This window comes from Phaseolus vulgaris, chromosome 2, assembly GCF_000499845.2.
Source record: "Phaseolus vulgaris cultivar G19833 chromosome 2, P. vulgaris v2.0, whole genome shotgun sequence".
Taxonomy (NCBI): domain Eukaryota; kingdom Viridiplantae; phylum Streptophyta; class Magnoliopsida; order Fabales; family Fabaceae; genus Phaseolus; species Phaseolus vulgaris.
Window position 1 is genome coordinate 24,718,212 of NC_023758.2, and position 72,089 is coordinate 24,790,300.

The 72,089-nt window shown below is 31.3% G+C and overlaps 6 protein-coding genes across 7 annotated transcripts in view; 1 reads left to right on the forward strand and 5 right to left on the reverse strand.

Annotated features, from left to right (window-relative positions):
- The first annotated feature begins 17,934 nt into the window (after positions 1-17,934).
- Positions 17,935-29,223, forward strand: LOC137811024 (phosphoinositide phosphatase SAC7-like). Of its 2 annotated transcripts, none has more exons than XM_068612575.1 (21): positions 17,935-18,288; positions 18,588-18,753; positions 18,885-18,968; positions 19,568-19,695; positions 19,785-19,876; positions 20,381-20,438; positions 20,696-20,752; positions 20,853-20,886; positions 20,973-21,053; positions 21,875-21,981; positions 23,452-23,538; positions 23,616-23,693; positions 23,946-24,016; positions 24,108-24,206; positions 24,621-24,720; positions 24,813-24,921; positions 25,062-25,134; positions 25,943-26,036; positions 26,391-26,483; positions 27,046-27,112; positions 28,758-29,223. In XM_068612575.1, exons 2-21 carry the CDS (start codon positions 18,606-18,608, stop codon positions 28,883-28,885), a joined length of 1,788 nt encoding a protein of 595 aa, XP_068468676.1. In that variant the 5' UTR covers positions 17,935-18,288; positions 18,588-18,605; the 3' UTR covers positions 28,886-29,223. The 2 variants fall into 2 exon arrangements, with proteins under 2 accessions (XP_068468676.1, XP_068468677.1); XM_068612576.1 differs by having other exon boundaries at positions 18,283-18,487.
- A 13,790-nt stretch (positions 29,224-43,013) lies between these two features.
- Positions 43,014-44,181, reverse strand: LOC137809244 (uncharacterized). The gene is made up of 2 exons (XM_068610378.1): positions 43,852-44,181; positions 43,014-43,085 (listed from the first exon to the last, which is right to left on the reverse strand). The coding sequence occupies exons 1-2, from the start codon at positions 44,179-44,181 to the stop codon at positions 43,014-43,016; spliced, it is 402 nt and encodes a 133-aa protein (XP_068466479.1).
- A 7,869-nt stretch (positions 44,182-52,050) lies between these two features.
- Positions 52,051-52,885, reverse strand: LOC137809664 (disease resistance response protein 206-like). Its single transcript, XM_068610764.1, has one exon. The coding sequence runs from the start codon at positions 52,883-52,885 to the stop codon at positions 52,298-52,300; it is 588 nt and encodes a 195-aa protein (XP_068466865.1). The 3' UTR covers positions 52,051-52,297.
- Positions 52,886-56,875: 3,990 nt separating this feature from the next.
- LOC137811025 (probable serine/threonine-protein kinase PIX13) lies at positions 56,876-59,689 on the reverse strand. The gene is made up of 6 exons (XM_068612577.1): positions 59,505-59,689; positions 59,124-59,419; positions 58,294-58,429; positions 58,048-58,190; positions 57,691-57,814; positions 56,876-57,560 (listed from the first exon to the last, which is right to left on the reverse strand). The coding sequence occupies exons 1-6, from the start codon at positions 59,566-59,568 to the stop codon at positions 57,238-57,240; spliced, it is 1,086 nt and encodes a 361-aa protein (XP_068468678.1). The 5' UTR covers positions 59,569-59,689; the 3' UTR covers positions 56,876-57,237.
- Positions 59,690-66,900: 7,211 nt separating this feature from the next.
- LOC137811026 (probable serine/threonine-protein kinase PIX13) lies at positions 66,901-70,063 on the reverse strand. Its single transcript, XM_068612578.1, has 6 exons — positions 69,836-70,063; positions 69,377-69,720; positions 68,540-68,675; positions 68,318-68,457; positions 67,548-67,671; positions 66,901-67,430 (listed from the first exon to the last, which is right to left on the reverse strand). Exons 1-6 carry the CDS (start codon positions 69,897-69,899, stop codon positions 67,057-67,059), a joined length of 1,182 nt encoding a protein of 393 aa, XP_068468679.1. The 5' UTR covers positions 69,900-70,063; the 3' UTR covers positions 66,901-67,056.
- Positions 70,064-71,897: 1,834 nt separating this feature from the next.
- The window catches only part of LOC137811027 (protein RKD5), a 5,215-nt gene continuing 5,023 nt past the window's right edge, over positions 71,898-72,089 (reverse strand). Inside the window, exon 5 of the mRNA XM_068612579.1 lies at positions 71,898-72,089. This exon is cut by the window's right edge and continues 223 nt beyond it. The gene's annotated coding sequence lies outside the window, so the exon portion shown is untranslated.

Consider the following 72,089-nt stretch of genomic DNA (forward strand, 5'->3'; position numbering starts at 1 on the left):
TCTATTTCGGTTTTTGTCCTTATTAATGAGAGTCTTACTAAGGAATTTTCTCCACTGAAGGGTTTAAGGCAAGGTGGCCCTTTTGCCTCGCTTTTGTTTCTTATAGCAGTCGAAGGCTTGGCTGGAGTCTCTAAGAAAGCTGACGAGATTGACTGTTTAGAAAGTTTAGAGATTGGGAGTAAAAAGGTTAGGATTAATATGCTTCACTATGCAGATGATACGTTTTTTTTTCAAGCGAACACTAAAAGTGTGTTTATCATTAAGGTTATTTTAAGTTGTTTTGAGTTGGTATCTAGTTTAAAGGTGAACTTTTTGAAGAACAGTATTAGAGGAGTGGGGGTTGATCCGTTTACGATTCGGGGTTTTGCGGTTATCCTTAATTGTGGTGTGAAGAAAACACCTTTCAAATACTTGGGAATGCCGGTAGGGGGTGCCATAAGAGGGAAACTTTTTGAGTTGGTGTGGTTGAAAGAATTAAATCTAGATTGGGGAGATGGAAAGGTAGAGTATTTCTATGGCTGGGAGGATTTGTTTGATCAAGTCAATTTTGTTGTATATCATGTTGTTGTTTTTTATCAAGAGTGATCAAGAGCTTTGAAGAATCCAAATCAGAGGTGTTTGATGAAAGGCTGGAGTTGCTGCTGTGTGTGGATAGGATCTGGGTAGATTAAAGTGTAATCCACTCCCTTGTTGAATCTAAAACTGATGTGAATTAAAAACCTTTTGAAAATGGATGTTTTTCTAACCAAGCTTGATGAAAAATATGGAAATGTGTTACCTGGACAGTGGTTGTTCCAAACACATGACTGGAGATAAATCTAAGTTTGTGAACATCAATTTCAAGCAAGAAGGTCATGTGACTTATGGAGACAATAATAAAGGAAAGATTCTTGGAAGAGGCACCACTGGAAACAAGAACAACTTCTTGGTTCATGATGTCCTTTATGTGGAAGGTCTCAAGCACAGTCTTCTTAGCATTAGCCAGCTATGTGACAAGGGTTACCAAGTAACCTTCAAGCCAAACTCTTGTGAGATATGCCTACCCAATTCAAAGGAAGTAGTGTTGATTGGTAAAAGGATCAACAATGTTTATCTTTTAGATATCTCTTCTCCTACATCTATAGGTTGTCTTCTTTCCAAACATGATGAGTCATGGCTATCACCTGTTGAAATTCTGCAACAGGAAGAGATGTCAAAGGAATAGAGAATTCCAAGGGATCTTTCAGTGGAAAACATCGTTGGCCAGATCAGAAGGGTGTTTCTACATGTAGTGTTGTATCTAATTACTGCAAGCATATGGCTTTTGTCTCACAAGTTGAACCTAAGTCAATTGAGGAAGCTCTCAAGGATGATAAATGGGTTGCTGACATGCATGAGGAACTGCATCAATTCACAAGGAATGATGTCTGGTTTCTTGTTCCAAGGTTTGACCAGATGAACATCATTGGATGCAAATGGGTTTTCAGAAACAAGTTGGATGAATCTGGAGTAATTACAAGGAACAAGGAAAGGCTTGTGGCTAAAGGTTATAATCAAGAAGAGAGCATAGATTATGGTGAAACATTTACTCCAGTTGCAAAATTAGAAGTTGTGAGGTTACTGTTGGCCTTTGCTTGTATGAGTGGATTCAAATTGTTTCAAATGGATGTTAAGAGTGTTTTCCTCAATGGAATCATCAATGAAGAAGTCTATGTTGAACAACTACCGGGCTTTGAAGATCATCAACATCCTAACCATGTATACAAGATGAAAAAGGCCTTGTATGGGCTTAAGCAAGCTCCAAGGTAGTGGTATGAGAGGCTTAGTAACTTTCTTTTATCCAATGGTTATGAGAGAGGGATGATTGACAAGACTCACTTTATCAAGAAGTCAAATTTTGAAATTATCTTGGTCCAAATCTATGTTTATGACATCGTTTTTTGTGTTACCAAAGATAATTTATGTGAAGAATTTGTGGTTGCCATGCAAGGTGAGTTTGAAATGTCTATGATGGGGGAACTTTCATTCTTTCTTGGACTGCAGGTCAAGAAATACAAAGATGGAATTTTCCTATGTCAATCAAAGTATTGCAAAGAAATTCTCAAGAAGTTTAAAATGGAAAGTTGCAAAGAAGCTAGCACACCTATGCCATCAAGTTGTTATATGGATGTTGATGTGGCTGGAAAAGAGGTAGATCAAACCAAATATAGAGGATTTATTGGTTCCTTACTCTATCTCACAGCAAGTAGACCGGATATCATGTTTGTCGTGTGTCTTTGTGCAAGATTCCAAGCAAATCCAAAGGAATCTCATCTCAAGGCTGTAAAACGAATTCTCAAATATCTCAAAGGGACAACCAATGTTTGTTTTTGATATCCTTCTCACTCACCTATACACTTAATTGGATATTCTGATTCTGATTTTGCAGGGTGTAAGCTGGACCGAAAAAGCACAAGTGGCACTTATCATCTTCTTAGATCAAGTCTTATTTCTTGGCATAGCAAGAAACAAGCTTGTGTGCCTCTTTCCACTGCATAGGCTGAATACATTGTTGCTGGAAGTTGTTGTGCACAAATTCTTTTGATCAAACAACAACTAGAAGATTTTGGCTTAAAGATTAGCAAGGTGCCTTTTCTTTGTGACAATACAAGTGCTATAAATCTCACAAAAAATCAGATTCAGCATTCAATAACAAAGCACATTGAGATCCGTCATCACTTCATAAGGGATCATGTGAACAATGGAGATTGTGAGATGAAATTCATTAAAACAAGATTGCAACTTGCTGATATATTCACAAAACCTTTGCCAAAAGACAGGTTTTTCTTTTTAAGAAATGGGTTAGGTATTCTTGATTCACAAACTCTTTCTTAATTCTGTTTTTTTATCCCTTTCTTCATTCTATTTGTGAAGACAAGTAGAGGGAGGAGGTGTTGGTTTATGTGTTGTGTATACTGCTACTACAAACTCTGATTTGAAGATTAATTCTGCTGCATTGTTGCAGCTACACTCACTTTAAATTCACTATTTTTGACACTTTTTGGACTGGTTTTTCTGTTGTTTTGATTATGCAGAAAACTAGTGAGTGTGCCTTGATAACTTGCCTCTATATATGCTCTGTGTTTGCATAGTTTTTGTTTTGCATGTACAGGTTCAGATTCAAACATATCAACACAAGCAACAAGAGATTTGTCTTCATCAAATAGGGGGAGATTGTTGATCAAGAGTGATCAAGAGCTTTGAAGAATCCAAATTCAAGGTGTTTGATGAAAGACTGGACTTGCTGTTGTGTGTGGGTAGGATCTGGGTAGATTAAAGTGTAACTCACTCCCTTGTTGAATCTAAAACTGATGTGAATTAAAACCTTTTTGAAAATGGATGTTTTTCTAACCAAGTGAAAAACAACCTGTTGTTTTGTCGAATCAACCGGTTGTTTTGCTCTTAGAGTTTTTTGAAAAAGGTTAAAAGTTGTTTGACGTTGTCAAACGAAATCAATCGGTTGTTTCGTGATTTCAACCGATTGAGTCTTTGTAAATCCTAACAGAATTCAGTTTTGATTGATGAATCTGTCTTAAATGATTTCTAACTGAATACGCTCATGCTTTAAATGTTTTTAACCAACATTTGGAAGTATATATAGTTTGTTATACTCTCCTGGAAGGTAAGAAACAGTTTTGAGAATTCAGTTTGGCAAATTTGATCTCAAGTTTTCAAGATTCACATCAAGCTTTGGATTTTCAAGTGAGAGTGGAATAGGATTGCAATTGTATACTTTTCATTTGTGCTTTGATCAAGTGTAATCCTTTCTCAATCTTTTTGTATTTCTGTAGTTGTGTTGCCAAGGAGTGTTGTGTGTTCTTGAGGTGCTCAAGATCAACACTCTTGGTGCGGTTTGCCAAAGGTAGTGTGTTTCTTGAGGGGTTCAAGGTCACTACTTTAGTGTGTGGTGTTTGTAATCTGGTTTTGATTGCATAATGGATTACCCAGTGATTTCTGGGGACTGGATGCAGCTCTTGGGGTAAGAGTTAACCAGTATAAATCTATTTGTGTGATTCTCTCTTTCCCTGATCTTACATATATCTGTTTTAATTTGTTTTTATTAATTGATGATAAAAACAATTGGTTGAATCGCAAAAACAATCGGTTGATTTTTAGGAAATAAACTAAACATCTTTGTGCTTTGCTTTCCTTAGTTTCTTTCTCTGTGATTCTTCATTGACTTTCATTATACCTTCAAAGTTTTCAAAAATCTTTCATAAACAATTCACTCCCCTCTTGTTTAAGGCCATATATTCTAACATTTTTATCTTTCTATGTTTAAGTTGCCTTCATTTGTGCTGAAAAAGGTTGTAGATCTTCAGAGGAAGATTGCTTGGGCCTCTTGGGAAAAAGTTTGTGAGTCACGCGAAGCTGGAGGGCTTGGAATTATCAATATCAAGTTTTTCAATTTGGCCTTGTTGAGTAAATGGATTTGGCGTTGGGTTTAAACAAGGGTGGTTTGTGGAAGGAGGTTTTAGAGTCTAAATATAAAGGTTGAAGAAGTTTGAAGCAGATTGGGTTAAACAACAAAGATTCCCTATGGTGGAGAGATGTAAAGGCGATTCAGAAGTTGGAGGATTATGGTAGGAATTTCGAAGACCGCTTTAAGTCGGAAGTTGGTAATGGGAAGTCTACTAATTTATGGGAGGATAGGTGGGTGGGTAATGAAGCCTTAAAGAGTAAATTTTCAAGGCTTTTTTCTCTTATTGTTATTAAAGAAGCTTCGTTGGATTTTGTGGGGCTTGGGTCAACAATGTTTGGATGTGGAATCTAGGTTGGAGAAGAAGAATCTTTGATTGGGAGAAGAACCAGGTTAGTCAACTTCTAGAGATGGTGCATGACTCTTTTCTTGATTTGGAAAAAGTTGATAAGTGGGTCTGGAAAGCTGACATGTGTTTAAAGTTTTTGGTTAAGTCTACTTACGATATTCTAAAAGGAGAATTTGAAGGGGATCATCCGCAATTGTTTAATTCCTTTTGGAGGATTAAAGCTTTACCTTTGGCTCACTTTGTTGCCAGAATGGTGTTGGAAAACAAGATTTCTACTAAGGACAATTTGGTCAAGCGTGAGGTTGTGGTCGAAAGAATCCTATGCTGCTTTTGCAGGGAAAAAAAAGGAGAATTTATTTCATTTTTTTTTTGGTTGCAAATTCGCTTGATTAGTGTGGAATCTCTATTATGCGTGGTTATGGTTGAAGTCGGTTGACCATCTTAATCCTCATTCTCATTTCTCGCAGATCAACTTGTGTAATGCACCAATTTCTATCAACTTGGTCTTGGGGAACGTTTGGATTGCAATGGTTAGTGAGATTTGGTGTCATAGGAATAAAATCATATTTAATGGTGGAGTGGTGGATCGTTCAAATATTTTCTTTTTGGCTCAACTGAAAGTTTGGTCTTGGATTTCTTCTAAAATTCCCTCTGCTTGTTTTTCTTATTTAGATTAGTGTCTTGAACCTTTTGTATGTTTATACTTGATTTAACTTGTTTGTTTCGAGTTTAGGGTGGTGGGGTGTTGTTATTTGAGTCGGTTGTTGTGTTTGGTTGTTTGGTTTGTTTCTTTTTTTGATGTTGCCCACTTTGACAGGCATGTAAGGTGGTTGCTTGTTAGGGCTTATGGTTTAAGTGGTATGTTAGTCTTGCTTTCTTTGTTGATTTGTTCGACTGGCGTTAGGTTGGGGCTACTTGTTTTAGAGTAGTTTGGAAGGCTTTAAGGTAGTTTGGTTGGTTTTGTGTTGGCTGGTTGTTTTGATATTCTGTATAGGGTTAGATCACCCTTGAAGTAATCCATATTTGTTTATTCTTTCTTGCTGAAAAAAAAAAGTTAATTTTTTTTATGACGTGACAAACCAACTTTTAATGTAAAGTATATTATAATATTATAATTTCCATATTAGTGAGTCATTATCCACACGATAAGTCATTTTTTTTCAAAAAAATTAATAAAATTAAAAAGGAACACTTTAGGAGTACTCTAACCCTTACACAATAAGATCATAGTACCGTCTCCATACTAAACCTGCATACCAAAAAAACTCAAAAACAATATTACAAAGTGTTCCAAAAGCTCAAAACACTACAATATATCTAGCCATTTTGAACACGACCTGATAAAAGGAAACACTTTGCTCAAATAATCAAACATGCATTTTCTTTGTGGCCTCATGTAGCAGCCTTGCAACATCTTCCAAAAAGTATTTTCCAAGAGGAACCTCTTGATAAAAAAAACTTGACTATTGTTCTGATACCGCCAATATAGTCCCACATCGCTCAGGAGTCGAGACCAAGGACAATTTATATACTATTTTTTGTCCTCCAACTCACTGAGACGCCTTTTAAGGATAAAACCGTGACGAGGCTCAAAAACTCCAAAGCGGATAATACTTCAGATGCAGTGACTGATCCTAGTGATGCTATCTCAACGGACTTAAGGTCAAAACAACTAACATCAAAAGCAGTCTAAACATAATACTCAAATCAAAGTCCAAACAGTAACCCTTTCCTCCAAAGCCTCCTCCAATGATACTAGTATCCTGCAACACAACCTCAACTGCCATATGTCCACAATAATAGAACAAGAACATTTTCCTTCCTTGACTAAGGAGTAAGTCAATTCTTTTAAACTTAACCTTATATCAACCTCCACATAAACTGCATAAACATAATTATGTAAAACAACCACACACGTAGAATTTTAAGCTTTTGAGCCATACAGAAGTTCCTACTAACCTATAGAATACAAATAGTTTAGAGGATAAAGAACCCAATTGGAAAAAGCAAAATTAAAATTTGTTATCTTTCACTTCATCCATGATCAAGCTTGTAGTTGTGCTACACTAAGAATTTCATCTGATCTACTATCCTTCCTTTAAAAATCACCTCATTTCTTTAGTTCCAAATGCTCCATAAATAGGATGTTAGAGTAAATATAATTAAAATTAAATTGAATAATATATTTTTTAGTTTAAAGTCAGTAGAAATTAACTAAATAATGAATATATCATAAAAATAAAGATATCAATAATCTTATTATTAAAATAATATTTGTTTTATCAGGTAAATATTATTCTACGAGTAAATATTTTTTTACTGCGTGTACTTACATCTAAATAATAACGGTTTCCTAGTGTCGTATCATGGTTTCATTGACTAAGTTAATTTTTCAATATTTTGAGAATTATTGTTAATGTATGTGTTGTTTGTAACGGATAAGAATTAAAAAAAAACGTTAAAAATATTTATTTTGAATTCTTTATAGAATAAGAAGTTATAATTTCTAAATTACTTAATTTGATAACTTTTTAATCAATAAATATTAATTGTATCGTTTATTATATTAATTTGTGTTCGCATGAGAATTTAAAGCAAACCCATTTTTTCCTTTTCTTCATCAACTTTCCTCATCAAATCAAATTTATATTTTCATTTCACATAGCCTAAATAAATTTAGTCACGATAAGGTTGAGTTGTTAAATAAAAAACCAAATTTAACCGAAGCCAATTAATTTTAAATAGATTGAATTGAAAATTAAAATAAAGGAGCAGAAATATCTTATAAAGTAATACATTTATTGGGCTAATGATATTATTTTTATTAAAATTGTTTCAAAAAATGATACATTCATTATTGTTGTTAATTTAAGTGAAAAAAATATTAAATTGGAGTTATGAAAAAAATAATAATAAATTATTCCTAATTAGTGTAAGATTATTTAGGAAATCATATATATATTTATTAGCCACGAGAACTGTGCATAAATTAGGATGAATGTTGCTGGGTCCTAATTGTGGTCCACCTCATTTTTTCTGCACTCTTCTAAGTTAGCCTGATCAGGATGAATGTTGCAAGGGAGAAAAATATAATGTTAGGTAAATATTTAGGATAATACCTTAAATATATAAATAAAATTTATTATAAAATAATTACTGCCCATTGAAAATTTTATTGATTTTAATATTTTAAATTTGAACATTAATTTAATTATTAATTTTTTCTTATTTAATTATTTATTTATTTTAATTATTTAAATGCTAAATAACCAATGCTCATTAAAAGAGAGTTAAATGATTTTCATCATGTTTTTATTATATTTTCATTTTTAAAATCTAAAGTCAAGGGTGCATATTGTATATTAAAAATGGAAAATATCCCAAATTTTAAGTAATAAAAATAAGTTAAAGGATATATGTTTGGGCATACTTTTTACCTAAACATTTTAAAAGAAAAAACAAAAGAATTATATGATTTTTTAATAAATTAAAATTAATTTATATAGAATAAAAATGTTACATATATATTCTTTTTAAAAATTAACTTATTATTAATTTTCATTTATGAATTTTTTTATTTATTTATTGATTTTCTTATAAATATCAAGGAAAAAAATTTATTTCGAATAATTTTTTTTTAACATATGAGTTTTGTTCTAGTACTTCCATATTTTTGTAATTTTTTTTAATAATATTTTTTTCATGTGATGACAAATTATTATTATTAATTAAGATGTCAACCTAGTTTATATGTCAAGTATCATACATGCTTTAAAAAAATTAAAATTATATAGATAGACCTAATTTAAAATTTTGAAGTTTGAGTTTGGCGTTACTTATTTTTAAGGTTTGACTTAACTTAATTGAAACTCTTACTTCTTCTGTTAGTCTAGTTGTAAATGCTTATATTAAAACTTTTATATAGGTTACTTATTCTAATGGAATTTTATGCAAACTATAATATATATATATATAAAATTAAATTCGTTACAATTAAAAACATAAGACAGGTGAAAATTGGAAAACTAGATTTTATAAGAGACAGTATTAACATATTTTTATATAATATAACTTTAAAAAATATATAATCCAACCTTTACCGTAATTCATTTTAAAATATATTTTATAGTGAGACTTTGAAATAGAGCATAACTTTAGTCTTAAGTAAATTTAAAGGTTAGACTCTTTGTATAAACTAACATTCTTAAACACTTAAAAAAAGAAAAATGAATAATATATAACTTTGATAGATCGAAGAAGCGGCGTTCTCCATATGTGTGTAGTCGGAGGGTGCTGAAGTTTTACAAGTACAACATGATCGCCGGTCGATCTCCATGTGCGTGGTCGGTGGTCGCCGGAGGTATGCAAAGATCAACATGATCGCCTAGTCGGAGGGTGCTGAAGTTTTACAAGGACAACATGATTGCCGGTCGATCAACGGGCGATCTCCATGTGTGCGGAGTCGGTGGTCGTCGAAAAAGGCGTTCTCCATGCGTGCGTAGTCGGTGGTCGCCATGACCGCCGATCGATGAAGCGGCGTCCACTATATGTGTAATCGGTGGTCGCCGGTGTTGGTTATTTTTTGCTGCTGAGGTGCCAAAGCTGGGTTCAGTAATTGTTGGTTTGAACCTTGGTTCTATCGTGAAAAGTGAGCTTGTACGTGGAGCTGATTTCAATTCTTGTGTGCTACTTAAAGCTGTGAAATCTTAAGAGGTAAGTGTCGAAGCAGGGAAGTCTTGAAGGAGTGAATTGGAAAGGAGAGAATTGTATTTGAAGTTTGGAGCTGTACCAAACTTGATACCAGCAGTGCAACAGCTGGTCCTTGATGGTTTGAAGGTGGTGGTTTGGTGTGATGTCCGGGGTAGGATGAGACTATCTCATGTAATACGGGATGGTTCAAGGTGCCAAGGTATGAGAAGAGTCGACCCCGTATGGTGGTTGTGGAGAAGTGGGATTGTATTCCATGCTGCTGTGGTGAGAAAGTGGGCATATGTTTCTGCTCTTTAATACGTGTTGTGTCCCCCTTTTTTTTCACATAGAAGCTTATGCTTGGGTAGTTGTTTTATAGGTCTTATGTGTTTTTTCTCTACCCTGCTTTTCTAAAGCTTTTGTAGGCTAGATTGTGGTGGTTTGTATAAGGGTTGGGATACCCCTGAAGTATCCCCTTTAATTTATTTAATTCTTTGTTGATAAAAAAAAATATATATAACTTTGATAGATTTATTGGTTTGAGTTTATGTCAATCAGCACATTTAATATACATTTATGGTATCTAAGACAATAAATATTGTTTTTTAACACTTTAATAAATTGAAATATCATAATAATGTTCATAAAAATACTGAGGATATTTATTTAAATAAACCAAATTGTTTAATTTATAAAACATATTATTCTATTTACACCCATTTTTCTTTCACCACACCCTATTTTTTCATTGTTATTTAAAAGGTACCTCTATCCCTCACCTTCTTCCCACCCCTCTCTTTCTCTCTTCTTCTACCCTCTTCACTCACCACCATTGGCACCAAGCTTGCCCCTTTTCTGCTCTCTCCCTCTCTGTTGCCTTGGTTTTGCAGCACCACTTCATACCCCTATTGGTCGGTGAGTTTCGATCTTTTGATATTTTTGTTCTTCAATTTCACAGATGAATTACTAGAAACTGGATTACAAGTTATGTTAGAAATTTCAGAATATATACAATTTCGTAATTATACAACACTACTCTCTGAAAACTATGTTTTGGAACTCAATTTTCGAAACATGTTTTCATATCAAAAGTGATAAAAATTTCGAAATTCAAATTTCTGAAAGCATTAAATTTTGATACTGGAAAATTAAATTCTTCAAGTGTGGTTTTGTATATCTTTCATTTTTCCTTTTATTCAATAGTTGTGTGGGTTGTTCCTATGGTGCTCACCATTCGTTGTTGTTTTTTTAATCTTGAAAACACATATGAAACTGATAAAAAAAAATAGATAAAAATGTAATTGTATTCAATACATTTTTTTATGTTAATTTCAATCACTTAATGAAACGGAACTTTAATTCCTTAAACTGTCATGCGTCTAATGGTATTTGGCTGAAAATTGACAATTATTTATATGAAATAATGAGGAAAACACAAAAGCATCTATTTTATAGTTTTAGATAATTTTCAATTTACCGTGATTACATATAAAAATGCATCAAAGTACAAGCATGTGATCGAGGAATGTTATTATCTTCAGACCCGATTCCCTTGATTTTTTTATTAGGTGTTGAAAAACAAAATTTTCAATGATTTGGATTGTTTTGGAGTTCTTACAAAATTCGAAAATAAAACCAAACCTAATTTATTATTCAAAAAATATTCGATTCCAATGAATTGGGGTTAACTATGCAAATGTGCAAAAACAAAAGTTGTAAAAAACAAAAATAATCAAAATAATTTGACATATGAAAAGGTGCGAAACACAACACGTTTTCATATAATTAAGCGTAAATCAGAAATTCAATAGGGAAACCAATTATTTTGGTTTGATTAATTTAGTTCGAGTAAAATTTAATACAATTAAAAATCTAAATCAAATTTATTGATTTAATCCAAACTCTCATATTGATCAAATCTACTAATACCTATGTTGTGTTAAGTTATTGGATTTAATATGGATCTTGGTTCAGAGTAACTCTTACATTATTTTAATATATTAAGTTAAAAAACAAATGAACTGAAAGTACGAGAACAGTGAGAAGAACTAATATTTATTATTTAATCTTAATAATCAATTGTAATTATTTTTATATAAAATAAATATTGTTAAGTGAAAATTTCCAAGAAGGAGAAGCAAAATGGCTAAGTCCAAATCAGTTGAATTGAGTTAATATTTACAAAAAAAATGTTTTATCTCATCTCACATGGATGAACTCAGGTCTGCATCTTGTCACAGACACATTAGACCAATTTTGTAATGTAGGATTATTCCCTTTTGCTAAATTTAAATCCCATCAGCAATAGATTTTATTTTTATTATTATGTGGATGTGTTTATGTATATATACACAACTTAATAGGAAATTATTTATTCAAATATTTTCAGCAGTTTAATAATTAATTTTAAACTCAGTTTTTTTTTTATTTGGGTAACTCATTCTGAAATTTCCAAAATAGAAAAGTTTCTTAAATTATGCTTTCTGTGTGTCAATAGGCTGATTTGAACTAATATAGTACATTTTGGTGATTAATTAAAGTGACTCTTTAGAAATACTTGTATTGATTGTTTCATTTAATGCTTTTTCAGGCTAACTGAGATGTACAGACACATACATTCCCCATAGCACCTTTGTTCCTGAAGAGTCATTGTTTTGCAAAGTTGCATCGTTTCGCAAATGGGTGCATAAACAGCGTCAACAAAACAACTCTAGGTTACTAAATTATCCTTCAATCTAAACCCTAGCGATTTCCATTAATTCTAAACATTATCATTCTCAGGTTTTCATTTTTAACCAGGAACATGGAAAAGCATAGCCCTTCCTTGGGTCCATTCTCCAACAACTCTCTATCTGCTCCCTCTGCTGACACTCTCACTCTAATTATCAATCCAATCAACGACAATCTTCAGGGTGAAAGCACCATGAAAACCCCGTGGCAAGTGTTGGATGAACTCCGTGGTGAAAGTAGTGATGACAGTGGTGGTGAAAAAGACGTTGTTGGTGGAAGTGGTAATTACATAAGAGATAAGAATGGTGTTGGTGGTGGAAGTGTTGACCGTAATAACAATGGAATCCGTGGCCGGAGTGGTGCTGCTGAGAATGGTAATGGTGGTGATGTTGGTGGTGGGATTCCTCCTGTGACTGTGGCTGTGGCTGTGGCAGTGGGTGGTGGTGGTGGTAGGATGGAGCTGGTGGAGAGTAGTGTTGTGAGGGAGGGAGTGGTGGGGAAAAAGAGAAAGACTTCTATAGTGAGGGACCCTCCCACTGGGAAACCTACTTGTCCTCTTTGCCGCAAAGAGTTTCCAACGTGGAAGGGTGCGTTTGGCCACATGCGCGCACACCCTGACCGTGATTATCGTGGATTCTTCAAACCTCCCGTGTTTGGATCCCCATCCTCAACCCAACATCATCCTCTTACTAATGCTAACAAGGGTAACACCTCACAGTGTAAGAAATATAAAATAAAAAAAGACTTTTTTGTTCCAACCACGTTTGTTTGCATGCGTTTATGATTTTGGTGTGTATCTATGTGGTTCTTAAATGGCAGGTGATGGTGGTGAGGTTAACCATGGGGAGAAAGGGTCAGCACCGCCGCCTATTCAAGTTGTGATGTTTGATCTGAATGAACCACCAACTGCAGTGGAGAATGCTGCTGAGTCTGTTACAGAAAAGAGTGATGAGAATGGAAAGATTTTTGGATTTGACTTGAATGCTGAGGGAAATGTTTTTGGATTTGACTTGAACGAGATGCCCTTGACTGAAGAATGAGGAACGAAGATCGACAATTATACATGTAAGACCTAAAATGTTGGGCTATTTCAATAGAACAACAGTAGTCGTTTTGGTTTGTTGAAGTACTGAGAATGCTGGTTAATATTACAGTTTCAGTTGTTGCTTTCATTTTAAGGGTTTTGAGGAGTAGTGCCTCAGAAAATTTATGCCCTAAGAAATTTGGGATACATGTAGTGAATGCTCTGGTTCAGCTTCTTATATATATATATATATTTTACATGGAGATATGTTATATATATAATTTGGTAAAATGTTTTAGACAAAAGTACATATGAATGGTTTTTTTTTAAATGATTCATCCGTTCGGTGTTTAGGGTTTAGAGAAATGTTCATCTTAGTTCAATTAAAAGTTTGATTTTACATAACATTTAAATCTAAACCTGTTTGCTTCTGTTCACTTTACTTTCTGTTCACTTTACTTATTCTGAATGATACTTGTATGTTTTCGATTAAATGAGTTTTTGTAAAATTTATTTCGATCTTGTAGTTTGTATGTTTTCGATTAAATGAGTTTCTGTAAAATTTATTCCTTTGTTTGAGTTGTCTGTTGTTTTTATTCCTTTGTTTGAGTTTTCTGTTGTTTTTAACTTAAGGATTAAGTTGTTTAAAAGGAGTTAAGGGAGTATTGTTGTGTTATGTTGTTGTATAAATGTTTCATATTTTACACATAAAAAAAAAGTTTGCTGGTGTTTCATTTTTTTTTGGATAAATTAAAATATATTGATGAAATATTCACCCAAATGAAGAATCTAAATACATCTCTGTCCAAGCCCAGTTGTAGATGAAGATAAACTTAAGGAGAGTACAAAGATCATAGACATCAAACTGGTTTTGTACAAGCCTTTATCTGTTACCAACTTTCTAACCTTTGTTTAATTGAGCATTGGTGAAGAATCTATATCATTTTTTCTTTTTTGTTTCACTGATATATGGGTTTTCAAATGAGTTATAAACTCAACTTGCTATGGTGTGTGTCCATATTTGTGTTTTGTAGGTGTGAAGGTTGTGTTATGTGTTGTTTTATATATATGTTAAATAATACTGACGAGAGTATAAGGAAAATTACATAAAGACTTACACTTTGTGTTTAGATAGGGTGAATTTAGAAGGGAAAACCCTGGAGGGTGATTCAGGAGTGATACATAAACTTTTAGTTGTTTGGAACGAGGAAAATTCAGAAGGATAATAAAAAAAAAAATCACTGGTCAACAAATCACAACATCTCCCTCTGCAGTAGCGTGAAATGAGATGAATTTAAGCACACAAATTCCTCTCTTTCCACTATGTTATGTTTTGATCGTTATGTGTATTAACAAATAGAAGTGAGGTTTATTTAGCGTTGAAATTAATAACTATTATTTGTTGGACGAAGATAATAAAAATTTGTAAAAGAAATTATAATGTTAAGAACGAAACTTTTGATTCGGGTTGTTCAGATAATTTATCAACCGAATTAGATCTATGTAAATTCATATGTTCAATGGATACATTGTTAGATAATATTGATAAACATATAAATATAAGAAAAGTGGTTTAGAAAGATTTTATAGACAAAATTGGCTCGTAGAAAACAAAATCCACTATCCATCTTATTCCATTGCTCTTAATTTTAACCCAGAGACGGAATTTTTTATACATACAAAAATTCAAAAGTAATTGTAATAAAAATTAAATTATGTATCCACTTGTATTGTAATTTTAAATTCTCTTTCTTAAAATTATTATGATTACTCTTTTTTTCATTTCATTATATAGTTTTTCATTTTCTATGATCAAAACTTGTTTAGTTTTACTTTTGAGCTCTAATATTGAATAATTTGACAATACAATTTTTTTCATGCATCCTTATATTATAATTTTAAATTCTCACTCTTAAAAATAACATTCTAATGATTTTTTTCTTCCATTTTTGTCGTATTTATTTTTCACTTCATTCTTTGTCATGTATTTTATGTACTTATATATCACATCTATTAATTTTTTTAATTATATAACTATTTTTGTGAGTATTAGAGGAGAAAGTTTAAAATTGATGAAAAATGATATAATTGGAAAAATTTAAGATAGGAAACTAAATCATTTTATTTGTCACTTATCTAAAATTACCATATTTCTAAAACATAAATTTTATAATTTATCTTTAACTTCTCTATATAAATTCTAAATGGTTTCTTTCCTTTTTCTCTTTTTGAAATCACAAGTTAGAAGCTATTTAAAAGTAACCCTAACTCAATAAATATAACTATAATTGATATACGTTTTCAATTTTTCTTTAGTTCAGGTTTCTCCACCATTTTGTCTTTATGCATGTGGCCTTGGAGTTGTCACATGTATGATTTGACTATAAAAAAAATGAATTTGTATTAATTTAAGTTTATTATGTTTGCTTTTTAGATTTAGTTTTAAAAGAGAAAACTAGAGAATAGTTGGTCATCCTCAACTTATTCATTTTTCCAAAATATTTCCTTAGATATAAAGGTGTTTACAAGCAACGGAGTTTAACATTTAAAATATAGATTATAATAATAAATAAAATACTATGTAAAAATTATTAAATAAAAATTAATTTTAAAAATCAAAGTAATTAATTATTATATTAATTAAATTAAAAATCATTTTATAAATTAAAAAAATATTAATATATAAAATAATTTCTATTATTAATAAAAATTTATAAAGTAATTTATAAATCCATATCTAATAATTAATTATTAAAGTTTTAACTATTAATTACTTTATATTTATATTATAAATTAGTTTTAATTAGCCTTTTAAAGATTAATTTATAATATAAAATATTAGTAATTAAAAATTTGATAATTAATTTAGATATTAATTTAAAATTATTTTATAAATTTTAATAGTAAAAACAATTTTAAACATTAATATTTTTTTTAATTTTTAAAATAATATTTAATTTAATGTCTAAAATTCATAATTTCATATTATATTTTAGAAATTTGAGAAGATTTTTGTGAAGCTTAAAATAAATTATGAATAATTAAATATATAATTAATATGAAATATTTTGGATTGTTACCTTATTTTATCGTATTTGTGTTGTTTTGTTATTATCTTGTGTTGTTTCGCTATTATAATGATTATGTTTTAATAAATGAGCAAATACAAATACTAGTAGACTTCAAGATAACAAGGTAAAGTTGTCTAAACATAAATTATATATTTAATAAAATTGTGTATATATTTAAATTTAAATTTAGGAAATTTTTTATTTGTAATAGATAATATCATACAGTCTTTTATTTTATTTTAGTAATGACAATATAAATTAGTCATCAAATAAAGTTTTCTTTTTATGTATTTCATTATTATAAAATATTATATTTTTAATCAATATAAACGAGATATTTGTAAATAAAGTTTTAAATAACTATATTTTTATTCTAGTTTATTTTTTATTATTAGTAAAATGATAATTTAAAATTTTTATTTTTTAAATATTAATGTCTATTTTCATAATAGAGTTTAGGTTTGGAGATTTTTTTTTTTAAATTGAGTTTATTAATTTAAACGAGGGATTTTAGTCCTCTTATGTAATGCCTTTAAAAAACTACCATATTAGTCATTAATTACAAAATTGATAATTATAATTAAATTATATTTTATTAGGAAATATATTTATTCTATCACATTTAAAGTTTTGATTTTCTAATATCAACTACTGCAAATACATTTTATTCTTTAAACTGAATTTCTTCACATTAGAAAAGTTAAATTAATTAGAAAGAGGATATAAGGTAATTTAATGATGTTAAAGGTAATAATGAATATTCTATCCTATCACACTGACAAAAATTAACATATTAAGATTCAAATTAAAAATAGACTAAATAAAATACTGAACCTGATTTTTTTAAAAATAAAACGTAAGCTTCATTTAGTTCATTTATTATTTGATTACTTTCACTTAAAAAAATATTTAAACTATTTTTTAACTATACTGTATAACATTTAATATTATTTTATTTAAGATAATTACCTACTAATAGAAAACTGTATTTTGTATTTTTAATTGGAGCAATCCAAATAAATGATTTAATAAAGATTTTAATCCTTAATAATGTAAAATATTAAATTAAGAAATTAAAAATAAAAATATTTCTCTAGCTTCCTATTAAAGTAACTTATTTAAGGTTAACCTTAATATAATTTTTCTTTATACCTTTCCTTTTCTAAAGTGTATGATAAGTAAATTATTAAAAGTAATTAGACTATAAATTTAATGAACAATACAAAGTAAACTTCTAAATTAGCTTTAACCTCTCATTTTGTTTCATATATATATATTATTCACAGAATTTTAATATTATTAAACTTTTTTAATTTAAGTTTGACTTATTTCAATAGTCAAATTTAATTTTAAGTTTGAGTTTATTTATTTAAGTAAAGAATTTAAGTATTTGAGGAATAACTTCACTCGTCTTCTACTTTTTATATTTATATTTTCGTCTAAACAGTATAACAACCCAGGTGAAATAACACACTCATCAAAGAACAACTTTATATATATAAAATAAAACTATCTACAGGAGTTTCATAGTTTAGTTACAATTTATTTATATTTAATTATTATTAAAAATAAAAATTTATGAATGCAAAATTTTCAAAAGTAGAAATTAAAGGTACCACCATAGTTGTGAACTACGACATAGGGTTCTCCGCAGTATTAGGCTACGGTCTCACAGACCTCTTATCAACCTCCACGTGTAAGGAGCACACACTTCCCCTGGCTCCGTTTCCGCGGAACCGGTCCAAGTTTCAGTCCTAAAGCCGCATTTGGACACCACCAATTTGAACAAGGATTTGGCCCATCGCAATCCTGCCCCGTTCCGAAGCTTCCAAACACGCCGTTAGCTTTAAAAAGAAAAAAAAAGAATATAGCACGTTGGAGCATCATTCCTTTTTCGTTGCAGACCCTCACTTCATGTATTAAGAGCCCAACGCCAATTCGAATTTGGGTCTTAACTTTCACTTCGTTCTTCGATCTTGCCAACCAGGTAAACTTATTCATCAATCCCTTCTTCATTTTCTTCAACGACGAAGCGCCAGAAAATTCCAGAAACTAAATCACTCTATCTAATCTTAGCGGGAAACTAGTTTTTATTTTTATTTTTTTTATATAGATTAGATCGAACTCCACTAGTTCTCTGTTCTGAGTGGTTCGAGCATAGTTTTTTCTCGCTCCGATTGATCCGTGTAGGAAGCTCAAATTATAAATTGAGATTTGAATCGCTGATAGTTGACGATTCCTCGTGAATGTAGTAGTTAATTGCTTATTCGAATGTGTTGTTTTCAGCGAGTTCGAGTTTCAATAATGATGGAGAAGGCAGATTCTGTGCAGAAGCTGTATGCGCGCATGCGGCTCTGGGAATTTCCGGATCAGTATGTGATTGAGCCTACGGATGGATCTTCTGGTTCTTCTTTGGCTGTTAATCGAGTCGATGGATCCATGAAGCTCATCGGTAGGTTATTTTGTTACTTCCCTTCGTGCTTTTGTTATCGTATTGGTCTTCCTTTGGTGATTTTCAGTAATTCGTTACTGATCGATGTTTTTTTTAATTTGTTTTGCTCTTTTGTTGTCTTGCTTTGACAGATGAGGTTCCGGAATGCAGCTCGCTTCGTGTTCCTAAGATATATACAATTTTTGGTGTTGTAGGGATGTTGAGGCTATTGGCTGGTTAGCAATCACTTAACCATATTTGATGATGGATATTGTGGATATATTTGACTATTGTATATTCCCTTTAAGTTTTTATTTCATGTGTGTTGAAAGGACTTTTTGTTGGCGTGCATCCTTATCTATTTGATTCTGCATTAAAGCGAAGTTAATCAAGTATTTAGATTAGGGAGTTTTTTTGCGAGATAGATTATGACTGGGAATTGGGATATTTGACTAATGATTTATGATAATTGGTTTTGAAACATAAGTGAAGGTAATATTTGAATACAACACCAGCAAAAAGGTAAATTATGCATTTTTTTTTATATTTATCGTTTTAACAAAAAACGATGGGTTTAAGAATCATGGTAGCTTTACAGTCTTCCACTGTATGAGTTCCTTTTAGTTAATTTATCCTTGTAGCTTATGAAACAAGCAAGTGCCTATCCCTGCTGCCCTCTTTATTCAGTACTTGTACTTGCGGTTTTGATATTGATATGGTATCTTATTTTATTGATCTAGTTTACGTACCTGACTTCTCTCCAGAACTCATAATATTAAATGCTAGACTTCTGTTTGAGCAATCATTTTGTTGCTAAATTTAACTGTTCAACTAGGATCATATTTGCTGGTTATAACTGAGCGTGAATCTGTTGGATCTTACTTGGGGCATCCAATTTTCAAAATTTCTTCATTGAAGGTTTTTCCATGTGACAATTCTCTTAAAAACACCCCTGCTGAACAGGTATGTTTGCTACAGATTCACTTATTTCCTATTTCAGTCTATGTCCACTACCAGTTTGAAACTAATAATTACTGCATCATATTTGGCAGAAGAAAATAGAGATGGAATTTTCTGCGCTGCTTAATGTTGCTGAGAAGAGCTCTGGTCTGTTCTTCTCATATGAAACTAATTTAACTCTGAGGTATCTCTGAATATTTTTGTAGTAGTCTCTTACATTCATATTTATGAATGCAAAATCCTAACATGTGCTGCCTTACACTTGTACATATATAAATATCAACAAAAATGAAAGTACGCATACATTCTTCTTTTGATTAGTAGGCACAACCGTGAAACCTTTAAACCTATGGAAAATGCAGTTTATGCCCCTTCTTTTGTATAAAATATGTGCAAGTTTTTTGCATGGTATTTAGTTCGTTCATGTTCAAGACAAGACTTCTGCTTGCATAGTTAGTTGCATTACATAGTGCAATTTGAAAGATATCATTACACTAGAAGTGTGAATGTGAAAAGTTTGAATGAAAATATGTTTGGCCATATTGATTATAAACCTCTAGAGCATGTATTTTAGGGTTAGGTACTTATTTTAATATTAAAGATGTTTGTCACTACAATCTTGATTAAAGTTTTAGTGGTAATACTGACTGTTACTTCTTTTTTATTGTTATTATATTATGTTCTGCAGTGCACAGCGGTTGAATGACTTGGGTGATGAGTCTAGATTGCTTCCACTTTGGAGACAGGTATTTATTGTTTTTATTTTCTTTGCCACAAGCCTGGTAGTATTAGAGATATTTATTTATTTTTTTAATAAAAGGTGCTGATGCCATCTTAGAATCCTCCCCCATCCAGCATACTTTATTCTGAATATTATTCCTATGTGATATAGTTTGATTGACACTCCTGGTGTCTATGCAAAATGCCCTCTCTTAATTGATTTTTTCTGCAGCTTTTGGTTTTCCCTATTTTTCTGCTTATGATATTAAATTATTGATCACAGGCAGAACCTCGATTCCTATGGAACAATTATATGTTAGAAGTGCTCATAGATAACAAGGTAGGTTTGTGGCAATTTTATTTTTACCTGTTCAATGTTTTAAGTACTTATGAGTTCTTTATATTACTAACCAACAAGTGTGCAATCATGTGCTTTCCAGCTTGAACCATACTTGCTCCCCGTAGTCCAAGGCAGTATCCTTATTTGATTAACTATTTGCAATGCTATTGCGCGATCATGTAACTGTTTCTTTTCAAGGTTATCCTTAACAAGTAAATAGGCTTTCATCACTATCAAGCAGCCATTGGGAAAGATATTATTGATGTCACTTTGATTGCTAGGAGATGCACAAGAAGAAATGGTATTTAAAACTTTTACATAGGTTTCTATTTATTTCCATGCACCAAAACAAAGTAAAAATCTGTCGTTTTTAGATTGATTTTGCACTTTAAATATCATATATATGTATGCATGTTCCTGACCGTTTATAAAATCAAAATCTGAGGCCATGAAATTAGTTTAACAGTTAATGTGGTGGTGGTGATATTGAAAACAATTATGAGATTTGTTTGCAGTTGCACTTCTTTATGGTTCATCTTTTGGTTGCACTAAAAATGGATGGTAGAGGGTAGAGAATATGTTTTAGTTATTGACAGTTTAGGCTGGGGCATTTAATGAAGACCATGCCGAATATTACAGTTTTCTCTGCTCTCCATCTCCCAATAACATGACAACTATTTTGGTATTTGACCATAGAGTAGAGATTGATACAATGAAAAGATTCCCCACGTTACACTGATTATATTAACTAGGGCCATGAAAGCAATGTTTTAGTGGGTACTAGTATTGAGCAATACAGAGCAAATTGTTTATCAATTAGTTAAAATTTATATAGCTGAAACAATTGGATGAACCATTAAAGTATTAATCACAATTATATAGAGAAATAAAAAGCATTTCATTCTAGATGAAGATCCTCATGAAAATTATGTATTGAACATGTTAATTTGATACTATGATTTAAAATCATTTGTACCATGTAGGCATCTTGAAATATTTTGTATGAGAAACAAATACCAAATACATTTGACCATCTAGGCTTTTTTAACACTTTAAGATGGATGCCATCATCTTTTATTGGTGGTTGACTGATACTAAAAATATAATTTTGTTTCTTGAAAGGAACTCGGATGTGGAGAAGAGGAGCTGATCCTGATGGTTATGTTGCCAATTTTGTGGAAACAGAACAGATTATGCAGTTTAATGGGTATACCGCTTCATTTGTTCAGGTATTGCTTTCTATGAGTGTGAAATCAACCAGTTACATGGTGGGTTTGGCATTCAAGATATGAATGTGTTGATGACTTAATTCAGATTAGTGATCCTATTCTTAAAGTATTTCCATTGTTTTGAATTAAGTTGAACACGACCTTTTCCAGTTATAGGCAAGTTAACAGCAACATAATTAATAAACTATTGGTATCTGTCTAGATTTTTTATTATAAGTCGGAAAAAATACTTATTTTCATGTTCAATATATTTGAAAAATTCTTTATTGTCTACCCAAATTAGTATTAAGTATTTTTGTTCCCTTCAAATTAATGGTGTTGAATTTTCAAGAAGCAAGCATCTTGGCTAGTTGGTGCTTAAAAGTAACCTTAAGTTTCGTAAAACAAGTGATACCAAAGCAGCTCACAGAATTATACCTCTGATTTTGTTGCCAAGGATACTTGGAGCAGGTTTCTGAATAACGACCAAATAACGTGCTTTTCTTTCACTAGAGTTTTGTAGTGGAGAATCGTAGTTTTGGTTCTATCTATTTTAGAAAAATTTCTCAACAAATTTCTCAAGGAGGTAAGATGAATAAAAGTTCTTGCATAAGTTAAAATTAACTTATGCATTTCTTTAGAAGTTTTACCAGGTACCTTCTCAACAAGCACCTACAAAATTAATTGAGCTCAAGAATCTTATCTTAGAAATGTTTAACAACAGGGTTTACAATTGAAAAGCTCCTATAAGCTACAAGCTAACCCAAACAAGGCCTAAAATAACTTTCTTACATTCGTCCTTTCTATTGTATTTACTGTCCCACATTCACCGTGACACAATCTATCAAACATTGTCATTGTTTCTTTTTCTAGATTTGAAAAATATTGGTGGGGAGAATTACAAAGCAATCTCACGATAATATATTTTTTTAAGGGATAAATCCATTTTTTGCTTAGAATTACATGTTCATTTATTTTTTACAGAAGCTCATTTCTTGCAAATTTACTTTTCTAGTTTCAAGATGGGTTGATATTGAATTGTAAAGATTACTAGATACTGCTAGGCCAAGTATTACCTCATGCAGTGACTTGTAACTTTTAATTGAACAGAAAATAGCATTACAACATAACAATACTTGGGTATTTTTGTAATTAAAATATATGGTCCCCCTAAAAAGATTTGTACGTAGTCGGATTTAAGGTTATCTTGACAGTTACCTTGTGATATTCATAGTTGGAATGTTGGATGCAAACTAGTATTAGCAGGTTTTTCATGGAGATCTGTGCTGCTATCTTATATTAGAATGGGTGATTTTTGCCATTATATGATCCAAAAGTACATGACTGTGATAAAAGCAAAGCAAGAGGAGCTTGGATGTTTGCTTTTAGTTGTGAGATAAATGCTTACTGTAGTGTACCACTAACATTGTGTCAGTCAATTAAACATGTACTTCATTTCATATCAAAGTCATTTTGGTTGAGTTTTTGCAGGTGCGTGGTTCAATCCCACTCCTCTGGCAGCAAATCGTTGATTTAACTTATAAACCGAAGTTTGAGTTGTTGAAACCTGAGGAGGCTGTAAGTGGTTGTATTTCTAAGGTCTACATATATTATTCTATGTGTGTTTCACTCATATTTCTTTGTTTAATATGCAGCCACGAGTCCTAGAGAGGCATTTCTTAGATTTAAGGAAAAAATACGGGGCTGTATTAGCTGTTGATCTTGTTAACAAGGTAAATATTCTTTCATTTCATAATGAGTTGAGAATACTTATATAATGGTTGACAATTTTACCGGATGGTGTATGTAATTACATTGTAAATTTTTTATGACTGTAAAGAATGTGTGCAACCTGTTTGCACCAATAAAAATACTATAGATATATCATGTATACGTTCCTAAGAATGTGTGATAATGAGCGTGAAATTTTTATGTATCAGCATGCATACATTTGAGCCCTCTATTTTTTCCTTGGTATTTTTCAGCACGGAGGAGAAGGGCGATTGTGTGAAAAATTTGGTGAAACAGTGCAGCATGTGGCTAGCAATGATGTAAGGTAGAAGTCTCTTTCAGTTAACTTTTAGGCTAATATACATACATTCTTATGTTTTTGGGTTACCCATGTAAATTTGATTTTTTTTTTGTAGATATCTGCACTTTGATTTTCACCATATCTGTGGGCACGTTCATTTCGATCGTCTCTCAATCCTTTATGAACAAATTTCAGATTTTCTGGAGAGAAACGGGTATGGTCATTTTTATTGGTTAAGCTATTAGATATTGACATTCTTGAGGATTAGTTGCAATTTGATTCATGCTTTTTCATTGATTGGTTTCATTCTGGGAGCTTTTTATGAACTACTTATCCTTGAAAAAATACCATAGTTTATATATTACTTATCTTTGATTCATGCTTTTACATGGATTGGTTCCATGCAGGGAGCTTTTTATGAACTACTTATATTTGAAAAAATACCAATAGTTTATATTACTATGTATGTTATGCTGCTTAATTTGGAACGTCTGCTATAATAACTTGGACACTTTCAAGCATAATGTCATGAGCTGTCTTACAAATATATGAAGCTAGTTTTTGTATAACTGAGACATTTAAAAATAAAAATCTGAACCTGGGTTGCATATTTATTTGGGAATTATAGATATCTTCTGCTGAATGAAAAGGGAGAGAAAATGAAGGAACAGCTTGGAGTTGTTAGGACCAATTGTATTGATTGTCTAGACCGTACAAATGTAACTCAGGTTGGTTGATTCACTTAGCTAAATGTATGTATCTGTGTTTATGAAATTATGACATAATTTTCCTGCATACTCATGTTTAAGTATGTATGCAGAGCATGATAGGTCGAAATATGTTGGAATATCAGCTTAGAAGGCTTGGTGTCTTTGGTGCTGAAGAAACCATTAGTTCACACCCAAATCTGGATGAAAGCTTTAAGATCTGTGAGTGCTTATTAATTTTCAGATTATGTGATTTCAAATAGATATATGTTATATTTTGTTGTTATCTTCATTTAATACTATCAAATTTCATTGTTTCATAGCACTTGAAACTAGATTTCTGACTGATTCTCTTTGGTCAGTGTGGGCTAATCATGGGGATGATGTAAGCATTCAATACTCAGGAACTCCTGCTCTTAAAGGAGACTTTGTCAGGTATTTTTTTGATGAATTTTTCTAAAGCATTTCATTCTCCTCAAATATAAAGAAGATTGAGAAATCAAGATCCCGTGAAGGTTCTTCTATACTGATTTCTTTTTGGTGAAATTCTATGCTGAAGTTAAATTAGCATAGGATAATTTGAAACCATCTTGAGAGTGTCTTGCATTATATACTGCTGGTTATTATTGTATTGTCAGTTGCAATGTAGACTCTTTTAACTAATAATAGGACAGGAATTAGTTTTTGTTAGAGATTCCGCATCAACTAGAGATTAAAACATTTCATAAAATATAAATGTGTGCAAACCTCACCTTAAAAACTAGTTTTATAAGGTTGAGTTAAACTATATATTTATATAGGGGGTGACCTGATAAGTCCAACAAACTCTTGTTAGGATAAAGTTTAGATGACTCTGATCCCATATTGAGAAATAGATTTTAAGCCTAACTCAATCTTATAAAACCGATTTATAAAGGTGAGGTTTATACCCACATAAACTATGAAATGTCCTAATCTCTAATTGATGCGGGATCTCCAATTCTGTAATTTTTGTGCCAGATGTTTTTTCTTTGTTCATCTTGGCTCATTCTCTATAGATTTATACTGCTTAATTTTATTGACTATTCAACTAGAATCACGAATCGTATCATAACTAACATAATTATGCAAATGTTGTGTACTTTCAAGGTTTAATAACTTACTGGCATTGATAAGAGTCGTCATTTCTTGTTCTAATTAGGTTGCTGTTATGATTTTGAGTTTAACCACTGTGGCTTCTCTAATTAAATTGTGTTGGGTTCAGGTTTGGGCACCGCACAGTTCAAGGGATAATACAAGATGGCTGTAATGCTCTTCTACGATATTATTACAATAACTTTCGTGATGGAACAAAGCAGGTTTGTGAGGCTAAATTATCATTATGTACGTTGTACTCCAGCAGTCTAGCTATTGTGTAGAATCTCTAGGTTGTCCATTGATCATAACTTATCATATCTAGGTTTTTGTCCTTTGTACATTTGATCTCTAAGTTTTTGCTACTCTATAATGGTTAGTAATTATGCTTTTGGAGATATTGAGTTTTCATGTAATGTTTCAATGTGGATCATTATCTATAATATTATTTGTTCAATATGCTTTAACACCACCTGAATAGATCTTGTGTAAATTAATCTTTTTAAATGTTAGATTAAAGAATTTATTGATATATCAGTAATTGATTTATGCTGTTGATGTTTTTTTATCATGCGAAGGATGCAATTGATCTCATACAAGGACATTATATAGTTTCTGTCAGCCGAGATGCAGCTGCCAGTTCTCAGAAAGGAGGCCTTGATGCTATAGCTGTGAGTACTTTTTAAATGGAAGTCTTGTCCTGAATAAGCTTAAGACATCTATTTTGGTCTAAGAACAGTTTTTAGAAATTTCACAATTTTATAAATACTTTTTAACTTCTATAATGCATGGCTAAAATCATTCTGGTTATACTTAAATTAATTGGAAACTAATTTTTATGGATATGGTGTATGTCTCGTGTACGAAAAAATAATTAAATAAATACTTTATTCAGTGTTTGATTAGACTTGTTTTCTTTTCAAGGCTTACGGAAAGTTGGTCCTGATACTACATGAAAGTGGTGGGTTGTAATGGGCCATAGGCACAAAATGCATGAAACCAAAGTCACTCATGTTTTATTTATTTACTCAAAAGCGGCCTTTTATATTCAGGAACAACCGGATTTTTCAATCAAGGAAATATTTGAGTGATTAAGTGGCTGGATTTGAATACTAATATTTTTTTTGTGTGCATATTTTGCTGGTATGCAGTTCATTCATGTAAAATGCTTCAATGTAGTCATATGCATTAAATGCCAATTGATATTAATGTTACTCCATTTTATCTTTGCAGTCATTTCCCATGGCTTTTGCTCTGGTTTTGACTGGATTCCTCTTTGCAACCATGTCCTTGAGGCAAGGTGAGTTGACTTTTGTTTAAGTTGAAGATTCAAATATACCTGAAGGCTATTAGCTGGGGGGGTGTTAGAAAGAAGTAGAATAGAGAAGATAAAAGAATATGAAAATAGAAGGGATGACCGCTACCTAGAAGAACAGAACTTGGGTTCAAAGGAATCCTTAGCTAATAACTAGTTAGTCAATAGTTGTAAAAAAACTTCATTAATACATCCCATGAAGCTCGGATATACCTATGTCCGTATTGGGCAATGACATATGTATGTCACTCGCGCTACACATATAAGTGAAGTGTCTAATTTACAAAATATTTATCTAGGTGAAGTGTCTAATTTATAAATTATGTTTTTGGTATGTGAAACCTCAACCCAACGTTTATAAGGATATACATGGTGATTTTTTTACAAGTTTAAAACTCAAACTTATTATATAAGTTTTTATTATAATTATAAAAATAAGGAGTAGATCCTATATATAATTAAAAATATTTAGGTTATATATGTATTATTAGGAACGTTTTTATTTATTTTCTTATCATATTTTCATATAATGTGAAATTTTTTGAAGTTGTTAATTTGGTTTTAGATGAATCTCGATTAGTATCTTTTTCAATGATGATGATCAAGAAAGGAATGAAATGTCTTAAATGAATTAGATTTCATTTCACTTTTTGAACATTAGATAGATAGATTAGATTCATTTTTTATTAAGTAACAGTATGTTCAGATTGTTATATTTGATTAATTTTTTATATATGATTTTTATTATATAAATCTTGATTGTCTATTTAAGTAATTTATATATATTCATTTTAGAGATTATAAATGTCGTATTGTGGCGTCCATGTGGGTGCTACATAGGATGCATAAAAAAATGAGAAAACCTTACATGACTCCATTTTCCTGTTCTAATGTTGCATCTAACTTTTTGTAATTTGATAAAAAGTTAAAAATATAAGGGACTGGGTCTTAATCAGAAAACATGGATGAGTAATACCATACAATTTTCGTGTGATCCAATTTTGTACAATTTAGCATTTTTCATAACAACTTCCCATACTACTTCCCCTCAAGATAAACCTACTTCAATTTGCGTTATTCTAATATATACTTCAATTAGACTATAATAGGTCTGTTAGTTGAGGGCCCTGCATGCTGCCAATAATTAGTAAGAGGGGTTGAGAGGAATTAATCAATTGGTGAGTTAGTATTCTGGCTAGGAGAGTCAATTTGTGCATTCTTTCTGTCGATCAATAACAATAATTTCTTGGTGTGCTTAGTATAGGTCATATCTTTTAACGAACCTGTGAGCGTAATCAAATTAATTTGAAGTGGTCAGACGTCATGTCACTGATGCTGCTGCGTAATTTTCTACTCTAGGGTTTCCAGATATTTAAACAAAAATGTGAGATGAAATTTTGTTAGAATTAATGCGCTTACCTCTTTGCTTAGATACTGTTAAAAGAATGGCATATGCCTGTGCTTGTTACATTATTTTAAGTTGTTTTGAAGTTTGATTAGCATCCAAAGAAGTTTTGTCCGTGTCTTGGTAACATATACTTATGCTATACGTTGACTTTGGTAGGCTGGGTTTAGGTTTATGAGTCTCTACAAGTGGTGTGAAATAATCTTTTGTTCATTGTTTCAACAGTGCGATACGATTTTCGGCATTTCTTCTTTTCACTAATGTGGGCGGGCATTAGTGTCGGTATAGCAGCATTTGTGAGGGCCAACGGCCGTGTTTTCTGCAACAGACCTCGCCTACACAATCCCCGGTGATAATTTCTATACATATCAGTTTGAACAATTGATTTTTTAATTTGAAGGTCCAACTTCTGCAGCAGGAATCACCGTCAGAAGACGTAGTTCTACATCTAGATCACTTTAACGATCAATATTTACATGAGGCTCCTTCTTGCAGCTTATTATATTTATTCTTGCTAATTTGTAATCATTGTAGCTTCCACATATATACTCATCATAGTCCATTCATCTCCCATTTGTGAGTCATTGCTACTTTACCGGTGTTTTCTTATGCACCGTCTCATCCCTGTATATCTGATTTGTATTTGCGCCTTCTTTAAAAGATTATGAGACATTTTAAGGTTTTTAGGAAACACACTGATTTCATTATCTACTATTATTTTAAGCAAATTCTTTATTTCTGCAATAATTTTACTTTTTTATTTCAAAAATCAAGGTTCTTGCGTGTTTGCTGTAGTAGAGGCTGTCTGTGCATTCTATACTAGACCGGGTTTTCTAAAATAATTGTTGATAAAAAGAAAAAGAAGGGGGAAAGTCCGTAAATTAACGTTAGCAGTTGTATGTGCTATATACACCAGACGGATCCTTTAAGCTGCCGAACATGACCTTTGTTGTTTCGATAGGATTCATAAAGGGGAATGAACCAAATTGTCAAAATCCAGAGATATTATTATTTATTTGTATGCTTAAAAAAGGAATAACTAATGTTCATGCACGTATTTTCTAATTTTTAATTTTTTTTTGCTTGTTACTTAATTTATTTTGAGTTTTTTTAACTTGTTTACCTCATTTTTATTTTATTTTATTTTCAATTATCTAACGTTTAAATTTATTGATTTTTTATTATTTTAATCTTTCGATGGTTTATTATTTATTTGTTAATTCACCATCTTAGAAACTTTGTAATAACATAAAAAGTTTTAAGAGAAGAATTCAATTATAATATGGAAAAACTTTGAAGATAAAAGATTTTTTAATAAATGAAAGTAAATAATAAATATTGAAAGAATATATTTTCATTTTTTACGATTAAATTATATATAATGGTCTTTTTAAGCAACAAAATAGGGTTTTTAATTATTAATTAAAAACATGTACTTGTAATAATGAAAGTAAATAATAAATATTGAAAGAATATATTTTCATTTTTTATGATTAAATTATATATAATGGTCTTTTTAAGCAACAAAATAGGCTTTTTAATTATTAATTAAAAATATGTACTTGTAATTTATATATTTAAAAACTTGCGGCATAAAGTAACTAAAACATATTAAAATTGAAATGGTGGAAACATAAAAGGTCAATTAACACCTATATAAAAATAAATGTAAAAGTCACCAACCTTCTATGTGTTTGATTTTTACTTTGGTGCTCCAAACTTTTTTTTCTTTTCCCTCCCGTTTGTACATTAAATTTTTGTTTAAAACTTAGATTTAAGTTTGCAAAGGACGTGTGCGATTCACAGTCGATTTAAAGTTGAAATTTAACAAGTTTTTATACAGACATTTTGCAATTTTTAAAAATGATTTACATAATTTATTTAAAAAAATATTTTTAATTTTATAAATATATTATTTATATAGACGGATTAAATTGAATTTTTATCAAATGGATTAGAATTTTATCTGATCAATCCATTTCGAATATCGCTTCGATTTTAAATAAGGACAGTAAATAATTTGAATTGAGTAAGAAAAATTATTAACTCTAGTTTCAGTAAAACAATTTTTTAAATTAGATATTTTTTAAAATAAAAAATAAGAAACTGGTTAGCATGACCTTATTTTCTATATGAAGTTGTTTTCATATGGAGTTCCGATATTTGAACAACCATAACTCTACCATTCAACTGTCTACGTGACAAAAATAATATTATTTTATTGGAGTTGTGAGGTCCACATTGAATACATTTAACATTTTCTTTTAGGGTTAGAAAGTGAAGAAATTAGGGCTTCTTCTTCACGTTCTCATTTCTCTTCACTTTTCTTCTTCACCTTCTTATTCTTCTTCCCGTCGCGGTCTTTCCCTTCATTTTTGTTCTCCTTCATTCTTTAGTGGGTTGTTGCAAGTGGTGTGCACATTCTCCTTCATGTTCTTGTCGTACTGCAAGTGTCGTGTCGTGCTCTTCCACCTTCTTCTCAAGGTTTCTCCTCCACCTTCTCTTCCACCGTGAGTTTTAGGGATTCGTGACCAAAGGTAATAAATTTTGTATTCATTTCTTTATTAAGTGAAAGATTCATGTTGTGTGCTTTGTATTGGGTGATATGTGTTTAAATCTGTTGTGGTCATAGTTGTTTGAGCTTACTATTTGTTTTTTTTTATGGAGCATGACTTTTTTTTGTGTGGAATCTATTGTTAAAAGTATACATTTGCGTTTACTTAATTTGTGTAACTATGTTTGCTTTTTTAGTATTTTTTTTCTCCAAAAAATACATTTTCTGAAGCTATTATGGTTGGGGTGGGACATGATTTAGGGAGAAAGTGAGTTAAATAAGGTTTTTAGAGGGTGACAGTATCTGGTGACCTTAGTAGGAATATGTGGTGACTCACGTTAGACTTTTTGCATAGACCCAGGGAAACTTTTTTTGAAACTGTCTAGTGAGTATCCGTGTTTCTTCTGGAGGTTATGAGGTGAGGAAAAAATGGGTTAAATGAGTTCCTTAGAGGGCATGAGAGTAGAACAATGTGCAATGAGCAAAAAAATTTACTCAATTTAAAGTGTGACACTATGTGGTGACACTAGTAGGAATATGTGATGACCCATATTAGTAAAATGCATAACATATTTGACCTTCGATTTAATTTCCATTTCTTAAAACAGTTCTTATCCATATAACTATGCACGAGTGTTTTTAAATAGAAGTTACTTGTACTTGCTATAGACCACAGACAAGCCTGCCAATTCAGAAGTTATGTGTTCGAGGGTCATGGGTGAAATTGAAGTCAACCTAAATACATTCAATGAGATACGTAGTACAGTTGAGGGGCTACGTACAAAATATGTATGTTGTTGAAGAACTAAACTCTTTCAAATGATGTATAACTTTGAATAATATGTAATAATAACTAATGCTATTGTATCCATTCTTAGGTCTCAAACAATCCTTCTATTGGGTTTGTTTTGTTGTTGACATCATTAGATAGTGATTTGAATAGTTCACACAACTGAAGTGCACCTTAGGTCATTCGGTTATTTCTACTACAACTTATTCCAATGTTTTATTCACTAAATTTGTTATACATCAAGATGTTTTTAAGTCATCTTTGTTATTCCTTTGCAGGTAAGAAACAACGCCCTGAGTAAATGTTGACGAATATGACAATGTATTAAGGATGAAGTTTATGAATGACACGTGTACAGTTTTATTAAGTATTCTTGAATAATGGTAGTAGATGTTCAGTCACCCACATGCAATAGGTGGGTTGTATATGTTTGTATGAAAATTTTGTTACCGTATTGAATATATTTTGTAAGATTAAAGTGTACACGGTTATCCTAAAAAAATATATTTTTCACAAAATGTTATGTTTTCTCTTCTTTTAAACACCGTTACTCAAATATTTATTTTAGGAATAACAATGCGGAAGATTTTTCTAAATCCAACAATTACGTGAGTGCTTTTAGCAGTGATGCATTTTCACTTGACATACCTAATTTGGTTCCACCCAAAGGCCAATATTACTTGTATTTAAGCACTGATGTTTTTTCGCTTGCACTAGATAATATCGTTCGAGCCAAACATGTCCAGTGGTGAAGGGTGTCTTTTCGGTCAAACTAAAATTAATGGCTTGAACGAAATTTATTCAGTGGTGAAGAGGTGCAGTTTAGCTGACACTAAAAAATTGGATTGAGCCAAAATGATCCAGTGATGAAAGGGTGTAGTTCAGCTTGCACTAAAAATATTGGATTGAGCTAAAATGCTTCAGTGGTGAAGGGGTGCACTTTAGCTTGTACTAAAAATATAGGATTGAGCCAAAATAATCTAGTGGTGAAGGGGTGCACTTTAGCTTGCACTAAAAATATTGGATTGAGCCAAAATGATCCAATGGTGAAGGGGTGCACTTTAGCTTGCACTAAAAATATTGGATTGAGACAAAATGATCCAATGGTGAAAGGGTGCACTTTAGGTTGCACTAAAAATGTGTGTAGAAAAATTGTCACAGGTCACCACATTTTCCTTCAAAGGTCACCACTTATTCTCTACCAAGTCACCACCAAGTCTAACATGACCCAAGTCCATCTATGATTGCACTTCTTCGCATCTATGTAGGTCGGCCCCTCCTCCCTCACTTCACACTCACATCATGCTCATGCACCGCCCTTCCATGAGAATGCACTTTTCAGTGTGGGTAAAATTAGAAAAATCTACTCTGCGTGCAGAAACTTTGTCACAGGTCACCACATTTTCTTTCATAAGTCACCACTTATTCCCTACCAGGTCACCAAGTCTGACATGACCCAAGTCCATCTGTGATTGCACTTGTTCACATCCATATAGGTCGACCCCTCCTCCCTCACTTGACACTCACATCATGCTCATGCACCGCCCTTCCGAGAGAATGAACTTTTCAATGTGGGTAAAATTAGAAAAAGCTACTATGTGTGTAGAAACTTTGTCACAGGTCACCACATTTTTGTTCATAGGTCACCACTTTTTCCCTACCAGGTCACGACCAAGTCTGACATGACCTAAATCCATTTGTCATTGCACTTCTTCATATGCATATAGGTGGGGTCCTCCTCACTCACTTCACACGAACATGATGCTCACACACTGCCCTTCCCAGAGAATGCACTTTTTTCTATGGGTCAAATTAGGAAAATGTACTCTGTGTGAGGAAACTTTGTCACAGGTCCCCACATTTTCCTTCATGGGTCACCACTTATTCTCTACCAGGTCACTACCACGTCTGACATGATCCAAGTCCTTCTATGATTGCACTTATTTACATGCATATAGGTCGGGCCGTCCTCACTCACTCCACACAGAGAATGCACTTTTATATGTGGGTCAAATTAGGAGAATGTAATTTGTGTGCATAAAATGTGTCACAGGTCACCATATTTTCTTTCATGGGTCACCATGTATTCTCTACTAGGTCACCACCATGTCTGACATGACACAAGTCCATCTGTGATTGCACTTCTTCACATGCATATAGGTGGGCCCCTCCTCACTCACTTCACACGAACATGATGCTCATGCACCGCCTTTTCCAGGGAATGCACTTTTCTTTGTGGGTCAAATTAGGAAAATGTACTCCGTGTGCAAAAACTTTGTCACAGGTCACCACATTTTCCTTCATGGGTCACCACTTATTCCCTAGCACTTCACCGCAATTTTATTTTGTTTGTTATTTTAAAATTGTACAGATGATCAATTTTTTAAAACATTAAGTACAACTTTTGATCGAATGTTGCTTATGCATAATATCATGAACTTTTGTCTTCCTCACTTGGATCCTAGTTGTATATCTTTTACCCAAAGACTTGGTAAAAAAGTTGCCAATTTTTGTACTTTAACTTAATATTCTTCACTTTACACATATTTTAGTGTAGCAAAATGGGGAAATGTAAATATTTATAACTTTCTTTTGACTGAGTCCAAGCAACTAAGAACGAAGTCATCCTTCACCAAGAACGACCTGTTAGAAAGGATGGCTTTAAACTAGAGGGGGGTGAATTGTTTAAAGAGGGTTTTCGCAAAATTTTAAGTCAAGAATGAAATTATCTCAAGAAACAATTGATAAGGAATCCAGTTTGCCAAAACAACAAGCAAAAACAGCAGTACCAGAAAAAACAATCGGTTGTTTCGCAAAAACAATCTGTTGTTTCGCAAAAACAATCGGTTGTTTCGCAAAAACAATCGGTTGTTTATACCAGCAAACAAATATCAAAACTGAATTTAAAGAGATTAAGGATAGAGAGATTGCACACAGATGTTTATACTGGTTCACTCTAAACCCAGAGCTACATCCAGCCTTCTCAGAAACAACTGAGGAAATCCACTAAGCAACCACACCTTGATCACTTACACCACAACCAAGAAAGTGACCTTGATCCCCTCAAGACACACACTTCTCTTGGCCAACACACCAACACTAAGATTGTTGATCTTGATCCCTTCAAGAACACACAGCAAATCTCAGCAAACACACAAACGAAACTTGTTCAACAGAGTACAAGAATTACACTTGTTACAGAAGATAATCTGAAATCAATACAAGCCAAAATCCTATTCCACACACTTTGATCAATCACAAACTCTAAGCAATCTCAACTCTTTGAAAAACTCAAAAACTGTATTCCAAAATCTTATTACTCAAATCTGTTTTTCTGAATATATTCAAAGATGTTGTTTGTTATCAAATCTTAACAAACTCTTAATTGCATTTAAGGATTGGTCAAAGCATTTAAAGACTGGAGCGTAAGCAGTTAAATCATTTAAAGCTCAGTCAAAGATAAAACAATTTTTCTGTTATGGTACCAAAACATACAATCGGTTGTTTCCTCGAATCAATCGGTTGTTTTGGTTTTAACAGCTCAACCATTTGAAAAACAGTTTTCAATCTTTTCTAAAAACATCTAAGTATAAACAATCGGTTGTTTCGACAAAACAATCGATTGTTTCTAACTTAGTTTGAAAAACATTTTTCTTTCAAAAAGATTGAGAATGCCTATGCTTTGGATTCAATCAAGGGGTGGATTACAATACTCAAACTACCCCAGAACCTATCTAGGACAACACATCAACAACAAGCACAGCCAAGGCTTCAACATCCTTCAAAGGGTTTGGATTCTTCAAAGCTTGAACACTACTTGGTTCAACACGACCATTAAATTTACCTTCCAAAGTATGTGGCACCTGCTAATGGACCCTTTGGGTTTCAATACCAATAAAAGCATTTCTGGAAAAGCTTGTCATCATAATAAAAAATCATGGAAAGTAATATTAAGTGTAATTAGAAGCTTTGCTACATCATATGGTACAACAATATTGGTCTTCAATTCTTGCATTAAAAAATTCGAACATTCTTCAACTTAATGGAAGTCTATGTAAGCCATTATGTTTCTACATTTATGAATACTTCTAGGACCCTTACTAGGTCTTTTAATACGTACTTCATACATCATTTATAAAAATCCATTCAACAACTGCACACACATTTGATTACAAAGCACATGTAACAAATTGTTCAGATCCACTAAGACAAGTAGACAATTGCACGACATGAAACTTCAGATCCAACGCACTCTGAACTGTTAGATTATATGGCTTTAAACTAGACGGGGGGTGAATGGTTTAAAGAGGGATTTCAAAAACTTTTAAGCCTTGAATGAAATTACTTCGAGAATATCTTGATAAAGAAATCAGTTTCTCAAAACACAAAGCTGAAAGCACAACACCAACAAAAAAATCGATTGTTTCGCATAAACAATAGGTTGTTTATACCAGTTTACAAATATCAAAACTGAATTTAAAGAGTTAAGGGATAGAGAAAATGCACACAGAGATTTATATTGGTTCACTCTAAATCCAGAACTACGTCCAGTCTTCTCAGAAACCACTGAGGAACACCACTAAGCAATCAAACATAGATCACTTACAACACAACCAAGAAAGTGACCTTGATCCCCTCAAGACACACACTTCTCTTGGCTAACACACCAACACTAAGAATGTTGATCTTGATCCCCTCAAGAACACACAACACTTCTCAGCAAACACACAAAGATTCTTGTTCAACAAATACAAGGATTACACTTGTTACAGAAGCAAATATGAAATCAATACAAGCAGAAATCCTATCTCACACACACTTTGATCAATCTCAATCTCTAAGCAATCTCAACTCTTTGAAAATCAGAATCTTGTAAAACTCAAATCTGTTTTACTGTTTTATATCAAAGATTGTTGTTTGTTATCAAATCTTAACAAACTATTAATTGCCTTTAAAGATTTGTCAAAGCATTAAAAATTGGAGCGTAATCAGTTAGAAAAACATTTAATGCTCAGTCAAAGCACAAACCATTTTTTTGTTATGGTACCAAAACAAACAATCAGTTGTTTCTTCGAATCAATCGGTTGTTTTGGTTTTAACAGCTCAACCATTTGAAAAACAGTTTTCAATATTTTCTTAAAACACCTAAGTATAAAAACAATCGGTTGTTTCAACAAAATAATCGGTTGTTTCGACAAGACAATCGGTTATTTTTCACTTAGTTTGAAAAACACTTTTCTGCTAAAAAGATTGAGAATGTCTATGCTTTGGATTCAATCAAGAGTGGATTACAAAAAAATCTACCCCAGATCCTATCTAAGACAGCTCAGCAACAGCAAGCACAGCCTAGCCTTCAACATCCTTCAAAGGGTTTGGATTCTTCAAAGCTTGAACACCACTTGGTTCAACAATCTCCCCCTATTTGATGAAGACAAATCCCTGATGTTTGTGTTGTACCTGATTGAATCTGAAGCAGTACCTAAAAAAGAACATATCTACCATCAAATGCTTCTTACAACAGCAGGTTAGTTTTTCACACATTTAAAACATAAAATCTGATAAACAATCAGTTGTTTACTCGAAACAATCGGTTGTTTTTATCAGCAGCAGCAGAAAACAGTTTTATATCAGAGATTTTAACAGAATTAAACAGTTTCAGATAAGGATACACAAGACCAATTAATTCTCCCCCTATTTGTTTTCACAAATAGACTTTAACAGTAACGACACAAATTTAGGAGAGATTATTAAGGTCAAGGATACCTAACTCATTTCTTAGGAAGAAAAACCTCTCTTTTGGTAGTGGTTTCATGAAGATGTCAGCTAGTTGCAGTTTGGTCTCCACAAACTTCACTTCACAGTTCCCATTGTTTACATGATCCCTGATGAAATGATGTCTTATCTCAATATGTTTTGTCCTTGAGTGCTGAATTTGATTTTTGGTAAGATTGATGGCACTTGTGTTATCACACATCAAAGGGACTTTGCTGATCTTTAATCCAAAGTCTACAAGTTGTTGTTTGAGCCATAGAATCTGTGCACAACAGCTTCCAACAGCTATATACTCAGCCTCAACAGTAGAGAGAGCAACACATGCTTGCTTTTTGCTATGCCATGAGATTAGACTTGAGCCAAGAAGGTGGCAAGTGCCACTTGTGCTCTTCCTATCTAGCTTGCAACCTGCAAAGTCAGAATCTGAATAACCAATTAAATGAATTGGAGAGTGAGAAGGATACAATAACTCAATAGTTGATGTTCCTTTTAGATATTTCAGAATTCTTTTTGCAGCTTTGAAGTGTGACTCTTTAGGATTTGCTTGATATCTAGCACAAAGGCACATGGCAAACATGATGTCCGACCTACTAGCTGTTAGATATAGCAAAGAGCCAATCAATCCTCTGTATTTGGTTTGATCTACACTCTTTCCAGCAGAATCATCATCCATATAGCAGCTTGATGGCATTGGAGTGCTTGCTTCTTTGCAGCTTTCCATTTCAAATTTCTTTGAGAATCTCCTTGCAATACTTTGATTGACATAGAAAGATCCCATCCTTTGTTTGCTTAACCTGCAATCCAAGAAAGAAAGACAATTCTCCCATCATAGATATTTCAAACTCACCTTTCATTGCAGCCACAAATTCTTCACACAACCTATCTTGTGTAGCACCAAAAATGATGTCATCAACATAGATTTGTACAATAATTATTTCTGAATTTTGACTTTTTGATGAAGAGAGTCTTGTCTATCATTCCCCTTTCATAACCATGTGATAGCAGAAAGTTGCTAAGCCTCTCATACCACTGCCTTGGAGCTTGCTTCAATCCATACAAAGCTTTCTTCAACTTGAAGACATGGTTGGGATGCTTATGATCTTCAAAACTCGGTGGTTGATCCACATACACTTCCTCATTGATGTAGCCATTCAAGAAGACACTCTTGACATCCATTTGGAAGAGTTTGAAACCACTCATACAAGCAAAAGCCAGCAGTAGCCTCACAGCCTCCAACCTAGCAACAGGGGCAAAGGTTTCACCATAATCTATGCCCTCCTCTTGATTGTAGCCTTTGTCAACTAGCCTTGCTTTGTTCCTTGTGATCACACCATCTTCATCTAACTTGTTTCTAAATACCCACTTCGAACCTATAATGTTCATCTCATCTGTTATAGGGACAAGAAACCATACCTCATTCCTTGCAAACTGATTCAGCTCTTCATACATAGCTTCAACCCACTTCTCATCCTTGAGAGCTTCATCTATTGACTTTGGTTCAATTTGTGAGACGAAAGTTGTGTGCCTGCAGAAGTTTGAGATGGAGCTTCGTGTGGAGACATCATGCTCATGCACCACCCTTCCAAGAGAATGCACTTTTCAGTGTGGGTGAAGTTAGAAAAATTTACTATGTGCCTAAACTTTGTCACAGGTCACCACATTTTCTTTCATAGGTCACCACATATTCCCTATCAGGTCACCTAGTCTAACATGATCCAAGTCCATCTGTGATTGCACTTGTTCGCATCCATATAGGTCGGTCCCTCCTCCCTCACTTGGCACTCACATTATGCTCATGCATTGCCCTTCCGAGAGAATGCACTTTTCAGTGTGGGTAAAATTAGAAAAAGCTACTATGTGTTCAAAAACTTTGTCACAAGTCACTACATTTGCCTTCAAAGGTCACCACTTATTCCCTACCAGGTCACAACCAAGTCTGACATGACCCAAATCCATTTTTAATTGCACTTCTTCACATGCATATAAGTGGGGCCCTCCTCACTCACTTTACATGAACATGATGCTTACGCATCGCCCTTCCCAAAGAATAGACGTTTCTTTGTGGGTAAAATTAGGAATATGTACTCCGTGAGTAGAAACTTTGTCACAGGTCACCATATTTTCCTTTATGGGTCACCATTTATTCTCTACCAGGTCACCACCATGTTTGACATGATCCAAGTCCATCTGTGATTTCACTTATTCACATGCATATGGGTTGGGTCGTCCTCACTCACTTCTGTTAGAGTTATAGGGCTAAAACAAGAGGGGGTGAATTGTTTTTGAAAGATTTTCGCAAGTATTGAAGGTAGAGTGAAAGGTTATGAAGAATTAATCAATGGAAAAACTGTTCAGCCAAATATAAAACTGTTTTAAGCTAGATGCAGAAATTCAACCTGTTGTTTTTACAAAATAACCGGTTATTTTTATCAGCAGTTTTATCAAAACAGATTTAAAGCAGTTTAAATAGTGTAAGGATAGAGAGATTCACACAAAATGTTTATATTGGTTCACTCAACACCTAAGCTACATCCAGTCCTCAGAAACCACTGAGAATTCACTATGTAATCAATCACAGATTACAAATTACTCAACCACAAAGAGGTGACTTTGAATCTCACAAAGCCCACTTACCCTCTTTGCAACACCACACACCTCAAGCTAGAATCCCACTGACTTTATAGGATTTCACACTCCAAGAATGTTGATCTTGATCCCCTCAAGAACACACAACACTTCTTGAAAACACCAGTACATAAATACAATTATTAAGAATGAAGGGAATAAAAAACACCTGGGTAAATTAAAAGATCAAATATCATAATACAAGACCCAATCCTATTCCACACAATTGAGATTATCCAAAGCTCTTTCAAAATTGTTTTTGATTGATCTCTTTCTTAGTTCTAACTTAGGAGCGTAAAAAACACCTTTTTATCTTTCAATCAAATGGTTAAAACAGTTTACAATAAAAACCCAAAAGCAGTTGGAATTATTCAAAACAGAAAAACCACCTAACAACATTATGTTATGGTTTTCAGTAAAACAGTCGGTTGATTTTTCGAAATAACCAATTGAATGTTTTTTTACAGCATTCAAAATCACTAAGTGTCAAATAACCTGTTGTTTCAAAATTTTAACCTGTTAAAATTTGTTTGACAGCAAAGGCAAAGACAAAGCTTTTCCAAATCAGTTTGAAATCTACTAAGTGTCAAACTACCTGTTAAAACGAATTTTAACCTGTTGAAATTTGTTTGACAGCAAAGGCAAAGACAAAGCTTAAAATCCACTGTGTCAAACAACCTGTTAAATCGAAATTTCAACCTGTTGAAATTTCACTTCCTTTTAGAAATTCATCTTTTCAAAATGTTAAAGATTCAATTGAGCTTGGATCAACTTAAGGAGTGAATTAACAAGTTTCAAACAACTAGACACACACACAACAACAGCAAGGTCTTCAAACTTTCCATTAGGATTTGGAGACATCAAAGCATCTTGTTCAACAATCTCCCCCTATTTGATGAAAATAAATCCTTGGTTCGCTTGTGATGTGCTTGTGATGTTCTGTTTGAATTTGTCAGTACCTGCAAAACATAATTTGTGCATGTACTAGAAGTAATCATATCCATATATCATTAGCACCATAGAACTAGTTTTCACTAGGTGATTCTCATAAGGAAAACCAACAAAATCAGTGTGAAAACTAGTGAAAGCAAGGTGCAAAAACAAAGCTATGCAGCAGCTAACTAAATCATATAAACTTAGTTTAAAAGCATATATGTAGCAGATACATAGCAACATACAAACCATATAATTCTCCCCCTATTTGTCTTCACAAATAGAATAGAAGAAGGGTTAAAACTGAATGAAGAAAACCAGAATACCAATGTATGTAGTAGCACCATTGCAGCAACAAACCTGTGATACCATATCAGAATTGCAACTGAAATCTGTAGTGTATCAGAGTTATGACAACAACAGAATAAACCAGAAAATCAATGTGTGTAGCAGCAGAACATAGCAATTTCCAACACACCATAAGAGTGCAGAATTACAACACACAAACCACCAATTTTCCCTTTCTTTCCAAGGGTTCTCCTTTTCATTCACCATCTCCAAGCAAGGTGAATACTTCAAATGTAATCACATTCACAAATATCATCAACCCCATGACCACCAATGTGATTGTCATTCATAAAAAGCTTTGAATTTCAAGGAAAACAAAGAATACATCTCTTTGTTATCTGATTCAGAGGCATAGTAAATGCATTTTGACCCACAATGGGTTTTGAAAGAAAAGAAACAACTGTAACCGTGCATAAGAAATCATAACAACTTTATTCAAATGTGCCAGAGGTAAAACAATCGGTTGATTCATGAAAACAATCAGTTATTTTTCTGAGACAACAAGAAAAAGTTATTTTTCAAAGCAAATCATCTTTCAAAGTGATGGGAAATGCATAATGAAATACATTCATACCTTTGCATTATCTCAAGCATGTTTAGAATTTCATTTGGTCTTATGAAGCCAAAAGAATGGGATGAACATATACAACTTACTTTACATAGCTCATGAACTTTGTTAATAATTTAAGTAAGGTGTATGCTTTTGAACCATAAGCATCACTTTGATTATTCTTCATCATAGCACATGTACCTTAAAGGTCTTGCAACACATAATTGATGCATATAAAAAGCAAGTTGCAAGATAACAAGACACACACAAACTAGTTTTCTGCATATACAACATTAGCAGAAAAACCATAAAAATTGAAGTATTCAAGTGCTTTCAAGTGCAGAAAAGAAGCAACATGATGCACATTTTTAAAGCTATTTATACAACCAAATCAAGCATAAACTTCTCCCCCTATTTGATCTACAAATAGACAATGAGAACGGTTATACAAAGCAGAAATCAGAATGATAACACAATAGTCCAACAGTACAAACAATTTTGACATTTCAAGAATAGACCATGTCATAGAGCTTTCAATAAAACAAGTGGATATCATCTTTTATTATCATACTCTGAGGCATACTCAATGTATATTTGTTCATAAGAAAGATTTGAAAAGGAGAAATAGGTTTAATCATGCATAAGCAAACATGGCAGCATTATACAGAGGTGCCAAAGAAAAAACAATCGTTGTTTCGAAAAAACAATCGGTTGTTTTACTGTGACAGCAAAAAGAACATTTATCATAACCAAAAATTACCTTTTAAATTGATGAAAATGCAGTATGCAATTTGTTCATACCTTTGCACAGAGAACCCCAATAGATTCACCCAAAAAGAAGACTTTGAGATGTTCATATGGTCACAAGGTACACTTACATAAATTGAGAAATGAAAACACACATACTCTTTATTCTTGAAGTTTCTCTTTTGACCAACCACTATGCATGAGCCAAGGATGTCTCTTGACATTCAAAGAACCCTGCAAGACATATACAATTGAAAAGTACAGGCACAAAGACATATTTTGCTCTTGATATTCTTCCCTTTAGCAGTCATTCTTCAAGCCCAAAAAATGATTCTTGGCTGCCAAGGATACCTACAAGAAAAGATTAAAAAGCAAGATTTGGTCCCCTTATGAATTTGGGTCCAATGATGTTAATAGGAGCCTTAAGAATCTTAGAAACCTTAAGAACCCATTTCAAAATACCTTTAGAAACAGAAAACTTCCTTATTCTGCAGAATCTAACAGTATGACCCTTTTTCATGCAGTAAAAGCAAATTTTAACCAGTTGTTTTGACAAAACAACAGGTTGTTTTCCAAAGAAACTTGAAAAGGGTTTTGAAACAGATTTGTTATTGTTGTTTGGATTAAACCCCAACCCAGCCTTGCCAAAAACACATTTTTGAGAAGCAATAACAGTTTCAAGATTGGATTGACCTTTCGGAAACTTGTCCATGGTTTTTAAAAGGTAGTGCATTTTCTTTTCAAGTGATTCACAATTTTCACAAAAGCTAGAATCACACTTGCAAGAAGAATTATTGTAAATCATTTCCAAAGTTTCAAAATCTGTTTTTGAATTGTTCAACTCTTCTTCCAAAGTTTTGACTCTATTTTCCAACCAGTTGTTTAAACCTTTCAATCGGTTGTTCAAAAGGGCCAACCTATTAGCTTCTTCATGAGTCTCATTGAAGGCCTAAACAAGTTGGCTATAATTTTCAACATTAATGGAAGAACTTGAACTTACACTGCTTGATTCGGATTCTTCCATTGCCATGAAACACAGATTGGCTTCCTCATCATGCTTTGATGAAGAACTTGAAGATGAATCATTATTGTATGCTCTTCTTGATTTGCCTTTCTTCTTATACTTCTTGTAACTCCCTTTCTCTTTGCTCACATTGCTTGGACATTCAACCTTGATGTGTCCATGTTTACCACATCCAAAACAAGTGCAGTTTGTAGAATTAAATTCATTAACATTCTTGGTATTGTACTTGTTTGATGGCTGGTTTTTGTCCTTGTTGTTCTTCACATCAATTGCACCTTCATGGAAATCCTCAAGGATGTCCCACATCTCCTTTGCAAAAACACATTTTGAGACCCTGAAAAACTTATTGGAATTTAAGGCATAAGAGATGATATTCTTAGCAATGCAATCATATTGAGCTCTTTTACTTTCAAACTCAGTTCATTCGGACCAAGATTTTTCAATAAAAACATCATCTTTTTCAATTTTAGGAACAAAGGGGTCATTTACAATAGCATCCCAAATTCCTCTATCAATTGATTCAACAAAGATTTTTCATTCTAACCTTCCAGAATTGATAATTCAATCCACAAGACAAAGGTGGTCGGTTATTGAAGCACCCTCCCCAAAGGGTAATTTTTCAGCCATTTTAATAAAAAATGGTTTAGGATCAAAACTTAAATAACTTTCAAGTACCTTGCCCTGATACCAATTGTTAGAATTATAGGGCTAAACCAAGAGGGGGTGAATTGTTTTTTAAAGATTTTCGCAAGTATTGAAGGTAGAGTGAAAGGCTATGAAGAATTAATCAATGGAGAAACTGTTCAGCCAAATATAAAACTGTTTTAAGCTTGATGCAGAAATTCAACCTATTGTTTTTACGAAATAACCGGTTGTTTTTATCAGCAGTTTTATCAAAACAGATTGAAAGCAATTTAAATAGTGTAAGGATAGAGAGATTCACACAGAATGTTTATACTGGTTCACTCAACACCTAAGCTACATCCAGTCCTCAGAAACCACTGAGAATTCACTATGTAATCAACCACAGATTACAAATTACACAATCACAAAGAGGTGACTTTGAATCCCACAAAGCCCACTCACCCTCTTTGCAACACCACACACCTCAAGCCAGAATCCCACTGACTTTATAGGATTTCACACTCCAAGAATGTTGATCTTGATCCCCTCAAGAACACACAACACTTCTTGGAAACACCAGTACATAAATACAATTATTAAGAAGGAAGGGAATAGAAAACACCTGGGTAAATCACAAGATCAAAGATCAGAATACAAGACCCAATCCTATTCCACACAATTGAGATGATCCAAAGCTCTTTCAAAACTGTTTTTGATTTATCTCTATCTTAGTTCTAACTTAGGAGCGTAAAAAACACCTTTTTATCTTTCAATCAAATGGTTAAAACAGTTTACAATAAAAGCCCCAAAGCAGTTGGAATCATTCAAAACATAAAAACCACCTAACAACATCCTGTTAAGGTTTTCAGCAAAATAGTCGGTTGATTTTTCGAAATAACCAATTGAATGTTTTTTTACAGCATTCAAAATCACTAAGTGTCAAATAACCTGTTGTTTCAAAATTTTAACATGTTAAAATTTGTTTGACAGCAAAGCCAAAGACAAAGCTTTTCCAAATCATTTTGAAATCTACTAAGTGTCAAACAACCTGTTAAAATGAATTTCAACCTGTTGAAATTTGTTTGACAGCAAAGGAAAAGACAAAGCTTAAAATCCACTGTGTCAAACAACTTGTTAAATCGAAATTTCAACCTATTGAAATTTTACTTCCTTTTTGAAAATTCATCTTTTCAAAATGTTAAAGATTCAATTGAGCTTGGATCAACTAAAGGAGTGAATTAACAAGTTTCAAACAACTAGACACACACACACAACAACAGCAAGATCTTCAAGCTTTCCACTAGGATTTGGAGACATCAAAGCATCTTTGTCAACAACTTCATACGAACATGATGGTTATGCGCCGCTCTTCCTAGAGAATGCACTTTTCTTTGTGGGTCAAATTAGGAGAATATAATCTATGTGCATAAACTTTGTCACAGGTCATCATATTTTCCTTCATGGGTCATCACTTATTCTCTACTAGGTCACCACCATGTCTAACATTACCCAAGTCCATCTGTGATTGCACTTTTTCACATGCATATAGGTGGACCCCTACTCACTCACTTCATACGAAGATGATGCTCATGCACCGCCTTTCCCAGAGAATGCACTTTTCTCTGTGTCAAATTAGGAAAATGTACTCCGTGTGCAGAAACTTTGTCACAGGTCACCACATTTTCCTTCATGGGTCACCACTTATTCCCTACCACTTCACCACAATTTTATTTTGTTCGCTATTTTAAAATTGTATAAATGATCAATTTTTTAGAAACATTGAGTACAACTTTTTGATCGAATGTTGCTTATGCTTAGTATCATAAACTTTTGTCTTCCTCGCTTTGATCCTAGTTGGTAAAAAAGTTGCCAATTTTTGTACTTTAACTTAATATTCTTCACTTTACACATATTTTAGTGCAGCAAAATGGGGAAAGGTAAATATTTATAACTTTCTTTTGACTGAGTCCAAGCAACTAAGAACGAAGTCATCCTTCATCAAGGACCACCATTAAATTTACCTTCCAAAGTATGTGGCACCTGCTAATGGACCATTTGGGTTTCAATACCAATAGAAGAATTTATGGAAAAGCTTGTCATCATATCAGAAATCATGGAAAGTAATATTAAGTTTAATTAGAAGCTTTGTTGCATCATATGGTACAACAATATAGGTCTTCAATTCTCGCATTAAAAAATTGGAACATTGTTCAACTCAATGGAAGTCTATGTAAGTCATTATGTTTCTACATTTATTAATGCTTCTAGGACTCTTACTAGGTCTATTAATATGTACTTCATACATCGTTTAGAAAAATTCATTCATCAACTACACACACATTTGATTGCAAAGCACATGCAACAAATTGTTTAGATCTACTAAGACATCTAACGAATAAGTAGACAATTGCACGACATGAAACTTCAAATCCAACGCACTATGAAACACCATCATTCTGAACTACCACGAAAGTTGAAGTCCGTCAACACACTTTCTCATTCTGCATTACGTGCATCTAGGACCCAATTGCAAACATTTCTTGACGAAATGCTTGAAGTTCGTCCTGAAAAATTTGTGAAAATCAATTTTCAGTGAACAATAAAACTTAGAACTTTTAGTCTAATAGTGAAGGGAACAAATACGTACGATCACTACAAGAAAATAGCCATTTTGCGTGGGCCAAAAACGGATGCAAAAGTGAAAAAAAAGACGTTTATGCGTCGGAGTATTGTCCGTTTCGCATCTGACGAAAAAAGCATGGAAGCAAATACAAATTAGCGTGGGCCAGAAAGTTGGACACCTCTTGACAGAGCCAAGCCCACGCAAAACGGACGCAACATGCAGAATCTGGGTGGACGCAAAAAATGGACGCACATGCGGCGACTTTTGCCTGGGCCTATCCGACGCATAATTATCAGATTTTGCGGATTTTTTCGTATGTAATTTACAAAAATTTATTTTTAATTTTCCCATTATTACTAATTATTTTTTATACCTATTTATATTTTTTTTAATAATGTTGGAAAACGAACGCAACATGCAGAATATGGGTGGACGCAAAAAAACGGACGCACATGCGACGACTTTTGCGTGGGCCTATCCGACGCATAATTATCAGATTTTGCGGATTTTTCCGTATGTAATTTAAAAAATTTATTTTTAATTTTCCCATTATTTTTAGTTTTAATATGTACTTCATACATCGTTTAGAAAAACTCATTCAACAACTGCACACACATTTGATTGCAAAGCACATGTAACAAATTGTTTAGATCCACTAAGACATCTAACGAATAAGTAGACAATTGCACGACATGAAACTTCAGATTCAACGCACTCTGAACCACCATCATTCTGAACTACTACGAAAGTTGAAGTCCGTCAACACACTTTCTCATTCTGCATTACGTGCATCTAGGACCCAATTGCAAACATTTCTTGACGAAATGCTTGAAGTTCGTTCTGAAAAATTTGTGAAAATCAATTTTCAGTGAACAATAAAACTTAGAGCTTTTAGTCTAATAGTGAAGGGAACAAATACGTACGGTCACTATAACAAAAACAGTCATTTTGCGTGATCCAAAAACAGATGCAAAAGTGAAAAAACAGACGCTTATGCGTCGGAGTATCGTCCGTTTCGCATCCGACGAAAAAAGCATGAAAGCAAATACAAATTAGCATCGTCCAGAAAGTTCGACGCATCTTGCGTGAAGCCCACGCAAAACAGACGCAACATGCAGATCTAGGTGTACGCAAAAAACGGACGCACATTTGGCGACTTTTGCGTGGGCCTATCCGACGCATAATTATCAGATTTTGCGGATTTTTCCGTATGTAATTTACAAAAATTTATTTTTAATTTTCCCATTATTACTAATTATTATTTATACCTATTTATATTTTTTATTAATGTTGGAAACATTTTGCATTGGATAGGACTCGAACACAAGTCATATGAAACATTCTGCACTGAATATAATATTAATAATATGAATATAATATTAGTAATATGAATATTTATACTAATAATATTAATAATAATACTAATAATATTAATAATAATATAAATAATGTTAATAATATTCATAATATTTATAATAATATTAATAATATTTATAATAATATTAATAATATTTATAATAATATTTATATATTAATAATAATATTTATAATAATTTTAATTATAATAATAATATTAATAATATTATTAATAATAATAATATTATTAATAATAATATTAGTAATAATATTAATAATATGAATAATATTAATAATATGAATAATATTAATAAATATTAATAATGTGAATAATATTAATAAATATTAATAATATGAATATAATTTATTTTATTATTATTAATAATAATTATATTAATATGTATAAATTATGTTAATAATAATAAGTATAATAAAAATGATAATATGACCAAAAAACTTGTATGGTCTAGTGGTTAACTCTGCCTCTGGGCACTGGAGAGTCCTGGCTGCTGCAGTTTCCTTGCAATATTAATGAAAAAATTAAAAATAAATTATCCTTAAGTAATAATGCTTCCAACATTAATAAAAAAATATAAATAAGTATAAATAATAATTAGTAATAATGAAAAAATTAAAAATAAATTTTTGTACATTACATACGGATAAATCTGTTTGTAATTACATACGGATTCAGAATCCGTATGTAAATCTGTTTTACATACGGTTTTACATACGGATTTTGGTTGTATGTAATTCCAATTTTTCTTGTAGTATACATTTTTGCTAATTCTTTAAGATGATCTTATGCTTCATTTATGAGAAATAACATCTTTAAAATTATAATGAATATCAAAACAAAAATCCTAGTTCATTCAGCCATTGCACACATATAACATTTAAATTTATTTAAGTTACTAATTAAAAAATTTATCTAACTTTTTTTTTCTTAAACCAAATAAAACATTTTTAGATAAAATTTATTCTCTATTTTTAAATACATCCATTACCATTTGCACTAATTAATTACTTCATCTTGAATTTATATTCTTAAATTTATGTATATTTTATATAATATTTACAAAATTTAAATACACATTTGTTTTTTACTTTTCTTTTACTATTTTTTAATTAATTATTATTTTTCTACATGTTTTCAAATCTTTATAAACTTTTTAAGATAACTTCATTTAAATAATTTCAAAATTAAACACTTCCTCAATTTAATAAATTTAATTTAACTAATTTATATCATAATTTTAAAAAAAATATTTATGACAATATATAAATAAAATAAATTTAAAATAAATAATTTTTAAAATAATAAAATATTTTATATAACATTTAAATAATTTAAATAGATCTTTTCTTTTACTAAATTAATTTTAAATCAAACACTTAAATAATTTAATAATTTTAATTTAACTAATTTATATTAAAATTTGATAAATTAAATAATTTATTATAATATTAAAGAAATAATTTTAAAATAAATACAATAAAGAATTAAATATTAAAATATTTGTTATAGATTAAATAAATTTAAATTAATAATTTTAAAATCCTAAAATATAAACATGTGTGGGCTTTGCGTGGGTTGTGACGGACGCATATGCGTGGGCCGTGGCCAACGCAAATCCGACGCATATGCGTGGGATGCAGCCGACGCATGCCGACACATATGCGTGGTTCTGGGCCGACGCAAACTAGACTGTTTTAAAAAAAAAACATTAAATCCATAAGTGCGTCCGTTTTGCGTCCATTGCCATTTTTGCGTGGGTTTCTCGCCATTTTGGCCGACGATAGTAGCGTCCGAAAATGGCCCACACAGAATTTGGAAGCTATTTGGCTGTTTTCTTGTAGTGGGTGATGCATTCAGGCATCGTCTTCCTGTCATACTCAATATATTTCAAAACCAAAACTCCACAATCATAACTACATAAATGAAAGCACGTCAAAATAAATTACATATTCATATGCATGAAAATAAGAAATCTTTTCATTTCAATACTAACCCGTTTGGCTGTATAGTAAGTTTTTGTTTGACTACTTTTAAGGGGGACTATTCATTCCACCAAACTTCTGCAGAATTTTGTACAAATGGTCAACTTGCACAGTCTGCACCATCTAATACAAGAACATCACAAGCGAAATACCAAATTCATGGTTTCATTCTTTACTAAACATCATCTTCTACTCTTTACCATGGGCTCTAAAGAACTCATTTAACCCACTTTCTCCCCACCTCATGCCCCTCCCCAACTAAGACAAACACTTACTTCCCATTTCCATAAAAAAAATTCATGGGTCTGTGCACAAAGTCTAATGTGGGTCATCATATACTGTCACCTTCTAAGTTCAGTGAATTTTGTGCTTACTTAACACTTCCCTACACTCTTGGCTTCTAAAAACCTTATTTAAGGTACTTTCGCCCTACATTATGCCCCACCCCAACAAGAATAGCTTCAGAAAATATCTTTTTTGGAGAAAAAAAATGCTAAAAAAACATGCATAGTTACACAAACTACGTAAACGCAAATATATACTTTTAACAATATATTACACACACAAAAATCATGCTCCATAAAAAGACTAAATAGTAAACCTAGACAACTATGACCACATCATATTTAAATAAAAACTTTTGCTCATACAAGGGTCAGCACATGGCAAATAACACGGACCACTTAATACAAAGCACACAACATGAATGTTTCACTAAATAAAGATCTGAATAGAAAATGTATTACCTTTGGTCATCAATCCCTAAACCCACGGTGGAAGAGAAGGTAGAGGAGAAACCTTGAGAAGAAGGTGGAAGACAATGACTTGCAGTACGGCAAGAACGTGAAGGAGAATGAAGGAGAATGCGCACAACACTTGCAACAATGAAGAAAAATGAAGGAACATGAACGAGAATGAAAGAGAATGCCAACAAAAATGGAGGAGAAGAAGGTGTCCCAATTACTTCTGATATAACTTCTTCACATTCGGACCTTAAACAAAATTTTAAATCTATTAAACATAGACCCCACAATTCCAATAAAATAATATTAATTTTGCAACGTAGCGGTTGTATAGTGTAGCAAGTGCATTACCGGTTGTTCAACCATATTTTTCTTTCAAATGTGGTATATTATAAGTAGTTGGTGAAATTGATAGGGCCTAACATCGTCAACATAAAGGGTGTTGCTGATTATCTGTAGGCATAAACCCAATGAATTTGGTAAAATGCATTGGCTCTCAACTCTGACAGTATAAGCTAATCTCCATATCACCTAATTATACAACGAATCTCGTGCCGAGAAAAAAAAATAAATAAATACAATGAATCTCGTAACATGTTTTGACTCTTGACCATATAATAAGGTAACCTTTCTATCACCTATCGAAGAATCAGGTGACATGTTCAACTTTTGCCACACCTCTTCGTCTCTTTTCGTAACAGTATTTTGGATTATAGCCTCAGAACGTGCATGCGGATAAGTAAAATCATGCAGAATGAACGTTCTTACTGATGTAAAGGTGAATCTTTTTTTATCCATTAAAGATATACATACATATATATATATATAGACAAGAAAAATCATGATCAATCCTTTCCGAAGTCAATCTATACACCCCAGAAATAAACACATTATTAAGTGTATGTTATGACTACAAGAAAGTCACACAGGAAAATGAGAACAAGAGGAAAATTTTCAGAAAATACAACAACAGCAACAAACCTTGACTCACCCTAGTCACACATGATGTCAATGGGTTGGTTAAAAAGTAATGATAACAAAAAGGAGATTTGATGATTTAAAGTGGAGTATTTTCTTAAGATGCTAGAGGTGGATATGGAGGCCAGTAAAGATGAAATCCAATCTTGTAGACAACAGTAGTAGCCTTTACATCAAGTGGAGAAGAGGTGACATAGCCATGCACAAACAAGAAATCTTCAGTGCCTCCTACAACTGGATAATCCGAACGCTCGAGGCTATTTGTGCCTCCAACAATGGAAATCGAGCCCTTGTGATTCTTCACCCGAAGAGTTAGCTTTGCAACCGAAATGCTGCTGAGTCCATCAAGACCAGAGGTGATGGAAGTTCCTTCTGCTGTCCCAAGTTGTTTGGAGGATCTGTTTGCTTTGGCAGTCAAAGGGTCCTGAAACACAAAAAGGCTACCAAAAGGGGTTGAGGTTTCACTCTTTCCTTCACTTCCTTCCACCCCATTTACTATCACAAACCCTGTTTTGTTTGTAGTTTCGTGTTGGAACAAGGTGAAGTGAAGAGATTTTGGACTAGGGTTGCGACGGTCACGACGGTAGTTGTGGTTGAGATGGGAGCCACAAGTGCCCTCAAATGGGATTAGGGCTAAAACTGAAAGGAAAATAGGAAGAGCATAGTTATGAGAAGCAAATGCCATGGTTAGGTTTGTTTTGATCACAGAAGAAATAGGTTTGCAGTATATATAGTGTGATGGCATCATCAATGAAAATGATGGGTAAGTAAACTAAGAATTAATAATTACTTATGAGAAACTAAATCTTTTTTATTCTATCATAAATTATGATCCTACTTCCATAACCATATGATGACGTTAGATGATATAATATCTGTTTTAGATTATTTTTCTTTTTAATTGAAATATAATTGAAGTCTTATTTGGTAATTTATGTTCTTTTTTTTATAGTTTAAGCAATCAAACTTTTTAAAATCCGTAATTTGATTCCAATTTTCTAATTTTTATATTTGAATTATATTTTTTCTTCTAAATGGTGCTTAAAAGAAATGCTAGACTTGAGTTTAATTGGACTAAAATTAAAAACAAATTACACCAAAAATGAGAATTGAAGTAAAAAATTTAAAATGTGAAGATTAAAGTTGCCGAAAAAAAAATTGTGAATGAAGAATGCTCTTAAAATCAAAATTACAAACGTTAATCATATATCAAGCACTCTATTAATATTTATTAGTCCTTCGGATTGAATTTCTTGCAAAAATTTAGAAATTATAAAATGTTTAACAAAAACTATTAACATTTTTTAAAAATACATATGTTTTATAATAACGTTTTGTTTTTATTAATCTTTCTTCTATTATCCATCATATTTACATTTTTCCTTTTCCTCTTTTAAGTATTACCTTTTTCCTTATTTCTGAACCATAAAATTTGTTTGAATCATGGAAGACCTTTTGGTTATTTCATAAGTACACATGTGTCCAGAAACAATGTAGAAAGAGTCAAACTACTTTATCTGGTTCATTTTGATTTTCCCAATGTTTGCAAAATTAAGAGCATATGATTAGTAAAGTGAACTTAGGTAAAACGTGTCCTTCAAAATAGAGCAGACACGTGATTAGTTGAGTGGTTAGTGAAACATGACACTCTCCTATAATTGTATAATTCAAGTTGCATGACCAACAAAACAAAAAATTCACTTCATTTTAATATTTTTCTTTTGTAATAGAAAAGGGGAAATTCATTCTAGTGAGTGGATACCATCTCTCTTACCACTGGAGTAAAATTATTAGTTATTGGTATGTTAATTGAACTATTCAACAAAATTTTACCAGTTAAAGATGACTGCAAAATAATAAAAAGGACATGTTAAAATAACATTTATATAAATTTTATGTAGGTATGTTATATGATATAGGTCACTGACTTTTAGATATGAAATTTTCATAGTATATAATATATAAGTTTCATAGTATAAGCGCATGCAAATTTTATTTTTTATAATATATAAGTGGAGATAAATATTCACTTCTTAATAAAAATAAAAATATATTTTTTTAAAAGAAAGTAGTAAAAAATAGTTTACCTTATTATCTATTTTCAATATTTTAATTAATCTATTTTCAATATTGGTTAGAGTAGGAAGGATTGTCCATTAAAACAATTATTATAAACTCTCAATTTTAAATTTCTTGTTGATTTTAAACATTTATATTTTTCTTTACAATGAGTATTTACAAAAGGTGGGGGCATTTTAAAATAATAAAAGCAAGAGTGTCTTGAATAAACGCCATCTCTCCAACAAAAGCTTTTCATAAAGTGCATAGAAATCAAACTTCAAATTACACTCTTAAAAGTCTTAACTATCATTAAAACACAATATATCTGAAAGTTAATTTTCATAAACATATAGAAGTTAAACTTTAAATGAAATCCTTAAAAACCCTACCCATTATGAACTTCTTCTTTTCGGTCACCAACTATCCATTATAACTTGGTTATACTTATTGTCGAAAAAGTAGGACAAGATGGAATGTTTGATAAATTCAAAAACAAGAATGATATTTTAATTGAAGCATTGTTATATAATTAAAATTTATTAATTTAAAGAAAATACTTTAAATTTCATGTCTAAAGTATTTTTTGATTGATTGACAATATAAACAAATTACAATAATAGAATATCAAAATTAAACTTTAAGGAATATTTACCTTTGCAGTTAGCACCAGTTTCCTGAAATTAAGTTGCAAATAATATTTAATGCATTTAATAATTTAATTACTTCCAAATTTTAAATTTTGAAATGTATTAAACACTTTTAAAAATTTGATTTTGGAAAGTGAACTGTAAATCGCTTTTGGAATTGAATTTTCGAAAAAGCATTAAAATTTTCAACATTAATTTTTTAAAATGATATAAAAGATTGATTTAACTTGATTCCTAATGATGTTAAAAAGTTATGATCAGTAGGGAAAGAAAAAATAATGCAAAACTAATTACAAATGATAGCTAGATTCTATGTCAGATTGCAGCCAATCAAAAAACCAACAATTTTATTATTTTTATTTTTTGTTGGCTGTTCCAGAAAGCCCAATGGCCTAGAGTTTCCTGGATTCTGAAATTACGAAAATTGGGCCTACATCTGGGTCGGAGGGCTACTTCTTCCTGCACCTCCATACCTTGTTGTGCCACCCCCATAAATTTTTCGTATTCCAAAAATACCCTTCTCAATATTCCGGATTACATAATCCGGAAGTCTTTTTCTAGATTCAGAATTAGCTTCCAGATTATGTAATCCAGAAGTCTTTTGTGATTAGCTTCCGGATTACATAATTTGAAAATCTTTTATATACATAAGATTAGCTTTTGGATTATTTAATTCGGAAGTCTTTTTTTCAGATTTGTTATTAGCTTCCGGATTACATAATCCGGAAGTCTTTTCTAAATATGAAATTGACTTCTGGATTATGTAATCCAGAATATATCCGGATTACATAATCCATAGGCTTATTATTTCAAATCCAAGGGGGTGAAAAGAAAAGAATAAAATGGTATTTTCATATTTAGTATGGGGTGGCACAAGAAGGTATGGAGGTGTAGGAAGAAAGAGTCGGGTCGGAGTTAGTTTATCTTGGGTTTTCTTCGTGCACTATATCATTTTGCAAGATGAATTATATCACAAAAGTAAAATGAGAGAAATAACCTCATAAGCTTTTAAAAAACTCTTAGGTTGTGTTTGAATTGGGGAGGTGACGTGTGAGAATTTGAGGGATTAGATGTTTGAATATTTGAGGGAGTGGATATGTGAAAATTTGAGAGGAAAGTGTGAAAAAATGAGTGTGTGGATTGTGGTAGGTTAAAGTGAATTTTTGAGAAAAAATTAATGAAGTTTGTGAGTGATATGATGTTGGTGAAATTTTTTTATTTTTTTTAAAAGATATAAAATGTAACTTTACAAATTTACCCTTATATTTAAAAATATTTAAATAATAAAATATATGGTATTTTTTGTGTAGATTAGAGTTAATTAAAATATTGTAAATTATTTTCGGTACCGATAAATAATTTATTTCAATAACACTAAATAATTATTTTAAAAAAAAAATACGAGTTACTTAATATTGTTAAAACATGAAAAGAATTATAAAAATAATATTATCTAAACATATACAGGATTATGCTATATCTATTTATACATTTTGAAAGTTTTCTATTTATTGAATTAGATTGTATGTAAGGTACATAACACAACATATAGATATTTTAGAGGACATTTTATAATGAAAAATGTTATATGTAAAGTGAATTGTACAATAAATTTATTTATAAATAAGAGAAAATATATAGAATAAAGTATGAAATACTATACAATATGATAAAAAAAATGTATTATTATATATATTATTGCGCAAAACAAAAAAAATGACAAAACGAGAAAAATATCACCGTACAGATTCACTCTCTCTCCTTTCGTGGACACCCCTTGATCCAAATAATGGATATCCTCTCATCTTATCATTTAGTCATAATATTTAAGGATTAATTTGACCACTAAATTATAATTTTAATAAATAATTTGACATTAAATTATAAAGTTCAATGACCTATTTGTAATATTTTTTTACTAGTAATCAACGTAGCTAAATTTGTAGCATTTTTATGATACATTGATCTGTAGAAATGGACATGTATTGTATTGAATCGAATTTATAAAATACATACATTCAAATAAATTGATCTCACAGACTTAAAGTGCTATGCATTTTAATTTTATCAACCCCTAAAAAAGTACACATTCTTCAATCTAAAACTTCAAGAGTTCAGTTATTCTACCTAAATTAAACTTTGAGCTAACATTGAATTCCTAACTGTTAATTACACAAGAATTGGTAGCTAACTACATATTGATGCAACAGATATCTATGTTTCAGACCTTGACAATATGTTGCAAAATAAAGTGGTAACCAGAAGGATGATAAATTAGCTAATGAAAATTGAGCATAGTTCCAAGCATAGTACTATGTTTCTTGGATTATTATTGTCTTCTATTCTTGATAGCTTCGATGCGTTCCAATGTTTCCAGAACATCTTTCATGGGAGGACGTTTTCTATGGTCACGTTGAAGGCATTTTAGAGTTAAATGTGCTGCTCGCATTGCTGCCTTGGTTGAATACTGACCCTCTATTCTCTCATCCATTATGCTTTTCAACTTCTTTTTATCAGAAAGAGAAGGCTTAGCCCATTCAATCAGATTCTGCTGCTCTAAGGGGCGATTTCTATCAAGTGCCCTCAACCCTGTCAGAATTTCAAGCAGCACTACTCCAAAACCATAAACATCACTCTTCACATACAAGTGGCCTGTTCAATCACAACACAATCCACACCCATGCATATTAGAAACAATAGGATCAAACTGTTCTTATGTTTCAACAAAGTAGTTTCTTCACAAAGCAACCATTTAAACTATGTATGTAGATATGATGATCACCTGTTGCAACGTATTCTGGAGCAGCATACCCATATGTGCCCATGATCCTGGTAGTCACGTGTGAATATCCCCCAGAAGGGCCTAATTTGGCCAACCCAAAATCTGAAATTTTTGCATTGTAATCCTACAAAAGATGAATAAATTAGATTTGTGGGTTTTCTATATTTCTTTAGAAGTCCTTTTAGAGAAGTTTATTCCAACATAGCATAAAACGAGTAGGTCCAAATTCAAAAACTTGCCATACAACCGAGCTAGAAGTTGCACTTAATTTATTTTGGCTTCCATTTCTCATGGTAATGAAAAAAGGTAGAAAATATAAGAGAAGTGTGAGAGAGGAAGTAGGTAAAAGTAGGAAACCTCATCAAGTAATATATTGGAGGCTTTGAAATCTCTGTATATGATTTGCTTTTCTGAGGTGTGTAAGAAAGCCAAGCCTCTAGCTGCACCAATAGCTATTTTGATTCGGGTGTTCCAAGACAGTGTTTCTGTGCTAGTATTTCCTAATTGGAAACAAAAACAAAAACAGACAGAATGAGCCAAACTCAACAAATCCATGACCAACAATTTTCTTATATATGTATTTTAGTTGTCTTAAGCTCATACTTCTAAATAGATGATTCTCCAAGCTTCCCTTTGGCATGAGCTCATACACAAGTAGAAATTCCACATCGTCACAACAGTAACCCAAAAGCTTGACCAGGTTTGGGTGAGAAATTCTTCCTAAAAAATTGATTTCTGACTGCATTGTCATAAAAACAGGGCAACATGTTAGTATCCAATCAAACATAAAAGAAAATCTCTCATACTGATTGAAACTAATAAATTAATAATAAAAAAATGATAAAAAGGGTTATTATTTTTAGCATAGATCGTTGACGTATTAATTTTTAATTAAAGATAATATTTTAACTAAAACTTGTTTCAAGTGGAATGTTAGTTATGTAATAAAACAATTATTCACTTACTTTTTCTCTACATCTGTATCACATTGTTAATCTAATGAGGATAATTTATAAGGAAAGAAAAAGCGAAAAAAAAGTTTAAAAAAATTAGCTGAAGTAATTTTTGAAAATAAGACACAAGAGTATAACCTTTTTCTCTTATTCTAAATTAATTAACATGATGGAAGATTTAATTTAAAAAGATTTTTTAATCTAAACTGACTAAATAACTTCTGATTTACTTTTAAAACTGCTATTTTGAGCTTTTTAACTTTATTTTTTAATTTTTTACACATCAATAGTAAAGAAAAGAGAAACAACAATGTAAATAATATAAATCAGTTCAAAATAATTTTAATATAGAGAAATATATTAATTTCATTATTTAATATTTGTGATCTTTGTAAGTGGAGAGATAAAATAAGGAGTAAAATACAGAACACAGAAGATGAAAATGGTTTAAAGAATGAGGAGAGTGGAAATTAAAGTAACCTGCCACTCTCGAAATCCCTGCACACTCTCGGAATTCAATTTCTTAACAGCAACTACCATTCCAGATCCAGATTTGGTTGGTGTCAGAGTTTTCTCATCCAACCATCCTTTGTAAACTTTCCCAAAACCCCCTTCTCCAAGCAATACATCAGACCTGAAACTCTTGGTTGCCGCTTTCAGATCCGCAAAATTGAACTGCTTCAAGTTCCTCGTTTCAACTCTCGGAAACACAGCGTTATTGCCACTGATACTACTACTGCTTCCTCCATCAACACTTGTGCCTTCACGCCCTGAACCTGCATCCCAACAAAGCACATCAAATCGCTAATTCTCTCTCACTTTTCATATGAAACTAAAAATATGAAGCAGTTGGTGACTTGCCGGAATAGGGAAGAGAACTAGAGGGTGTTTGGCGAGGAGCGAGAGAAGCAAAGCAGAGACCCATGTTGAATGTTGAGTAGTTAAATGGAGAATGAATTAATTGAAAAACCAAACAAGGACTAATGGGTGGCTAGTGTTGGGAAAAATGGGTCATTTTCGTTAGAAATGAAAGGATATTGTTTGACTGAGCGGTATTTATAGCCTTGTGTTTGCCGTGTTGGCCTCGTGTTTCGCTTCACTACTGCTTACTTTAAAATAGCAAAATTATATTTAATACTTTCGTATCACACAAATTTTTAATAAGAGTGCTTAACAATGCATCAGTGGTTAAATATATATTTTTATTATAGAGTAAAATTATATTTTGTTTTTATTTTAAACTTTAGATCACTTGTAAGAAGAAAATTAATAAAAATATTATTAAAATAATTTTTTGTTTTTCTTTACATATATCATCAATATCAGAAATAAGTCAATATAAAATATTTAAATATTTTATTTCATCTTAAAAATTTATTTATCATATAAAAAAATTAGTAAAATTTATTTTAACAATTTTTTTAATATAAATATACACAACACTATGTAGCACAGACACTGATACAGATACTGATACGACACGGATACGGACACGAAAATACATAAAATCTCTAAAATGTAGGACACGGGGATACGGATCTATATATTATATAATTACGAATTATATAAATTGACAATAAAGATTTATGTGCACAAGTATGTTCCAAATTATTTTTTGGAGCAGAAAAATATTTTTATGACTGGTTCACAAGGATTTATTTCTTATTTTTATAATCATAATAACAATTTATACAATAAAATTTGAATTTTTAAAAAATTAATGTATTTTTTCTTTTTAAAATTGTGTTATACGAGTGTCGATGTCCGACACAAATATCGGATACTAATACGTCATTTAAGAGAGTGTTCGAGCTTCATACACCACATCTAAAATGTCAAAAAAACAATTTCGGATAAAAATAAAATAAATAAAAAATATTTAACTCTTGTACTATAGCCACGTTTTTTGTTTTTGCGTTGAAAAGCTCTGCGCTTTAAAAAGCGATAGGAAAAAGAACGCACGCTTAGACAGATGTCCAGATGACGTTCATGTTCAGGTTCAGGTTCACAGTATATAAAATATTCAGACTTTCTAATATAAAGTTATGGTTTAATTATCCTTTTATTTCTATATTAAGATTAAAAATTAATTCACTTTGGAGATTTTCGGAGGAAGATTAAATATGATTTTAAATTATTTTAAAAATATTTAATACAATTCTTTTTATTAAAACAAATTTATCTCAATAACTCTATAATTACATATTGAATTATATATATTATTATCACATTATTAAAAAGTTAAATTTTTAAAAGAAAATTAAGATGAAATTAAACTTTAAAAAAAATTTAGAATAATATTAAATTTTGTAAAATCTAGAGAATAAAATTGGTTTTTAATAGATAAATATTAAAAAGATAATTAAGCTTAAATTATTATATTAGTAGTGTGTTGAAGAGTTTTTTTGTTTAAAAGACGCGGTGTTTTCCCAAGGCGGAGGGAATCTTGCTAAAATGTGTAAAAATTTGTTGTTTAAAACAGTTGTGAAGGAATGATTGGGTGGAAAGACATTCTGACACTTTGATGCTGAAATAAGCAGTAACGAAGAAGGGGAGATATAAAGTAGAAAGTACATATAAAACTAGTTTTTGAAAACTACGAATTCTGATAGGATCTGAAATGGATTCCTTTCTCGCGCAAAATGTTAATAATATAAAAGATGCTAACAACGCCCCTAATAAATTACATTTTACTTAGACTAAAAAAAAATGGGCCAACTAATAAAGTTAAAAATCCCACCTGTCCAATATAAAATTCAAATAAAATAATATGTAATTGTGTAATTTAAATATTTATGTAGTAATAATTTATTCCAATAAATAATACTATGAGTCAATTTTAAATCAATGACAATAAAATATAACATACAAAAATTTAATGGAAATAAGTTGTCATTTGTAATACATGTTCTCAACCTATGATGGTGATACATATGATTTTGGTCAGCTAGCCATGAATGGTTTTTCTATCAGGCTTCACTACTATTGTAGAATTGAATTTGCTATGATCTAACTTGGCTAGGAAGTGATGTGTTTTAGATGGAATCAATGGTTTTTAGTCTGAATTTTATTAAACCCTGTTATGAAAATTTGGTTTCTCCTTCATTTTTTACTGTTCTTTGATTTTGCATGTACCCAACAGTATAATAAATATGATTGTTTTAAATTTCAAATTTAACCCACAAATTTAATCATGTCGCATATCCTAATTGGTAATAAAACACAAACAACCTAAGTTTTGTCCATTTCGAAAACGTCAAAAAGTATTCTATAAATTGAACCTAGCAGTGTTTTAGCCATTCACTATTCTTTTAAGAGACAGAGACCGACTATAACATTTGCATTATTTACTAACTTAAATATTAAGAGTATGTTAGTTAAAAATACAATAGACAATTAAAAAATAATTTTATAAAGAGACAAAAAAATCAAAATAATATCTTATAATTAGAAATAGAAAAAATGCATTATATGTTTGATAAGTACTAATAACTAGAATTCTAAAACATAGATTAAAAAGTGAAAGAGTCTTTTGTATTAAATAATTAAAATATTAATATCTATAAAAATTAATTAATACTTTAAAGACTTTTTTTAGAGACTGGACAAAAAATCTTACTCTAGCATAATGAGATCACTGTAAGTTGTCGAAGATTTTGTTCAAAATATTTAATGGAGTTGATTGCAGGAAATAATTAAATAAAATATATTTAACTATCCGTGATACGTATTTTTATCTTTAATTGGTAAAAAAGTGAGGTTAATATTTTATAAATTAAGGACTTTGCGCGTATATATATTTTGGGTCCTGTGTACGTTCTACGAAACGATGATAACATTTTTTAACTAAATTTGCATACGCGTTTACCTGTGCCAGACCACCATTTGTATTCTTATTATACAAATCCTACAATTATTAGAGAAGAAGCTTCATGTGTATCTATCTGCTCTTTATTGTTTATGTTATGGTGTGAAAACCCAACAAAAGAGCAATTGAGTTTAGACTTCTACAAAAACAATATTTAACGACGACGTACTTAGATGTTGAATATTTAACATCTAATGTATAAAGAAACGTGGTAGCAAATTTGGTATTAATTTTGAATATCAATTTTGAAATAAGGCCCTGTTTGGATTGGGGTGGGGATTTGTGGGGAGGGGAGGGAGTGGATTAGAGAGGATTAGAATGGATGTGTGAGGATGTGTGAGGATGTGTGAGGTTGTTTGGATTGAGGGATGGTAGAGTGGATTTGTGAGGATTGTTTATTGAAATTTGTGAGTGATGTGATAGTTAGAAGATAATTTAGAAATTATTTTAAAAATATAAAATGTAAATTTACAAATTTATCCTTGTCAATAAAAAATATTTTAATAATGAGTTATGATATATTTTTTGTAAGTTTGAGTTAATTATTTTTTCCAATATATAATATTTATAATTACTCTTATTTTGTAAAAAATAATAATTTTGTATTAAATTCAAATAAATTTATAAATATTTAAAGTATAAATATAAATATAATAAAAGTATAAATATATTTATAAAAATTAAAAACAATAAATAATAAAAAAAAAATAAACAACAGAGTACAAATATAACAAAACAAATGCAAATACAATTATTAAGATTAAAAAATTAAACATATAAAAAAAATTAAACAATATCTTCTAAATGAAAAAGATATAAAAACAATAAAAACATAATATATATATATATATATATATACAAATTAAAAACAATAAAACATAGAATGAAAAACTAAACAACAAATACAAAATAATAAAAAATATAAAACAGTAAAAAAATATAATAAGAAAATATAAATAAATTTATAAAAATAATAACAATAAACACATCAACCAATGTAAATGTATTTATAAAAATTTAAAATAGTATTAATAAAATTTAAAATAATAAATACATTTAGAAAAATAAAAACTGTAAACAATAAACATATATAAAATAATATAATTACATTTATTAGAAATAAAAAACAGTAAACATAATAAAAAAAATAGTAACCGCACTTAATAAAAAAAATTCTAAATAGAAAAAAATATTAAAAATTTACGTGAAGGATGAAGGCACGGGAGAAGAAGAATAAGAACAAACTGGACAAACTGAGAACAAAAAGAAGAAAGTTTGTGATGAACAAAACCAACCAAAGAACCACAATTACAAGATGCAATCTGAAAAAAAAAAAAACAGAATCTATTCCAACATTTTTCTCACACAGAGAGAATTGATTCTCCTTCTACCTTTAAAAGGCATAGAATTGATTCTCGTTTTTTTAAAAACCACAAAATCGATTTTCCTCCTACAGTTAAAAATCACAAAATCGATTCTCTCCTACCTTTAAAAGCAACAGAATCGATTCTCTCCTACCTTTAAAAGCCACAAAATCGATTCTGCACTATTTGGAATAATCGAAAATCGATTCTGCGTCATTTTGGAAAAATCGAAAAATCGATTCTGCACCATTTCGAAAAATCGAAAATCGATTTTGCACTAATTTACAAGGATGGGAAAATCGATTCTGCACCATTTGGAAAAATCGAAAATCGATTCTGCACCAATTTACAAAGAGATGAAAATCAATTTTGCACTTCCAAAATTCGGGAAGAAGAAGGAAAGTGTTGCACCAGGCACTGTAATAAAGAACCCTAAAACTCATTGATGCCCACATTGTTTAATATTAGAATTGATGGAAGGGTAGCAACGTAAATGTCTATTTGTGTCTCTACAATCCGCGCAAATCTTCTCAATTTTGCGAGAAGTGAAAAAGCTAGTGAACTCGCTCGCTCATCCGCACCTACGCCCTCACATACCCTGATCCAAACAAAAGTTCTTCCCGCTCGCCCCTTCCTCCTCCGTTGTCACACCTAGAAGCAAACAAAGTGTAAGTGATGTTGAAAGGAGTTTAAAATAAGTATATGCATGGCAAAAACATTTCCCCTCCTCTTCCTTAACCAATTATCTAGTTTTTCTTGTTGCTTGTACAATGCTATTGTAACCTCTCTTGTCCGCTTCCGTGAGTCATTATCAATGTGGTGTTTTATGTTTGAGTTACCTTGTTATTGTTTGTGATTGTGCACGATTTTGATATTTGAATTAACATTTTGTTTTTGTGACAACATGTATTCTTTAGAGGGATGATGTATTTATATTTTGATGTGATCATGTCTATATCAGTCTTGTTATGTCTATATAACTCTGGTTGATGTTTTGTAGAGCATGTTGGATCTCCATTTGGTTAGGTGTTAAGAAGTTTGGTTTGAATTTTTTTTATAAGGGTTGGAACACTCCTGAAATGTCTCATTTTATTTTATTTATTATTTGTTGATAAAAAAAAACTAACACTGTGTTTGTATTTGGATGAGTATTGTTCATTCAGATAAAAAAGTGAGGATTCCACATGTTTGAAATATACCTATTTGCAAGGAGTTGAGAGTAGAGAAATAAGAGTGGAGCTAGTGTTAGGTTTCTTTTGAAGGTGTGAAGAAAATAGGAGAAAGATAGTTGACAAAGGAGGAGAATACAAAAATATCATTGTGATATGCACAGTGACTATGCATGACACTATGTAAAAAATGCACTCACACGAACAATACTTAATCGATTATCGATTATGTGATTCAGCATAATCGATTATGTACTTCTAAAGAAGTATAATGAGTTATGTCATTTTGTGTAATCAATTAGGATGTATGTTTTATTTTTCTTCTTTTGTATTATTTTAATTTGTTATTCAAGTTTTAATATGTTAAAACTACAAGTTGAGTGATTAGTGGTGTGAAGTAGTGAATTGAAATATCACATATAACAGGTTAAAATCATATGAAGATTAACTATTATTTTTATTTTATGAGAAAAATAATTAATTAAGAGAAGTTTTAATCGATTTTCAAAGTCTAGACCATGTATTAAATTAAGTGTAGGTCATCATAAAAATTAGGAAGACTATTGACCTTGAAGTTGGACTCAAACCTTAAGAGAAGATGTTTTGATAAAGATTTTAAAGAATTTTTTGGCCTTCATTATACAAGGTTTTTAATTAGCACACAATACTAAAATGATATAAAAGAAAACGTGTTTTGAAAAATGTTTAAAAAAAATATTTTATGACATTGTTAATCAATTAAATTGTGTTTTTATAGGTTTATAATAGATTGATTAATTATTTCCTTAATAATCGATTAAACCCAGATAGTAGGGAAACCACATCTCAAGATACTAATCGATTAAAATCTTTCATAATCAATTAAATGTGTTTTTTTACATTAATTATAAAGTGGAAATAATTGATTAACACGTGCCATAATCGATTAAATCAGAAAGCATTGTAACTATTTTTCAAATTTAATATAGAATAATCGATTAACAACTTGAAATAATTGATTAAATGTGTCAATTATTTTAAATCATCATTTTCAAAAACTCTATAAATAAAGCTTCTATCTCAATGCTTTACACAACAAATATAATCACAAAAGCGAATTAAATTGAGATATTTAGAGAAATTTTCATGCATTCAAAATGTTCTTGCAAGATTTAATGTTCAAGAAATCTTGTTGTTTTCTTGTGCTTTAATAATTTGATAAATTCTTTCTTTGAAGTTTGTTTTTGTGAGTCAGGGCATATCCTCTTGTTAAATCTAGAGTTGATTAAGCTTATATACACTTGAATATGCTCAAGAGTTGTAATAAGTAAGTGAGTGATTTGTACAAACTTGTTAAAGATAGTTGAACCAATTATTCTAAGATTGAATAACTGAGACTCGATGTAAGATAATTTTATTTAATCCAATATTTTGTTTTTAGCAATCTTTTTATTTTTTTTATCTTTCTTTTATTGTGTTGCTATGGAATCTTGTATCAATCTTAATTCCTAATCTAATTGTATTCAGTTTTCAAAGTGAAAAAGATTTAAAAAAACTTGAAGAAAGGAAAAAAAATTGTGTGAAAAAATTTCAAAACCAATTCACGCTATATTAATTAATAGTCAAGCCACTGATCATTCTTTTTTTGGCATTACCAAAATATTCTTGACTTAATCGAAATTTAAGTTTTATAATTTCAACATTATTTTTTTATAAATATTGAGAAAAACTTTTTTAGAACTAAATTAGATCATGTTAATTTTTTATTTTATTTTTGACATTTCAAGGTATATTTGATTGCTGATGTTAGGTTATTTTTCTAACTAACATTAGTTAAAGCTTTCTTGGTCGTAAATGATATTTTTTAACTAGTGTCATTTTCAAAATGTGACTAATTCAGTAAAATTAAGAAAAAGATACATAGAGCTGACAAACCTCTATCTGGTGCACATCATAACCTAAGTGTCTACTAATTTACGTTTCATATACCTCGACAATATGCTAGCAATGCAGAACATAGGATAAAAAATTGGCTATTGGAAATTGTTCATAGCTGCAAACTTAGAACAATGTTTGTTTCTTTTCCTCCTTCTAACCTTGATAGCTTGGATGCTTTCCAATGTGTGAAGAACATCTTTCATAGAAGGACGTTTATTACGGTCATTTTGAAGGCATTCCAGAGTAAGTTGTGCTGCTTTCAGTGCTGCTTTGGTTGAATACTGACCCTCAATCTTCTCATCCATAATATCACTTTTCAACTTGGTTTTATCAGATAGATAAGGCTTCATCCACTCAACCAGATTTTCCTGCCCTGAAGGGCGATTTACATCAAGTGCCCGCATCCCTTTCAGCAGTTCAAGCAGCACCACACCAAATCCATAAACATCACTTTTCACATAAAGGTGACCTGTTCAATCACAAACAATCCAAACACAACCATCATATAATGATAATTACATCAAATCAAACTGTTTCATATCTTTCAAAGCATCAATTTATGTCTGCAGAATAGATATATAATCACCTGTTGCAATGTATTCGGGAGCAGCATACCCATATGTTCCAATGATCCTGGTAGTCACGTGTGAATCTCCCACAGAAGGGCCTAATTTCGCCAAACCAAAATCTGATATTTTCGCATTGAACTCCTGCAAACACAAACCTTAATTTTTTTATAAATTTGTTGTATTCACAAGGATATATAGGAGAAGATTACAAGTCAAAGGTAGAAATATATTAAGTTGTGGATGAATTTAATATCGTTAATTAAATACATTCCTTAACTTCTGTGTAGTTAAAGAAGTCCCGTGTGTCGAATTAATAATAATATGAATTATAAAGAATATAAAGGATAGATGTAAATTTTAAATGTTTTTGTGTGTTTTCATTGTAGATATAGTTTCCTATGCATGTAACAAAAAGTTTGCATTAAAGGATTTAAAGAATGATATCTAAGTCGATAAAAGGAAATACAAAACATAGAAAGAAACTAAAATGAATGAATAAGGAAAGGTGGTGGTGATTGTACGAGAAATATTTGTCTGTATAAAAAAAAAATAGCCCACAGCATACCAGAAACTTTGTTGCTTTAAGAAAAATATTGTGCCCATAATTTTAATATATAGAAAAAAACTAATGACATTTTATAAGATATTATATTAAATTAACCTAATTATACCCTATGGAAAATACAGTCTTACATTTTCAGATGACAATTTGGTTGATAAAATAAATTGTATCCAAATTTATATATATATTCAATTTCTCATTATAAGGAAAAAGGTAGAAGATAACCTCATCGAGTAGTATATTGGAGGCTTTGAAATCTCTATATATGATTTGCTTCTCTGAGGTGTGCAAGTAAGCCAAGCCCCGAGCTGCACCAATAGCTATTTTGAGTCGAGTGTCCCAAGACAGTGGTACTGTGTTACCACCTATTTCGAACAAACAAAATTAATGAGCTAAAATCCATGGTGAACCAATTTGTATTAAATTTAACATATTTTAATTTCATACTCCAAAATAGATGAGTCTCCAAGCTTCCCTTTGGCATGAATTCGTACACAAGGAGAAACTCCACATCGTCACAGCAGTAACCCAAAAGCTTCACCAGGTTTGGGTGAGAAACTCTTCCTAAAAAATTTATTTCTGACTGCATTCATATAACCAGACCCAGATGTTACAATTGAATTAAATAATTACTTATTTTCGTTAAATATTCTAGACAGCTTTTAAAAATAAGTGTTAGTTTCATTAAAAGAAATCACTCAATCAAGCATATGTGTTTTCTTCTTATTTACTTAATTAATAACAAAAAATAAGATAGAAAATGGTATCATTTATAAAAATACCATTCAGATATCAGTTTTCAAATAAAGAAATGGGAATTTAGGATAAAATTTATTAACAATTTTAACTAAGATTTGTAGTTGATCTGGTTGAAACAGAAGTATATATAGGGTAGTTTCCTTATCTGTGTGAAGGTTTGACTTTTGGGTATGGTATTGCTATCATAACAATGAGAATGAGGACTATGAGCCCTTCATTCACGCCAAGACCAAGTTCAAGATTTCATATCTGCTTATTTTTCTCAACAAGATCTGTATCAGTGATATCTATATCGGTTCATTAATAGATTTAAAATTCTAAAGTAACTGTGTAAAAAGTTTAATATTGAACTTGATAAATTTGGATAAGAAGAAAAGTAGAATAGAAAATATAGTAGGCATATCTAATCTTATAAATAAGAGCATTTAAACTGGTTTGTAAAAATTAATGTTAGCAGATAATTTACTAAGATTTCTAAGAAACCATGCCAAATTTTGTCTAAGATATGATTAACAAATGAAAAACCTGCCACTCTTGAAGGCCCTGCATACTTTCGGGATTCAACTTTTTGATAGCTACCATGATTCCAGAACCAGCTTTGGTTGGTGTCAGAGTTTTCTCATGCAACCATCCTTTGTAAACTTTCCCAAAACCTCCTTCTCCAAGCAACGCATCCGACTTGAAACTCTTCGTGGCTGCTTTCAGCTCCGCGAAACTAAACTCCTTCAACCTCCTCATTTCCTCACTCGGAAAAACAATGCCACTGCCATTACTACTGCTTCCGACAACTCCAGACTCCTCCGAAACTTCACTCTTTCCTTCTACGCTCTCCAAGGATACTGTCAAGTCTCTACTCCCTGGCGCTGAACCTGAATCATGCCAACAAAAAATGTGCTTTTTGTTTCTTTTTTGGTTTATATAAAAATAAATAAAAGGCATATTATAGATATTGTTGGATATAATGAGAACAAAAAAATTGAGAACCTAATTGAGGGGATGTGGAGTTGGGTGATTGTCTGCGAGCGGGGGAAGCAAAACAGACACCCATGTTTAATGATCAATGAATTGAACGAATGGACGATGATGTTGAGGATTCTGAAGAGAGATGAAGAAGGAGCAGCAGTGACAAGTTGACATATTTGTATTCACCTTTGCCGTGTTGGCCACGCGTTCTCTCAACCTTTTACACACACGCCGCTTTACAAAGTCTGCGTTTTTCAAAAGCATTTGTGACCCCATATAATACACGCCCTTAATTTTTACCATATTTAGTACTTTAATATAACTTTGTATATTATTTCATTATTTGTCATGAAATATTTTGTATCTCTTATTTATGAATATATACTTCATTTTTTTTTTTATCTTACAAGTGTTATATTACGATATTATGCTTTTGTTTAACTGGGACTTTTAATTTAATGATCCTTATAGTTTCACTTGTCATGATGATAATATCATATTCAGTAAATTATCGACAATTTTCTGAAAACTTTGACTAAAAATCTAGAAGTAAAAAATATATAAAGTTAAAATATTTAGTGTTTAAAATATAAAAATGATTTGATATATTAAATGATAAAGATACTTAAATCACATTCTATTATTTTTTTACTGCCATAAAACACATTCTATATATTATCTTTAATGTGTACACAGTGATGGGATACAGTTTACATAGAAAATCTGACAAGATACGGAACGACCATTGACTTGTATCTGATTTCGATGTGTATTAATATTTTCAGAAACCCTTTGGCTCAACTTGCATGCATGCTTCCAGCTATGCAAAAAGCAAGAACTTTTCACTATGGACCTTGTCTTACTTCACAATGTCTAAGTCATTGGACCACAAAACATCACAACCACAGCTTTCTAAGATATGTATAACTTCATTATGTGGTTTCAATTTTGCTCTTCTTAATTACTTTTAGTCTTGCTATTGCATAAACATTTTTCTTCTTCTTGAGGGGGGGACTCGATGTATATTACGACAAATTAAGCAATCACACTCTTAATTTATATCTAACACGGTAAGAAAATAATTAAACAGAAACTAATTATAAAGATAAAAAATAATTAGTTATAACTAAATTAGATATTATTTTATAAAATAAAAAATATTAGTAAATAAAGTAGTGTTTATTATTAATATATATATATATATATATATTTTGGTGTGATATACACTGTGATACTTGTATGATATGTTCATGGATATAATCTTTTATGAGTGTATTGTCCTTCATAGTGTGGTGTATATATCCAAAATAATATCATGGTTCAAAATATTTTACTATCAACCATGAAACTCATTAAAAAAAGAAGATACCTTATATTTAATTTGTGATCCAATCACATAGATAAAACTTCATGTGGTAATAAATTAAATCAGTACAATACAAGTAACCATACATTAAAATTTGAAGTTGATTATTTTGTCAATTTGTTTATGAAATTTTATTAAATTAATAAAAAGTTATATGTTATATTTATTTATGCAACCGAAAATAATATTTCTTTTATTAAAAAATGCTATGTTTGGTTTATTTTGGTAAAAAAAAATGGTGTGAACTGCTGAATAAAACATGGACTCCAAATAACGTGTTTTGTCTCCCTATATTTATTTATTGGTTAATCCAAGTCACCCGTGAAGGAACACAAGTGCTGTATAACTATGTTAGCAGTAACACATCAAGTCAAATACGACACACACCAACGCAAAACATTATCCTTAAGTTTGAATTTAAGGATGAATGCGGCTACCACTTTTACTTTAATGAAATATAACATAGCTTCGAGGAAATTAAGAGTATCATCATCATTCATGTATTAGACCCACTCAGTGGAATCTTCTAAAAACTTTTTAACTTTATTCACCACCTAACACCTGAATTCCTTATTCAAAGTGTTTTCAACCCAAAACAACTCTTAGTTGCTGCTGGTTTTCCAAAACTACTTAAGTATGATTCACGTTCATCAATTTGTAACCTTTCGGGTCAATGTTAGAGAATAAATCTCATAATTATACAATTAGAAGCAATGATTAAGAGGGAGAAAAAGGAAAGGGAATTGAGCACTGTAGAGGTTGTAAGTTTCTTTTGGTTATTGCAATCCATATATAAGTCAAAAGTAAATCTATGAGGGTTAAAATGCCCTGTTAGAAGGGGTGTATAGCTTTCAACTTTCATCTCATTCTACAACGAGCAAACTATGATTTCTGTTGCTCTTTAACTCT

Bases quoted from the DNA above. Each gene is read 5' to 3' on its own strand.
- LOC137811024 (XM_068612575.1), top strand. From the start codon at position 18,606: ATGATGGAGAAGGCAGATTCTGTGCAGAAGCTGTATGCGCGCATGCGG. The intron at 19,696-19,784 runs GTATGTTTGCTA...CATATTTGGCAG, and splicing joins AAAACACCCCTGCTGAACAG to AAGAAAATAGAGATGGAATT. The intron at 24,922-25,061 runs GTGAGTGCTTAT...CTCTTTGGTCAG, and splicing joins GGATGAAAGCTTTAAGATCT to TGTGGGCTAATCATGGGGAT.
- LOC137809244 (XM_068610378.1), bottom strand. From the start codon at position 44,181: ATGTGGGACATCCTTGAGGATTTCCATGAAGGTGCAATTGATGTGAAG. The intron at 43,086-43,851 runs GTAAGTTCAAGT...TATGTCTTGCAG, and splicing joins AAGAATCCGAATCAAGCAGT to GGTTCTTTGAATGTCAAGAG.
- LOC137809664 (XM_068610764.1), bottom strand. From the start codon at position 52,885: ATGGCATTTGCTTCTCATAACTATGCTCTTCCTATTTTCCTTTCAGTT.
- LOC137811025 (XM_068612577.1), bottom strand. From the start codon at position 59,568: ATGGGTCTCTGCTTTGCTTCTCTCGCTCCTCGCCAAACACCCTCTAGT. The intron at 59,420-59,504 runs GCAAGTCACCAA...GTTGGGATGCAG, and splicing joins TAGTTCTCTTCCCTATTCCG to GTTCAGGGCGTGAAGGCACA. The intron at 57,561-57,690 runs GTGATCATCATA...GTGATTGAACAG, and splicing joins TCCAGAATACGTTGCAACAG to GCCACTTGTATGTGAAGAGT.
- LOC137811026 (XM_068612578.1), bottom strand. From the start codon at position 69,899: ATGGGTGTCTGTTTTGCTTCCCCCGCTCGCAGACAATCACCCAACTCC. The intron at 69,721-69,835 runs GTTCTCAATTTT...GGCATGATTCAG, and splicing joins CTCCACATCCCCTCAATTAG to GTTCAGCGCCAGGGAGTAGA. The intron at 68,676-69,376 runs GTTTTTCATTTG...ATATGAATGCAG, and splicing joins AGGGCCTTCAAGAGTGGCAG to TCAGAAATAAATTTTTTAGG.